At 43.0% G+C, this 72,089-nt stretch overlaps 3 protein-coding genes and 1 pseudogene across 8 annotated transcripts; 2 read left to right on the top strand and 2 right to left on the bottom strand.

Annotated features, from left to right (window-relative positions):
* Window positions 1-20,857: 20,857 nt before the first annotated feature.
* On the bottom strand, window positions 20,858-23,441 carry LOC144715670 (protein unc-13 homolog). The gene is made up of 4 exons (XM_078590629.1): window positions 22,701-23,441; window positions 22,191-22,643; window positions 21,906-22,092; window positions 20,858-21,833 (listed from the first exon to the last, which is right to left on the bottom strand). The coding sequence occupies exons 1-4, from the start codon at window positions 23,337-23,339 to the stop codon at window positions 20,884-20,886; spliced, it is 2,229 nt and encodes a 742-aa protein (XP_078446755.1). The 5' UTR covers window positions 23,340-23,441; the 3' UTR covers window positions 20,858-20,883.
* A 2,753-nt stretch (window positions 23,442-26,194) lies between these two features.
* Window positions 26,195-38,930, top strand: LOC144700210 (uncharacterized). Of its 4 annotated transcripts, none has more exons than XM_078571657.1 (24): window positions 26,195-26,427; window positions 27,046-27,263; window positions 27,938-28,043; window positions 28,119-28,220; window positions 28,424-28,483; window positions 28,603-28,681; window positions 28,891-29,038; window positions 30,308-30,431; window positions 30,512-30,689; window positions 31,067-31,095; window positions 34,081-34,229; window positions 34,323-34,422; window positions 34,504-34,599; window positions 34,799-34,854; window positions 34,946-35,075; window positions 35,174-35,236; window positions 35,344-35,403; window positions 35,475-35,636; window positions 35,724-35,797; window positions 36,157-36,402; window positions 36,473-36,553; window positions 37,346-37,451; window positions 37,528-37,594; window positions 38,781-38,930. In XM_078571657.1, exons 1-23 carry the CDS (start codon window positions 26,251-26,253, stop codon window positions 37,570-37,572), a joined length of 2,589 nt encoding a protein of 862 aa, XP_078427783.1. In that variant the 5' UTR covers window positions 26,195-26,250; the 3' UTR covers window positions 37,573-37,594; window positions 38,781-38,930. The 4 variants fall into 4 exon arrangements, with proteins under 4 accessions (XP_078427783.1, XP_078427784.1, XP_078427785.1 ...); XM_078571658.1 differs by having other exon boundaries at window positions 38,790-38,868; XM_078571659.1 differs by lacking the exon at window positions 38,781-38,930 and adding an exon at window positions 36,063-36,156 and having other exon boundaries at window positions 36,266-36,402; window positions 37,528-37,703.
* Window positions 38,931-39,695: 765 nt separating this feature from the next.
* LOC144700212 (heterogeneous nuclear ribonucleoprotein 1-like) lies at window positions 39,696-42,826 on the bottom strand. Of its 2 annotated transcripts, XR_013580689.1 has the most exons (3): window positions 42,488-42,826; window positions 40,722-41,909; window positions 39,696-40,101 (listed from the first exon to the last, which is right to left on the bottom strand). XR_013580689.1 is itself a non-coding variant. In XM_078571660.1 (2 exons), the coding sequence occupies exons 1-2, from the start codon at window positions 42,707-42,709 to the stop codon at window positions 40,842-40,844; spliced, it is 1,290 nt and encodes a 429-aa protein (XP_078427786.1). In that variant the 5' UTR covers window positions 42,710-42,826; the 3' UTR covers window positions 40,491-40,841. The 2 variants fall into 2 exon arrangements, 1 of the variants encoding a protein (XP_078427786.1); XM_078571660.1 differs by lacking the exon at window positions 39,696-40,101 and having other exon boundaries at window positions 40,491-41,909.
* Window positions 42,827-47,107: 4,281 nt separating this feature from the next.
* On the top strand, window positions 47,108-50,945 carry LOC144715661 (putative inositol transporter 2; annotated as a pseudogene). The gene is made up of 6 exons (XR_013584683.1): window positions 47,108-47,455; window positions 48,413-48,483; window positions 48,549-48,879; window positions 49,427-49,534; window positions 49,608-50,177; window positions 50,246-50,945. The product of XR_013584683.1 is annotated as a putative inositol transporter 2 (transcript).
* Window positions 50,946-72,089: the final 21,144 nt, after the last annotated feature.

Below are 72,089 nucleotides of genomic sequence, written 5' to 3'. Positions count from 1 at the left end.
ACGCATGCTTTGGACCATGGTCAACCGGAGTCAACCGAAGTCAACCCGCCACGGTAAACCAGCGTCAACCCTAAAGCCAACACGCCACAGCCGCCAACTTGCACGTCTCCACCCGTGCACGCCTCTATGCGCGTCATGACACGACGCCAAAGGCAGATTCACAACTGCCCTTTGGCGTGACACGGCGCACGTCTTTATTTTCTCGTCTTTACTTTCTCGTCAATTTCTCTTTCCTCCAAGGCCTATATAAAGGCCATTGTTTTCAAGAAACTTTTAGGCAGTCATAATTTCAAGAATTGAGTTTCAGTTTAACTCTTCTTGGAGGACTGCCCAGCCTCCCCTACCCCTCCTAACCCTAGCCGTCGTCGCTGCCGCCGTCGCCGCCACCGTCGCTCCCACCGCCGTCGCGGCTGCCGCCAGCGACGTCGGTCTTCCACCCTCTCTCCTTTCTCTCTCTCTTTCTCCCTCTCACCCTCTCTCTCGCCCAAGGCCGCCCAGCCCAGGTAGCCCTACTAGGGCCACCCAAGCCGCCCCAGCCAAGGCCGCCCAGCCCAGGTAGCCCCACTAGGGCCACCCAAGCCGCCCCAGCCAAGGCCGCCCAGACAGCCCCGCCAGGGCCGCCCAAGCCGCCCCAGCCAAGGCCGCCCAAGCAGCCCCGCCAGGGCCGCCCAGGCCGCCCCAACCAAGGCCGCCCAAGCAGCCCCGCCAGGGCCGCCCAGGCCAACCCCAGCCAAGACCGCCCAGGCCAACCCCAGCCAAGACCGCCCAGCCCCGCTTAGGCCGAGCCACCAGCCAAGGCGCCCAAGCAGCCCGCTTAGTCGCCCGCCGCCCAGCAAAAGGCCGCCCAGGCCGCCCCAGCCAAGGCCGCCCAAGCAGACCCGCCAGGGTCGCCCAGGCCACCCCAGCCAAGGCCGCCCAAGCAGCCCCGCTAGGGTCGCCCCGGCCGCCCCAGCAAAGGCCGCCCAGGCCGCCCCAACCAAGGCTGCCCAAGCAGACCCGCCAGGGTCGCCCAGGCCAACCCCAGCCAAGACCGCCCCAGGGCCGCCCAGGCAGCCCCGCCAGGGCCGCCTAGGCTGTCCATCCAGGGTCACCCAGGGCCGCCCCTGGTCGCCCGCGCATGCCCCGCGCCAATCGCTTGTCCGCCCGCGCCGCGCCAATCGCTTGTCCGCGCCAATCGCTTGTCCACCAACGTCGTCGAGGCTGTCCAACAGTTCATCATCGATGCCGTCGACGCTTCGAGCCGCGTGCGCTACGCGCACTCCGGGTGCGCTCCACCACACTCTGCGCACTCTGCGCGTGCACCGGCGCTCTGCGCACTCCGCGCGCTCAGCGCCTGCGCGTGCTGCTCCGCGCACCCTACGCGCACTTCGCGCGCGCGGGTATTCGCCCATGCCTGACTCTGCGACAACATCATCTAGTCTCAACCAGGGCCATTCAACGCCCAGAGCGCCCAAGATCGTCCCGTCCAGTGGGCGACTCAACGCCCGGATTCACCCACCTCATCACGATCGGAATTTCCCGCATCCTCTTCATGCACTACCGTGCCGAGGTACGCCTGAACTCTTTGGTGTCGAAGTGTTCTCCGTTTAGTGTTTTCTCGAGAAGTTTCTACCGCCGTCAGAATTAGATTTGGATTGGGATTTTCTACTTCTTCTCCCTCTTTCTTGAGTTTTTCCTCACGATGTGAATTTGGGTATTGATTTCGGTGCTTAGGCATCGTCGTGGTGGGGGAAGACAGTACTCCCGCCCTCGATAAGGGTCGGAGCTGCACCACCAGATTTTCATCGGTTTTAAAGTCCAAAATCGATCGTGTGAATTTTTGTGGATTGTTTTATCCCTCCCTACAAACCCGTCTATCACCCTTTACCCGTCGTCAACCCATTCGTCTCCTCAGTTGCCCTATTCCATAGTCGTCCTACGTTAGTTTAAAATCCCATGATTAGAAACTCATTGGCCATAGCCAAAGTACAACCGTCCATCCACAAGACGTCTTTGGTGTCTCAGGTCTAAGGACCACTTACACAACCGTGACGTGAATCAACCTAATTGACAGTTTGGTATAATACCATTCAGGGATTCGTACAGATCAATTTAGTGAACTCTTTCCACTAAAGAGCACCCACTATCTATCCTTAGTGTCGCCACACTAATGGCTACGGGACCGGCCATACTCATCATATGAGTGAGGCTAGATAGTGTTATTCTATCCGGATACTTTGATGTCCTTCTTGCGTATCCTTCAAATAGGAATGTTTGGAACACATGCTTAAAGACTAGCGATCTCCGCATTACGATCTCATCATAATTCACTAAGTCCAATCATGTATTCATAGACTTCATTATACACATCACACGTGCACTATAATGAATATGTTCTATTAATGAATATCGAACGAGATGTGGAATGTGTGATTGGCTTGACGACCACATATATTTCCATCAATCTCCCACTTGGACAAAGGCCAATCACTCTTAGTGAACAAACACTTTGTTTACAAGTGATACTCAAGATACATTGAGCTAATGGCTTCGTCTATGGATCTGCTATAATGTCGGTCAATGGAACACTTCCATTATGTAATCTCCTACTAAAGATGATCTTCCTAATCAAGTGATGTGTCTTAAGAAGTTCTCCAACTTCAGATGAGACCTAGACTATTTCACTGGTGCATTAGCACCATTGGTGTCACACAACAATGGAATAGGGTTTATGATCAAATATAAATGCATGTTTAGTGATAAACATTTCAATCACTATTTCTTCTTGTGGTAACATCAACTATAATGATGTACTCCACTCTCGTCGTCAAGTTTTAAGTTGACCTACTTGGAATCCTTCCAATAGGTTATACTTTCGTACAATAAAGTATAATTTCAAATGCAGACTTTCTACCATTTGAATCCATTGAAAACTCAATTTTATGTAGCCCTTGAGTTTCAACACATCTTCTCCATGAACGCAATATTTCCATTTGTCTTCTCAAGACGTCTAAAACACATTTCATGTTGTTTTAGTGCTCATAACTATTAGAGCTCATGCCACTTCAGGCATTGCACATAGAATGATGTGCATGATTAATCTCATTATCATGACACAATGAACCTCTCTTAGAGTTCCCCATCCCAAAACTCCTTTTGGAGATGACATCTATGTTTATGGATTTGGAGAGTAGTTACCTTATTGACCTATCTCTATAGATCAGTATTCTCAATACATAGGTTACTTCTCCAAAATCCTTTCATGGAGAAGATATTTGATACTCATTCTTTTATAGAGTATAACATTCCTACATCATTCTCAATGAGTAGAATGTACTTGTGCTCTACATAGGTTACTCTACACAGAATATGATAATTATGATCATATTTGTGCTCCCACTGGCCATCGTGTATAATTGCATGGCTGGTTCTTCATTCTTCATGAAGACATGAGATTTGATCACTCTATCAAAACTCATATTGTAACTTCAGAATGTCTGCTTCAATCCATAATTGGATTCTGGCAGCTTGCACACTTGGATGTATCATTTTAGGCTGTATCATTTACAGCTTCATCCATTTCTTGATTCGTAATCATAGTGTGCATCTATGGCGAGAACGATTCTGTTGGACTATATCATGGCAGCTAGTGTGAAGCCTTACTCCATGAACTTTTCCTTTGAACAATTTCAATCCTTCCATCACCACCTAATCTTTATCAAAAGATTACTTACTCATAATGGGTACCATACCATTTAGAGTGTCAACCAAGTTCACAACTTGGTTGAGATGTGTGGACCAAATTCCAGAATCCATATGTTCTCACTCATTCCAAACGTTAGAATAACCTCTTCATATGTTAGAGATCACCATCTCTTGATAGAGTACTTTGTCATTAACTCAAAATCACGATGTTCAACATTATGATCGAGTTATTTATCCACTTATACCAAACATATGAACCTCTTCGGTATACTTCTGAACAAGTTATGGACTAAATCCTCATCCAATGAGGTTGTGATATTTATGGATCAGGAATTCCTTCCGAGACTACTTTTGCTCCCATTATCTTTTCGTAGAAGATATTTGTCTTCCAATAAGACAATCCTTAGTCAACAAAACCTTTTGTTCCTTAGGATGGTAAAATTAGTACCCAAAATTTCCAATTTGGATATCCATAAAATCCATATTTTATTGTCCATCATATATGAGTCAAGCCTTATCTTATGGGCTAGACTTCCCATTTGTAAAGTTGGGCTTCGTTTTCTTTCCACAACTCTTGTGGAATAGAATTCACAGATTAAATGGTTAACAAGTTCAGTATTCATGCAATTGCAATGATTGCATGTACACATGGGTTCACTAGAAGTCTTAAGTTGCCAGTCATGGAATCCACTATGTCCAACACAATGTGAATCCATGTCTTTGACGAACCATTCATCTCATACGTAGATGACTAAGTTGAGATAAGTAACATCTTCATGTATGAACTATGTGAACACCATACTCAAGTACTATTCTCTTCGATCACATCGAAAAGTTGTATACTCTTTCAGGTGTGTAGAAACGTACATCCCCATGTATCAACTACAACAAATCATTGACATGTTCTCCACTTCATAAGTTACGAGACATGGGTACTTTAACCAAAAGGTACGATTAGCATCTAGCCTATGATTCAAAATCAAATGTGATAATTATGCATCTCATGCATCTTAAGTTCTCTACCTTTTGCCAATGCTATTTATGCTCATAAAGATGAGCTTTCTTCACATAGTTCTTGCTCTTGTTAGGAGCAACATCACTTTGAGATAATGGTAAGAATCATCCACTATGATTATTCCCTTTCTATCCTTGCTAAAACAATCAAATGAATGGAACAACTATTGAGAACAATAGTTAGGGAATATCTTAATCTGTTCATAACAGGTGTGATGTTCTTATTCATGATAGGAACATGATTATCTTCTAAAGACACCATATCTCCAAAGTGAAAATTGAGGTTCACTATCCAAATAGTGACCATTGTAACTTTTACAATACTTCGTAACCTCAACTTTATGTTTCATTTTTCTCAACTTTCTTCCACACGTTAAGAAATTAAAACATCCATATGCTTCAACTTGCTCAGAGCAATCTTAACGAGTTACTACGTATAGTTACTCTTCTAGTGACCTTTCAGACCGTGGTATAAATATTTGTTGATGCTTATATCCTTGTGTGATTGGGACACCTTAACATGCTTTGTTCCTTTGTCCTTCTCAAGAACATGGAACACCTTCCAATTGGTCATACCAAATAAGGTGTCTTAGGATGTTACCTTCTAAAGGTTCACCTTTGACATTCTTAAGCAAGTTAAGTTCGAGTCATGAAGGAATTGAATGACGAGATCAACAATATACTGAACGGAGAACCATTCTCCTAATTGATATCAGTCTCTTGTCATTTCAATCATCTTCAGCATATCTTCATATGCAGAAGATCCCTTGACCATGTGAGCCTTGAATTGACTCTTGGATTGCACACCCAAATAACTATCATATAGTCTTACATGGCCTTAGGTTCTTCGTTCATGCTACCTCAATAGCTAACAGCTCATTGACGGTGCGTTAACATTAAACCATGTAATAGTGAACTTTTCACTTCATCCTTTTACTCGTATCCCTTCACTGTCGTCGTCATTGTTTGTAATGACATAAACTAACATTTTAGACTTGAAGCCTCTCATCAAGTCCATGAGCACATCATAATTATAGACTTGTCAATGAGTTGCATCATACATGCAATCTAATGGGCTACTTGATGATGAGTATTTATCAAAGACTAGGTCAATGAAGGACCTAGAAGTTTTTAGCAGATGTTCTATTCATTAATAAAGGGCTCCTAGTAAAATTTATCAATCCATACAACCCTCAAGTGTACAAAAGCGGAGAAACCAACTATCTCCTAGTGGGGATCGGAATTTCAAGACATGTAATACGACCTGGAGTATGCTCCACCAATCATAATACACATTTTTGAACACCCATCTCATGGGACTTGCAACTCTTTGCAATATCTAATCATATTTCGGTCCCCAACGCTCATGCGGCCTGGAGTATGCTCCACCAACCACTGAGTTTGGTCTGAGCAATACCGTCGTTACATGTCGAAAATAGATTTGCACGTAATCCTGGAGTATGCTCCACCAAACTACACGGTTCCTCTATCTCAACCTTGTGTCATACACTAGCTCTTAGTTCCTCCTCCCAAAGAAGTAGGCCTGGAGTATGCTCCACCAACCTAGCTTAGAAGGGACTTGGATCCTAAGGCTATAACGACGGAGGACCGCGCTCAAGTTCATCACTTTTGCGTTAAGAGTCAGATTATATATGTATTTCCTAAGTTAAGGAACTTTATTCACCTCAAATAAATTAAATTTTAATTTATTTTGATGAATAAAATAAAATACATATTATTCCTCATTTTTCTGGAATTTATTTGACATTAAATAATTTAACTTTTAAATTATTCAACTCAAATAAAGAGAAATCAACATTTTGAATCTATATTTATGATTTATTTGACATTAAAATTCAACATTTAAATTTTTTCATGTCAAGGAATCAATAATATAAATTTCCTGATTTTTCCAGAATTTTTCAAATTTATTTCATCTCCAAAATAATTATTTCTAATTATTCCGCATAAAATATATATTCCGCTTTTTAAGGGAATAAATATAGTCAAAGAATATTCGATTTCAATAACCACTCTATAGCCTGGTGTCACACGGTCAAATCTCGAGCTAGGTTTCTTGCTCGGAATTGGCGTGTGCCGGCCTCAGTGCTTGGAGCTGAGCACTGAGCAGCCTTGATCTCTTGTAGTGGAAGCTTGTGCAATTGCTTAAGATCGCTTGAAAGGGGTTAAGGAGATGTTGGTGCTAGGCACCATCAGTGAATAGGGTCATTGCATTGATATCTTAAAGAGTACATCAAGATTACATGGTGGAAGACGAGGGGTGTTACAAGGAACGAGACGAGGCACCTTGCGCCGAGGTAATGTCGCCACACCGCCTCAGGGCCACCGCTCCGCGCGCGCGCGCCCGCTCTGCCGCTACTCAAGCGCGCCGGGCCGGGCGCCATGCGCCCGCGGGCCTGGCGATCACACACGCCACCCCTGCCCTGGCGATCACACACGCCGCCACATTCGACGCCCCTGAGCTGGGCGTTGCGCACCCAGCATTACCCGCAGGAGTGCTGCGCGCCCACCGTGCCGCCTCGGCGCTCTCTGTGCGCCACATGCCTTAGTCTCTTGGCGGGATGTCTCCCCACCGCGCACCCCGCACACGCAATGCGCGCGCTGCCCGCGCGGCCGCTGCACGGCACCTCGCACAACTCCGCGCGTTGCACCCGCGGCATGCCGCCCGGCCTACGCGTCCCGCACCCACGCGCAGCGCTTCCCGCTCCCGCGCGTAGCGCTGGCGCCCGCGCGTGGCGCTTGGCTTTGGCGCGCGCGCCACACGTCGATCAGCCTGCACGCCCAGCATGCACGGACCGTACCTGATCAATCCCGCCTTGGGCGTGGACGGGCACGTGCGCAGTCTGCCATGAATCACCACCGACAGTGGCAATGGCCGAATAGATCAGGTATTTGGATATCACTATCCATTATGACTCAGTCCTTAAAAATCTGTGAGCCAAAATACAACGGACACGCCCTCCCAATAAGCACGCAGGCCTCTGGGCAGGGAATGCCGCCTAGTTAGGGGCCTAACACGCCCCGTCACCTGAACTTGTCGACGCCCGCTGCTCCGCTTCATATGCTTATAGTAGGTTCTCGAACTGCCATAACAAAACTTTGTCCTTCATCTTCAACAAAACTTTGTCGCCAACTTGGAACTCTACGTCCCATCTGTGTTGGTCGGCGTACTTCTTCATTCTTTGAGCAGCCCGCTCCAATGCCTCACGGGCTTCCTCAATGCGAGCATGATAATCGCGCACAAGGAAATGCCCATTCCCTTTCCTTTTCACGACTTCCGGAGGAGTCGGTGGCTGTCTTCGGGTTGCAATCTCGAACGGCGAGTGACCCGTAGCCGAGCTCTGGTTGATGTTGTGTGCAAACTGTGCTGCATCCAGCAGCTCCACCCAATTCTCCGGATTGACCGAAATGTAGTGCCGGAGGTATTCCTCGAGCATGGAGTTTACACGTTCCGTCTGACCATCTGTCTGGGGGTGGAAGCTCGTAGAAAATTTGAGCTTGGAGCCCATGTACTTGAACAGCGACTCCCAGAAACGACCAGTGAACCTTGTGTCTTTGTCGCTAATAATGTCCACTTGAAGACCCCAGTACTTCGCCACATAGGACATGAACAGACGAGCCACTCCATCTGCGTGCACTTCCGACGTGGTGGGGATGAAGGTCGCGTATTTAGAGAAGTGATCCATGACAACCAGGATGGCGTCATGCCCACCCACGCGCGGGAGGCAAGTGATGAAGTCCATCGAGATAGATTCCCACGGTCTGCCCACCCTCGGGAGAGGTTCCAGCGTTCCCGCTGCCCTGGCCTTCTCCATCTTGTCTTACTAACACACCAGGCATGAACGAACATAGGCTTCTACATCTCGTTCCATTCCCAGCCAGTGGTAGCTGCTGGACAGTAGTGCAAGCCTCCGGGCCTACCCTAGGTGTCCGGCGTGGGGCGCGTCGTGTGCTTCATAAAGGAGCTTCCGGCGCAACCCACCCGCACGCGGCACATACGGTATGTTCCCATTCGCGTATATGATGCCGTCCTCGGTCCATAATCTCCTCGTCTTGCCCGTAGTAATGCGCTTCATCAGGCGAACAGCTTCAAAATCATCTTTTAGTGCCGACTTGATTTCGTCGAGGATGCCTCCTTGGATAGCTGAAAGAGCAGCCACGAACACTTCTGGTTCCTTGCGGCTTAAGGCGTCGGCCACTTGATTGGCGCACCCAGCTTGTACTTCAAGTCGAAGTCGAACTCCGCCAAGAAGTCTTGCCATCTTGCTTGCTTCAGGGTCAGCTTCTTCTGGGACTCGAAGCAGCTGGTGGCCACATTGTTGGTGTAGACCATGAATTTCCCTCCGAGGAGATACTGGTGCCAAACTCTCAGGCAATGTACCACCGCTGTCATCTCCTTCTCGTGCACCGAGTACCTTCTCTCCCCGTCGTTGAGCTTGCGACTTTCGTAAGCCACGGGGTGTCCGTCCTACATCAAGACACCTCCAAGTGTGAAGTCAGAAGCATCAGTGTGTACCTCATATGGCTTGTTAAACTTGGGCAATCGGAGCACCGGTTCGCTGGAGACTGCACTCTTCAGCTTATCAAACGCTCTTTGACACCGGTCTGTCCACTGTCACTTCACATCCTTCTTCAACAAGTTCGTCAGAGGGGCAGCTAGTCGGGAGAAGCCTTTGATGAACTTTCGGTAGTAATTTGCCGACCCAAGGAAAGATCTTAGCTGCGGTACTCCTTTCGGCTCCGTCCAATTTCTGATGGCCTTCACCTTAGAGGGGCCCATGCGCACGCTTCCATTCTTGACTAAATGTACAAGAAACTCAATCTCCTGCAAGGCAAACTCACACTTTTTTGGGTTGAGGTAGAGCTCGTGCTCCTTCAGCTTGGCCATCACCTTCCTCAGGTGCCTCACATGGTCATCTAAGCTATGGCTGTATACGAGAATATCATCCAAATACACAACCACGAAATCATCGATATAATCCCGAAAAATGTTGTTCATCAAGCAACAAAACGTAGGAAGAGCGTTCGTGAGCCCAAAAGGCATCACGCAAAATTCAAATGATCCGTAGCGAGTCACACACGCCGTCTTCGATTCGTCCCCCTCCTTGATCTGCACTTGGTAGTACCGGCTCTTCAAGTCCATCCGTGAGAAGTAGCGAGCCTCGCCGAGCCTGTCAAACAGCTCTTTAGCATTCGGTACAGGATATTTATTTTTCACTATTACCTTGTTTAACGCTCGATAGTCCACACAGAGTCTGAGCGATCCATCCTTCTTCTTCTGGAAGAGAACTGGAGTGTCGAAGGGGGCCTTGGACGGCCGGATGAGCTTGCTCTCCAGCAGTTCTTGGAGCTGCTTCCTCAGCTCCTCCAGGTAAGCTGGGGGCATCTTGTAAGGAGCCCGCGCAGGGGGACGTGTTCTAGGGAGCAATTTAATCTCATGGTCCACATCCCGCCTGGGCGGTAGCTTCGCGGGGAGCTATGCGGGCATCACCCCAACAAACTCCTGCAGTACGTCTGTAATTGGCCCCGGTAGTCCACCCGTGGCTACACCAGGGTTATTGTCATCGTCGTCACCCCAACTAAGTGCCGCCAACCGGGCTGGTGCACACCCCTGCCTTTCGCCCTTTTTTCGAGGTGTCGGCCCTCGTAAGGTGACGAGGAAGGTCTCTTCCCCCTTCCTCAATCCGTCCTTGATCTGCATGGCGGACAGGAGTGCGGTGTTCCCCGGCTTCTGGGCCCCTTGGTCCCTCACGAAACATGGGTGAGATCCCTCCAAGAACAGGATGCCGCGGTACTAGGGGAACACGACAGCACGTGAACCCATTAGTAGGTCGAGACCCAGGACGACCGTGAAGTCATCCATGGGGGACACCATGAAATTGGTCCGGCCCTCCCACGTTCCCACCTGCAGCAATACCCCCTTGGCCAGGCAGACGATGTCTCGCACCTCCGAGTTGACGACCTTGATCTTCCCCGCACTTGGGGACAGCTTCAAGCCGAGCTTCTTTGCTTCCTTTTCAGCAAGGACATTGTGCGTCGCCCCGTGTCGACTATGGCCATGGAAGGCTTGCCATTGATCAGTACTAGGACGAACAAGAGGTTCAGGCCTTCATACTGGGCAGGGGTTCCGCCCTGTAGTGCCGCTAGGCACTAGGGGGGTTCAGGGTCACCGTACTGCTTCCCCCGAGAACATCCCGTTGGGGCGGCGGCACGACCATTGCATTAACGTTGGTGGCCGCTGCCGTCCCTCTTGGGCAATCCCTCATAAAATGGGGTCCTCCGCAAGCGAAACAAGTCAGCTTGTTGCCCCCGTCGCCTGGACTTTGCTACCACAGTCTTGGGCTCTTGCCCTTATCTCGGCCCTTGTCATGGCCCTGCTTGAACTTTCTCTTCAGGCCTTGACTGCTTGGCGCTGCTGGTGCCTCGGCGCGCTCTTGGCGCGATTTGTACCCCTTCGTGGGTCTATCTCCGTCTTGGCGGGTCTAGCAGGGTGGAGCTTTGTGCTTTCCACGACCTTATAGGCCGAGTTCAAATCTCTGCACTGTCTCCGTTCCAGCTCGGTTTGGAGCCAGTGGGGAAGGCCCTTCGCGAAGCGGTAGAGCTTGTCCGCCTCAGACATGTCGGTGATCCTCCAGATTATGGACACAAATTGGCCCACGTATTCCCTTGGATTGCCCGTCATTTTGAGGTTTTTGAGCTCTCCTCTCGCGATCCACGCCGTGTTGTGCGGCATGAAACTCTCCTTTATCTCCCGCACAAACTCTTCGTAAGTCGGGGGTGGCCAATTCCCGCATTCTTCCCCCTATCGCCACCATGACTTCGCTTCATCAGTGAGGAAATAGCTAGCCTCTAGCACTTTGCTTTCATCTGATAGCTGTCTATTGCCAAAATACCGGTCGCAGTCGTAAAGAAAATCTGCCACTGCGTCTTCCCGGCGAGAACCGTTGAACCGCGATTCGGGGAGTGAGTGCTTCCTCCCGGTGTCGCCGTTGGGGCGACTGCTGGTGCCCTTTTCCAGCCTCTCCATCTGGAGTTTTAGTGTCGGGACCATCTCGGTCAGCTGTTGGATGGTGTCCTCGTGTTATCTCACAGTTTCTTCGAGGCCTTCTTGCCTCTGGCGGGTCTCCACCCGCACTTCTCTTATGTCCGACTTCAACTCGTCGTAGTTCTTATCAACTTGGGTCTTCAAACCCATCATGTTTTTGTGCAGCAGGCGATTCTTCAGCCTCTGCTCCTTCTCCTTCTGCCGTCGCTCCTCGCGCAGCTGTGCGCAAAACGACTCCATCTCCTCAACCAGAACTCAGAAGCACAGGGGGAGGCGACCCAACCTGGCTCTGCTACTAGTTGTCACACGATCAAATCTCGAGCTAGGTTTCTTGCTTGGAATTGGCGTGTGCCGGCCTCAGTGCTTGGTGCCGAGCACTGAGCAGCCTTGATCTCTTGCAGCGGAAGCTTGTGCAATTGCTTAAGATCGCTTGAAAAGGGTTAGAGGAGATGTTGGTGCTAGGCACCATCAGTGAATAGGTTCATTGCATTGATATCTTAAAGAGTACATCAAGATTACATGGGGGAAGACGAGGGGTGTTACAAGGAACGAGACGAGGCACCTTGCGCCGAGGTAATGTCGCCACACCGCCTCAGGGCCACCGCTCCGCGTGCGCGCGCCCGCTCTGCCGCTACTCAAGCGCGCCGGGCCGGGCGTCGTGCGCCCGCGGGCTTGGCGATCACACACGCCACCCCTGCCTTGACAATCACACACGCCACCAGCACCCATGTCGACACTAGCGCGTAGTCTGCACGACGCTGCCGCATTCGACGCCCCCGAGCTGGGCGTTGCGCACCCAGCATTACCCGCAGGAGTGCTGCGTGCCCACCGTGCCGCCTCGGTGCTCTCTGTGCGCCACATGCCTTAGTCTCTTGGCGGGATGTCTCCCCACCACGCGCCCCGCACACGCAATGCGCGCGCTGCCCGCGCGGCCGCTGCGCGGCACCTCGCACAACTCCGCGCGTTGCACCCGCGGCATGCCTCCCGGCCTGCGCGTCCCGCACCGCCAGTAGCGCTGGCGCCCGCGCGTGGCGCTTGGCTTTGACGCGCGGCGCTTGGCGCGCAGCTCTTGGCGCGCGGCGCTTGGCGCACGGCTCTCGGCGCGCGGCGCTTGGCGGGCGCGCACACACGCCGATCAGCCTGCGCGCCCAGCATGCACGGATCGTACCTGATCAATCCCGCCTTGGGCGTGGACGGGCACGTGCGCAGTCTGCCGTGAATCACCACCGACAGTGGCAATGGCCGAATAGATCAGGTATTTGGATATCACTATCGATTATGACTCAGTCCTTAAAAATCTGTGAGCCAAAATACAACGAACACACCCTCCCAATAAGCACGCAGGCCTCTGGGCAGGGAATGCCGCCTAGTTAGGGGCCTAACACCTGGTGGTAATGGGCCTCGCCTAGAACCACCAGGTCGGGGAATCGAATCCACTTGGGCGCAAATCGGATGGAAAAACATTTTGTTTTTCCAGCCGCGCAGGCCTTGTGGCGCCCGCCCAGGTGGCGCCCGCCACGCGGGATGCCTTCCTAGGTGGCGCCCGCCACGCAGGATGCCCTCCTAGGTGGCGCCCGCCACGCGAGACGCCCTCCTAGGTGGCGCCCGCCACGCGGGACGCCCTCCTAGGTGGCGCCCGCCACGCGGGACGCCCTCCTAGGTGGCTCCCGCTAGGCGGGAAGCCCACCTTAGTGGCGCCCGGCACGTAGGCAACCCTCCTAGGTGGACTCGCCACGTGGGTGCCCCGCCTAGCTGGCGCACGCCATGCAGGTGCCCGCCTACGTGGTGCGTGCCACGCGGCGCCTGCCTACGTGGCACCACGTGAGACGCCCGCCACCTTTGAACGTGGACGGACCCGCATATAGCGGATCAGGTCTGACCCCGTCCGCGCCAGGTGGCGGCCAGCGCGTGCCCCGCCATAAGTGGATCAGGTCAAACCCGATCCAGGTAATGCGGCCATGGCCTGAGCCGGCGTGGGCCGCCGCTGAGCCGCCGTTGAGCCGTCGGACGGCCGCCACTGGTGATTTCTGAATTGAATGGCATCAACAAAAACATTGAAACGAGTACCTTTGCACGAATCTCATTCGTGATTTCTTTGATCCTGGAGCGAGACAAGTCGAGTTGCTCAAGTGTGCAGCCTCTAGACGTATCCACGCGGTCCTCGGTGCGTCAGATCTCCTCCTTCTCATTGACGAGCCCCGTTCTTTCTCCGTCGGCGTCGTTACGTCGTCCCGATCACATCAGGGATGGAGAGTGGAGAGTGGAGAAGAAGGGGAAAGGCTCCTGAACAATTCTGGCCTGGGTGAATTTTGTTCAGGGCCTTCCCCTATTTATACTAAGTGGGTATTTTTCATAAAAACCCCCAAAACTCAAGTATATCTTCTAACGTCCAAAAGACCATTTGCGTGTGACCCTCTAGGCTCATGTATCAGTCTAGTTAACGACTCTAGTGGCCCAATAACCTTTATTGGCCTTCCAAATTAATTAACTATATCATCATATAGATTAATTAATGTCGGATCGATTTAACCCAATCGATAGGTTGAGACTCTGACATGTGGGGTGCCAAGCTACACCTCGTGTCCTAGAAGATACAAAGGAGTGTGTATCGACTCACTCATGGAACCTGTTCATCATCAGTTACCGTGTATGTATAATCCCTCATCCACTTGACGCTCCTTGGATGACTTAGCGTATGGTCAACTGTCAAACCCTAATCGGTCATCCAAGTTAGTACTAATGCATTCAGAAATCATCGGAGAACTCTTCTCCAATATTTCACTGCCTTGGCCAAGGACTTCATCGCATCATCTTCCTTGAGCTGTCACCTCTTATACCGAGGGTGGACGATCCCATCTTGACCACTCAATCGCCTTCGTGTACTTCTTGATGCACCCGAACTAAGACCGTTTAGAATCCTATGATTAGAGACTCGTTGGCTATAGCCAAAGTACAACTGTCCATCCACAAGACGTCTTTGGTGTCTCAGGTCTAAGGACCACTTACGCAACTGTGACGTGAATCAACCTAATTGACAGTTTGGTATAATACCATTCAGGGATTCGTACAGATCAATTCAATGAACTCTTTCCACTAAAGAGCACCCAATATCTATCCTTAGTGTCGCCACACTAATGGCTACGGGACCAGCCATACTCATCATATGAGTGAGGCTAGATAGTGCTATTCTATCTGGATACTTTGATGTCCTTCTTACGTATCCTTCAAATAGGAATGTTTGGAACACATGCTTAAAGACTAGTGATCTCCGCATTACGATCTCATCATAATTCACTAAGTCCAATCATGTATTCATGGACTTCATTATACACATCACACGTGCACTATAATGAATATGTTCTATTAATGAATATCGAACGAGATGTGGAATGTGTGATTGGTTTGACGGCCACATATATTTCCATCACACTGATCCCCGTTACGCATTAGTACTAATCAAATGACGGATTAGGATTTGAGGATCAACCATACCCTAAGTCATTCGAGAGTCGTGCAAATTAATGGATTATACATATAAAATAATCTATGATGGTAAAGGTTCCATGAGAGAGTTCAAACACTACTCTATATCTTCTAGAACACGAGGTGTAGCTTGTCACTTCACGGCTAGAAACTTAACTTGTTGATTGGGTTTATCAATCCTTAGTTAATTAATCTATATGTTGATATACGTAACTAATAAGGTTGGCCAATAACTGTTGTTGGGACACTAAAGTTATTAACTAGAAGGATACATAGGCCTAAAGGGTCACAGTTGAAAACTCTCGGATAGAGTATTAGAACAGATATTGGATAATGAACTATTGGTTTACGGCGATGAATCAACCATTCGAGACATAAGATCATAGGGACATTGGTGAATATATTTTACTTTATAGGGTTTTGAGAAAAACTTAAGTGAAATATAAATAGGAAAGGGGCACTTGTTTCAAGCATCCAGGCTAGCCCAAATTGAGAGCCCCCTTTTGCCATTATGCTCTCTTCTCCACTCAACCAAGGAGAGTGTCTTCATGGTGAGAGGATCTTCAAGATTTTCAAGGAGAATTGAAGAAGAAGAGGAGGTGATCCAAGAGCAATGTGTTTGTGTGGATACTTCCAGAGGACGTGGAAGTGAACGGCTTTAAAATGATCTCAAAAAGCAGGCCAAGGGCGGAACAAGTTCCATATAAAGTACATGTGATGGATTGTTTTAAAGATCAATTTTGAATCGATAACATGCTTCCACATCATAGAAGCCATGTTTTCCATGGGTGAACCAAGGCACATAACCCAAGAAAATGTTACATAAAAATTTAGGATAAGAATGCTTGCTCTAGATTTTAAAATTAATAAAGTTAAAGCTCTACAGATTCATCATAATATAAATGAATCACTTTTTGTTCAAGTGATATTGAGTTTAATTACACACTGATTTTTACAAGCTATGCAAAACATTATGTATTGTAGTAAAGTAATTTGATCATACTATTGATCCATGAAGTTGGTTATCTAATTAAAATAATCATTGTATTTTAACTTTTTAAATCTCTTGTCTAATTATTTTCATGCTTATGTAACTATTTTGAGTTAGTGAATATGTTATTGTTGAATTATGTATAATATTGATATCATTAATATATTATTGTTATGGCATAATGACAGAGTCAATGTAATACATTTCAACTTATTGTCTCACCTCCAAAAACATTCAATTATTCATACACAACATCAAGCACTTATATGACATGCCAATATTTATGCTCCCAATTATCATGAGTCAATATACTCTTGAGTACTAGTGAAAATGCATACTCAATATTCTGATCAAATCAGTGCATTTATGATTATAGTTTTTCCTAGAGTTCACAAAAGTGATATATATGAATCCTTGAATTTTCTTATACCAAACCATTAATCAGACTCAATAATGCATATTTGTGTAAGTGGTCATTAGACTTGAGAAACCAAAGAGATTTTATGGATGGATGGTTTTGCTTTGACTATGACCATGAGTTCTTATTCATAGAATTGCAAACTATCTTAGCTTGGTGCAGCAAGAAATTTACAAAGATGATTAAGTTTTTAAGATGGGGCTCACTGCCCTTAGTATCAGAGGAACTCAAAGAAAAAGATGAAACAAAGTCCTTAGCCAAGGCAATAAAATATTGAAGAATAGTTCTATGATGATTTACCACTAGTCAGTACTAATTTAGATGGCCACCTTTAGTTTGATAGTTGACCTCAGTCATTAGGAGCATCAAGTAGATGGGAGACTACATGTACACATGAACCAATGACAACAAGGCTATATGGGAGAGTCATTCTACTCTCATGTATCTTTTAGAACACGAGGTGTATCTTGGGACCCCATAGGCTAGAAATTGTACCACTTGATTGGGTTAAATAAATTATTTATTAATTCATCATACATTGATTTAGATAATTTATTAGGTCGGCCAATAAGGGTTACCGGGGCATTGGGATGTTGGGGTTCCATAAGATAAAGAGGAGGAGATTTACCATCTTAGGGATGTTGGGATAGAGACCTTGATCTGGATGAAGAACTCTAGATGATTCACAGCGGAAGACTTGAATGAAATCAACAAAATCATGAAATGAATTAACTCAACACAGATCGCATACGTGATTCCTTCAACCCTTCAATGATTTGTGTGAAGCTGCTCATGTGTGTATCCTCAAGAAGCATCCATGTGATCCATGACATGTCCAAACTCCTCCTTTGCCTTGACGAGCTTTGTTCACACTCCATCATCGTCATTACATCGTAAAAAAATCTGGTCTGCGTGAACTTTTTTCATGGCCCTCCCCTAATTTTTACTTATTGGGTATATTTCATTAAAAACCCCCAAACTTCAGCTATATCTTCTAATGTCCAAAAACATCATTTTTTATGTGACCCTATAGGCCCATTTTATTTAAAAAATCCAGCGATCCAATCACCTTTACTAACCTTCCTAATTTATTAATTGTGTCATCATATAGACTAATTAATATCGCACTGATTTAACCCGAGAGATAGGTTGAGTCTCCAACACATGGGTGACAATGTACAACTTGTTCTCTAGAAGATACAAAGGAGTCTGTATTGACTCAGTCATGGAACCTGTTCATCATCGATTATCGTGTATGTATAGTCCCCCATCTACTTGACACTCCTAGGATGAGTTAAGGTATGGTCAACTATCAAACCCTAATTGGTTATCCGAGTCAGTACTAATGCGTTCGGAAATCATCAAAAAAGTCCTCCGATATTTCACTACCTTGGCCATGGACTTCATTGCATCATAATCCTTGAGCTGTCTCCTCTAATACGAAGGATGAATGATTCCATCTTGACCACTCAATCATTTTCATGAACTTATTAACGTAACCAAACTAATACTGTTTAGAATTTCATGATTAGAGAGACATAGGTCAGAATCAAAATACAAAAATCTGTCCACAATACGTCTTTGGTGTCTTAGGTCTAAGGAACACTTACACAACGTGACATGAATCATTCTAATTGACAGAATGATAACATACCATTCAGTAATTCTTATAGATCAATTAAGTGAATTTTTTCCACAAAAGAGCGCCCACTATTTATTCGTAGTGTCTTCGTGCTAATGGTTATGGGACCAGCCATACTCATCATATGATGAAGCAAGATAGTATTATTATATCGGGATACCTCAATGTACTTCTCGAGTATTCTTAGAATAGAGATATTTAAAACACAAGCTTAAATACTAGTGATCTTCATATTACGATCTCATCATAATTGATTAACTCTGATCATGTATTCATGGACTTCATTATAAGCGTCACACATGCGCTATAATGAATATGTTCTATTGATGTACATGGAATGAGATATGGAATGTGTGATTGGATTTCTGGTTACATATATTTCCATCAAGGGATCGTGCGGATACATCTTGATACCAAACACTTGAACAATCCAGCACAATTGGCCTATAGGAAATGAGAAATCACAGATTTTATGCGTACAAAGATGATTCAATCATCAGGTTTTCAATTATTGGAAAAGTCCATTATGATTCTGGTTTGTCTTTTACTGCACAAATAATCTCTAGACTACATAAGTCACAGCCGCAAATCTAACAACTTTTATCATGGCGACACAAGTCCCCGATGTTGGGTTTTATATGCTAGAATGATGATCCAAATCAGTTCAACACATCATACTAGCTTGAACAAAAAAAATGATTTTATTACTGTTGTTAAAACCAAAATATCACAAGTTTATATGATTTTATTACTGTTGGGGATTTCGGTTGGTTAGGAGTTCATCCTTAGATAATTGGATCGTTAGAAGCATTGGACATTCTTATCGCTCCCTTGAAAAATGTTGCTGAAATTTGAGAGGATCTCCTCATCATCCAATATTACTAGAAGGCAGCTTTGAGAGAACAACAGACGAGAGGAAGGGAACTCAGTGAACAATTATTTCCAGCAAAAGGCCCCCAAAAATTGGGTGCCCTCCCATTAGTTAAATGATGTTCAAAATAAACACTGAAGTGAGAAAAGTAACCCAAAATTTTGTACCAATATTCACCACCTCTTAGAGCATGTCAGAAACTATTTCCAACTGCCAGAACAAGTACTTATGTTTTCATCAAACTATTAAAATGGATATTTATTCTATAAAAACCCAGGATTTATGTTTAATACTTAAAATTCAAAAAATATGCTAAAAATTTTTTTAGAGAGGAAACATTTTGATTTGTAGGAAATTAGAAACCACACTATAAAATTGATTTGGTGTTTTGAGGATTTTCCTTTTCACAAAATATAGTAATTGTAAGAGTACTTAATAGATTTAGCAAATAACTCAATTTATTCCATTCTTGGAAGCTAATACTCGTTTTGTTTGACAATGCCAACAATTATGGTTTTACCTTGTGGTTCATAACTTGGATGTGAGTTTATAATTTGACAATTCCACTTGCTCATAGGCCTAGCTAATACGATCCACTGTATCATTTATACACAAGTATGAAATATGGATATCACAATGATTTAGTCACCTTTCTGCCCATGAAAGAGTTGGTACTTTCATGTACCAAATTTAATTTTTATTGATTTTAATGTTATTAGATGTTTAATACTGCATATGTATGAAATTTTGGCATGTGAAGATTTATTGACCTAATCACTACACGATATGTAAAAAAGAAGTTTCTAAGAGCAAGGAGACTAAGTCTAATTGAAACGGGGAGAAACTAATCTTATCTATGATCAATTTTATATCAGATTAAAACTGTCTCCATTTACTATTAAAAAATCTAACTTGAACGTTTTTACTTCAGCTGAAAAAATCACATCCAATGTATTCTGTCGAGGGAAGCAACAGAGAATAATGCACGGTATGGTTGGTATGTGTCTCAATACTGTCTCCTCCGAGCATTATTTCTGTTATGACTGACGGATTACTTATCATATGTTAGGATAAATAGTTTGTTAGTCATGCCATCCATGAACGATTAATATTTATGACAAGGTTGCATTTCTTTGATTAGGATAGATAAATCACGCAATAACTGTAGTTTGAATGTGAAATAGCTCTTTGATGTAATGAACTTATCCTTTGGGGTATGTACCATCAGTACAATCGTATTTTGATCATTGAGGAAAATTGATCTGCCCAGAACTGCCAGGCATCATGAGATGACGCGACAAATTGATGTCTGATTGATATCTGATTATGTCTAATATTGAGTCTTTCAACGAAGGCTAAAAAGCATTTCCATGGATAGGGAGAGGATAAAAACATTTCCATGCAGACTGTTCCAATCCCTATCCATGCAGATAACTTCAAGCGATAATAATGTCACAAAAAAACTTGACGATGGCTCCTTCGACAACCAAACTCAAGCAACGAATCCCATGGATACAAGCATAATGCAAATTCATTAGATGATTTTAAATCTGTAGAAACTTTTGGACTTGCCGCAAGTGAACCCAAAGGAGGTTGTGTAAAATGCTATATATACTGGGGATTTGTACTCTGGCTGAACGTTATCCCCGGCGTGGGATTCGCGTTCTTCCTGTCGCAAATTACACCTCTGAGCGAAGGAAAACAAGGGCGGAATTCACCTCCTCTTGGCCATCTGGAAGGTCTTCTTCAAGAACCGGTTGGAGGCCTCGTCGTCCCGGTGGCAGAGCACCCGCAGAATCGTGTTCGCGTCGGAGCGACCCCACTTCCCCGTCGTGGGCGGCATCGGCAGCTTCCGCCCGGCCAGCGCCGCCAGGCCCATCCCCGCGCACGCCGACTCGCGCGCCGCCGCGCCCAAATCCTCCACCAACTGCTCCGTCGTCTGCGCCATCAACGCCACCACGCCCTCCGCCACCCTCGCCTCCCTCTCCACCACCTCCTCCTCCACCACCCCTTCTCCGCACGCCGCGAACACCTTCTTCAACCCGGCCAAGTCCTCCGCTATCATCCCCTGCTCTTCTCTCTGGAAAGCCCGGCAAGCTCCCCCGGCCAATAAAACCATCAAGAAAGCCTCGAACGTGGCCTTCATCAGCTCTCTGATAGCGATGCTCTGAGCTCGCTCCGCCACCGCCTCTCCAATCCACGCCAAATTCTGCTTCAAACGGCGCAGCGCAGGGCGTATCCTGGCGTTCGCCACGTCCCCGGCGTAGAGCCCTTCGTAGAGAACGCTGCTCGAGTCGAGGAAGGTTAGCCGGCAGGCCGCCACCTCCGCCACCTTCTGCACCGCGCCTTGCACGGAAGAGCGGACCGGTTCGAAGAGGGGCCCCTCGCGGTAGCCGCGCGCCGGGGCTCGGCGGGTCAGGGTCTTATCGAGGTGGTGCAGGTGGGCGAGCAGGTAGTGGAGGGTGTTGAGCCGGACGTAGAGCCGGTGGGTGCCGCGGCTCGCCGCCGGGCGCGGGTGGTCCGCGTAGCCCGGCCACCGCCTGACGTCGCCGTCGTCCAGCGGGGCCTTGCACGGCGCCGCCTTCTTCCACAGCTTCACGAAGGCTGAGTCTTGGTTGCATCTCGTCAGGGGGGGCAGCACCGGAATGTAGCTCTTCCTCGACCCTGCGAGAAACCCAGCTCTTCGTAACGGTCGAGCTTACGATTAGGGTTAGGGTTAGGGTTAGGGGTTTCTACCGCAGGAAGCGGCGAAGGCGGTGTAGTCGAGAAGAACGCTTCCCAGGCCTTCGGCGAGATATTCCACCATGTCTTCTCTGAATCCGAGAGGGCTGACGACAAAATCGTCCACTATTTCTCTCGCCAACTTCATCATCTCCTCCGCCGAGCTCGCGTGCTGCTCGCCCTTCACCTTCGCGTTCCATGTCTTCGCCACGAAGACGAACAAAAACAACAAGATTCTCAGAAAAAAAACCGCTAAATTCAAGAGATATATTGCGTAAGTTTTCTGGGTAAGTTTTCAACCTCTGTGTCCTTGGCTCTTTGAAGGCAATCTCTGATGCAGCTGAGCTTGTCCTCGATCCAGTTCCTAGTGAGAGAGGTCGTGATAGCGTCGAGCTCGAAAGGGACAATCTCTTCGACGATGCTCTTCCCGCCGTCGTCGCAGTCTTCAAAGTCCTCAACAGCGATTTGGGCGAGCTTCTTCTCCAGCCTATCCGCCGCTTGAATGACGCGCATCGACTCAGGAGTTAGCGTGGAATCCCCTTCCAAGTGCTGCCTCAGCACAACGCCGTAGCAGTTATGAAGCGTCACCGCGGCCACCGCCGCCGCCGTCGGATGCCATCGCTTGAAGACGTGGCTGAATCGTAGCCTCTCCTGCAAGCCCATCTCCTCCGTCTCCGCCGCAAGCTCCACCAGAAGCTCGCTCTTCTCTCCCCCCGTCGATTCGCTCCTCCAGTCCGCGCCATCGTCGAGAACCTGCGCAGAGAAAATACGCTAAGACCGAAGAAGAAGACAGTGAAAGGAAGACTCTACCCTGGTGAAGGCGTTCCGAAGAGAAGATCTGATGTAGTAATCGACGCGATTCTCGGCGAAATCGACGGGTTCTGCCCCAGCGACGTCTTCGTCGATGATTTGGGCGGCGGAGAGGGCCAAGAGAAGGACGCTCTCCATAAGCGCAGAAGCCCCTTCTCCGGCGAAGAAGAAGCGATAGTCAAGTAGTTTCTTATCGGCCCAGCCAAGGATAGAAGCCAAGGCGGGGGAGAGAGTTCTAACGTAGACTGTATCCCTTTGAAATCGCCTCCAGTCGTGGTTCACTTCCGAGAGCACGGCGAGAGAAGCGCGGAGGAGCTCCTGCTCTGTCTGGCCTGTTTTGACGAAGTGGTGGAGAAGAGCCCAGGCGAAGCAGGCGTTGTGGGTGGCTCTGTTGAGGCCGAGCGTTGGCCAGGTCTTCTTTATAAGTTCCAGGAGCTCGTCTACCTCGTCTAAGACAAGAGTCTCGTTCTTAGCGTCAAAGACGGAGTTTAGAAGGGCGAGGTAGATGTGGAGATTGAAGGGGAAGCCGTCGGCCCAGCGGCAGGCGGGCTCGGCGGGGGCGGCCGGGCTGCGCCAGGCCAGGGCTAAGACGGACTCGCAGAGGGCGCGCATGGGTTCGGAGGTTTTGGTTGTGTCCATGGGCTTGGTCTCTACGAGCGCGGCGGCTTCGCGAAGGCCGGAGATGACCGGGTTTGATTTGTCTAGAGGCGTGGAAGGATGGAGGAGGAGGGCCGCTTTGAGGATTTTGAGCTGTCGGCGTTGCCAGAGATGATAGTCTTCCGTGTTGGCGAAGTCTGAGGACTTTATTTGACGGAGTAGCTCCAGCGGGAGGATTATCGTCTCCACTCTTCTCCCCGTCTGTCCGCGGATGAAGAAAGAGGAGAAGATAACAGGATGATCAGAAGAAGTATGAGATGATCGCGATGATGAACGATAAGAGATTGATGGTGGTGATAATAAATCGGTGAAAGAAGAAGCGGAAGGAGGTAATGATGATGATGGTGATGATGATAAATGAGATAAAGAGGAAGCAGGAGATAATGATGATCGTGATGATAAATAAGAGAAAGAGGAAGTAGGATATAATGATGATGATGATAATGGAAAACAAGAACAAGAAGAAGAACAACAAGAATAATATTAAGAAGAAGATGATGATGATTATGACGACGATAATGACGATACATAGGAGAAAGAGGAAGCTGAATTAGATAATGATATGACGATGATGATAAAAAAAACAAGGAGAGGAAGAAGAAGAAAATGAAGATGATGATGGTGACGATGAGGACGATGATGATAAAGATGAGAAAGAAGAAGAAGATGAAGATGGTGATGATGACGACGGTGACGAAGATGATGATAAAGGGGAGGAAGAAGAAGATGATGAGGATAAAAGGAGAAAGAATAAGAAGAAGATAATGATGGTCATGATAATAAATAAGATAAAGAGTAACTAAGAAAAAGAAGTTGACGATGACGATGGCAGTGATAATGATGATAACAAGGAGAAAGATGACGATTATGAAGAAGAAGATGATGAGGAAGAAGTAGTTGATGATGATGATGATAACTAGGCGAAAGAAGACGATGAAGTTGAAGGTGATAATGATTATGATGACGCGGAGAAAGATGACGACGAAGAAGAAGGTGATGATGATGACGATGATGATTATTATGAGAACGCGGAGAAAGAAGACGATGAAAAATAAGGTGATCATGATGACGATAATGATGATTATGATAAACGCGGAGAAAGATGACGACGAAGAAGAAGGTGATCATGATGACGATAATGATGATTATGATAAGGCGGAGAAAGATGACGGCGAAGAAGAAGGTGATCATGATGACGACGACGACGATGATGATGATGATGAGGAGGAGGAGAAAGAAGACGATGAAGAAGCAGAAGAAGGCGACAATGATGAAGAAGATGATGATGATGATGAAGATGATGATGATGATGATGATGATGATGATGAGGAGAAAGAAGACGATGAAGAAGCAGAAGAAGGCGACGATGATGAAGAAGAAGATGATGATGATGATGACGATGAAGATGATGATGATGATGATGATGATGATGATGATGATGAAGATGATAATGATGATGAGGAGAAAGAAGACGATGAAGAAGCAGAAGAAGGCGACGATGATGAAGAAGATGAGGATGATGATGATGATGATAATGAAGATGATGATGATGATGATTATGAAGAAGAAGATGATGATGATGATGATGATGATGATGATACCTGGCCGACGAGGCTCCGCGCTAGCGTCTTCCGGAGACGGCTATCCGTAAGCTCCGTCACCCTCATCTGCTGGCGCATGATCTCGGCGGACGTCATCGGCCGCTTCACAGCCCTCGACGGCGACGAGCAATGCTGCATTGTCGTCATCGGCGACGCCCCCCTCACATTAAGCCCCAACGCCCGCTTCACCCTGCTCGCCGCCGCCACCCCCGGCGGCGCCGCCCGCCCCCTCGCCGGCGACCCCTCCCCCCCTTCGTTCATCCCCTCCGGAAAGTAAGCCAGCGCCGCCCCCCGGCCCAACCCCCCCGCCGCCGCCCTGCAACACACGAAGAAGAGCTCGTACGCCGTCTCCCGCACCTCCCCCTCGGACAGCGACTCGATCCGTCCGAACGGCCATTCCAGCTCGCCGTCCGCGTCCGACTCCGCGTCCGACCGCGTTATGTACGACGAGCTCGCCAGCGACGACCGCCTCCCCATCTCCGGCCCTCGCTCTATCTCCGCCGCGCCGCGGCGCCGCCCTCCACCATTCTCCTCCTCCGCCGCCGCCTAGAGCGAGAAACCAGCGACACCCCCTCCCTCTCTCTCTAAATCTCTCTCTCTCTCTCTTTCTATCTTCGCTTACCGATTACCGATTATCGCGGCCAGGAGAGGGAACGAAGACCGCTGCTATTTTCTTCCTGGTCAAAAGTGGGACCCACCTGCCACGTGCACGGTCAACCTGAAATTTGATTGGGACACGTGGCAGTGGAGAGTGCGTCAACATAGAAAAACTAAGGTCCTTTGTGAGAACCAGTTCGACGTGGACGATATGAATGTAGCTATCATGCCTGAAGTTCTTTTGGATGACTTTGGTAGGGAGGATGAAACACTAAACCTCCAGGTATCCCTTCATTTCACAATCATGTTCATTTATAAGATTCTAACCAGTCTCAACAAAGAAAAATTAAGGTCCTTCATGGGACCTACTTGCCACGTACATGGTCAACGTCAAATTTGATTGGGACACGTGGCGACTTGTGATTGGAGACTTGCGTGGGCGTCAACATAGAGAAATTAAGTCCTATGTGGGACCTACCTGTGACGAGTCAACGTAGAACTCAATTGGGACACGTGGCGAGTTGCGATTGGAGGATTGAGTGGGCGTCAAAATAGAAAAATTAAGATCCTACGTGGCCGATTTGGCGCCATCTCTCTCTCCAGTATAAATAATGTGTTGAAGATAGGACTCGCGTAGGCTCGCTGCTCGCGGAGATTCAGTGGGAGCTCGGCTTCGTCTTCGTTTTTGAGCGACAATGCGGGTGGCGGTGGTGGGGGCTGGCGTCAGCGGTCTGGCGGCGGCCTACGCGCTCGTTGTCTCAGGCGAGGCGGAGGTGGTGCTCTACGAGAGCGAGGAGTATCTCGGCGGCCATGCCAGAACCGTCGCCGCGGACGGCGTAGATCTCGACCTCGGATTCATGGTCTTCAATCGAGTATACACCATTTCCTCCATCATTTTCCCTATTCCTCTCCAATCACCAGCAATTTCTAGCAATCGCAAGCAATCACTAGCAATTCCTAGAAATTTTTATCAATAACTAGCGATCTCTAGCAATCACTATCTAGGTTCTGCCTAGTGATCTAGATCACTAGCAATTTCTAGCAGTCATTATCCATTTCTAGCAGTCACTAGCGATTTCTAACAGTCACTGGCAATCACTGGGCAATTTCTAGCAATCACTAGCAATTTTTTACAGTCACTAGCAATCACTGGCAATTTCTAGCAGTTTCTAGCAGTTTCTAGCAATCACTGGCAATTTGTAGCAATCACTAGCAGTTTCTAACAATCACTAGCAATCACTGGCAATTTCTAGCAATGACTAGCAGTTTCTATCAATTTCTAGAAATTACTAGCAATCACTAGCAAGTTCTAGCAATACTAGCAATTTGTAGCAATTTCTAGCAATTTCCAGCAATCACTAGCAATGACAAGCAATTACTAGCAATTCTCTAGCAATTTCTAGCAATCACTGGCAATTACTAGCAATCACGTGCAATTTCTAGCAATTACTGGGAACAAGGATTTGATGTCTTTGAGATTTGCCTCGCAGGTGACGTATCCGAACATGATGGAGATGTACGAGACGCTGGGTGTGGAGATGGAGAAGTCGGATATGTCCTTCTCGGTGAGCCTTGACGCCGGGAAGGGATACGAGTGGGGCAGCAGCAACGGCCTCGCCGGGCTCTTCGCGCAGAAGAGCAACGCCGCAAACCCTATCTTCTGGCGAATGATCCGCGAAATCCTCAAGTTCAAGGACGACGTTCTCCGGTACTCTTCTTCTTCCTCTGCAATTTACAGCCAAAGTCTGTTACGGTAGCCTAGTTTTTCAAAAATCGAGGACGAATCTCGTCCTCGTCATCCGTACTTTCGTCTCGGACGGAAACGACGATGAGTCGTCATCGATTAGTAGTTGGCGGGCCGGGCTGATTTATTTGAACGCAAGAGTCGGTTAGTTTTGGCGGGAAGGAGGTGGCACGGTGCTCTCGGGGCGGAGGGAGAGATCTGTAGCCGATTTGACGTTGATTCTTCAGAAGATTTGAGTACCGGAGATTTCGATCGTTGAGGAGCTGATGTTTCAGATCGCACTTCCCCTTGGATTGAGATTTTGCTCCTCGGATTCTTCACCTGGCTAAGATCGTGGTTAGACAAGGTTGGTGAACGCTGATCTAGGTCAAAATCAGTGATCAAAGTCGTGGACATATCTAGACATACGGCTAGACATTTTATCGGGAAGAATGTAAGTAGGCTTTGTGGTAGACACCTAGCCGTACGGCTAGTCTTCTAACGCATTCAGTTATGTTGCTATCTTCTTCGGTATTTTCAATCTGATAATTTGCCGCAACCTGCATGAATATGCTATGTTTCTTAACTCGTAGACGCAATCTTTTGTCCATGAAAGCCTTCAACTTATTTTTTGTGGGTACCTACTTTTTCTATTGTAGGTATCTCGAGGATCTTGAGAACAATCCAGACCTGGATCGCAATGAAACGTTGGGGGACTTCGTCAAATCGCGCGGTTATTCTAGCTTATTCCAGAAGGCATATCTTGTAAGAGCGATCGAATTATTTTGTCTTCTTTTCCTTGTTTCATTTTTAGTCTCTCAGTGGTTAGATGTTTCCCAGGTTCCAATATGTTCTTCGATTTGGTCTTGTCCCTCAGACGGAGTAATGACTTTTTCTGCATTCTCTGTCCTCTCATTCTGCCGCAACCACCATTTACTTCAGGTAATCTCATCATTTTCCTTGACATGTGATCGGCACTTCCAAAAGCTGACTTGTGCAGCAGATCCATTAGGAATGATGGAGGCGAAATGGTCCAGTAATTTAACCGCCGTGGACATTCTTATAAAATCTGTCTCAACGTAAATAATAATAATTTTTTTCTTTATTGTGTTTTTTTATGATATTCAACTTGGTCTACTTTGCAGGTTTTCGGTCGTCCTCCATGGCTAACAGTGAAGGGTCGTTCGCAGGAATATGTTAGAAAGGTAATTGATTATGGTCCAGTAATAGTTTTATGTTTCCTAATACACTTTTTATCCTCTCAGTCGTAATGTCCGTTAGTTGTAAGAGATTCTGGTTGACTTAAATTTCCTAAGTACCACAGGTAAGGAGAGAACTGGAGACCAGAAATTGTCAAATTAGAGTGGGTTCCGTTGTGGAATCTGTCTCCTCAGTCGATGATGGTGAGCATGAGAGTTGTCTTTTCCTGTGACAGTCTATTCATTATTTGGATATCAAATAATTTAGATGGCGTTCCCAAACGCTCTAAGATCAGCATTTGTATTTTGAACTACAGTGATTATGACTTCACATTTTAAGCCTGTGATTCTTTTCGTGGTACAGTAACCTATGAGATGAGGGTGTTTAATGAGTGTAATATTTATCTTTTCAGGTTGCACTGTTTTATGTGCCGATGGATCAGAAGATCTTTATGATAAGTGCATTTTGTGCGTTCATGCTCCAGATGCCTTGAAAATTTTAGGAAAACAGGCTACCTATGAGGAAACGAGAGTCCTCGGTGCCTTTCAGTACGTCTACAGGTATTCAGCTTTATCTCTGAATTGTTGTCTTTAATGTGTCCCATTCTCCTGCTTTTCCTTCTTTGGTTTTGAGCGAGTATGCGCAGAATCCAAGCAACACTTCAGCTGAAAATTTTACTGCTCAAGACCTGTAAGTGATGGGAGAGAGGATGGGAGAGGAGAGAGATAGAGAGAAAGATGCACAGAAGATTGGGCAGAAAAAATGGATCATCTATTTACTTCACCAGTGCCCCCTTTTATATACTTTAAACAAGAGAGAGAACAGCCTTTCCAACGGTCATATTTTTGAAAAAATATGTCCGTTGGAAAGGTTACATCCAGCTGCTTTTCGCAGCTGGATGTCCAACGGTCAGTTTCCTGACCGTTGGAGACTGGGCCTGATGTTCATCAGGCCCAGTAAATATTAGGTCCTTATTGGACCTAATATTTAGCCCTAATGGGCTCCCCACTATTGGACCCTTAATGGGCCCTTAGTGGGCTCTTATTGGGCCTCTATTGGGCCCTCTCAGTCAGCTGCTCTCAGTTAGGTTTTCCATTATCCCCTAGGGTTATTCTATTACATATACATGGCCTCTGGCCCATAATTTAGTACTGCGTGATCTAACAAGACCATAGTATTTTACAACAATTTACTATTTTATTAACATATCTCACAGTTTTCACTGTCAACTTTTTTATTCTGGACTTTTTTTAATAATTCATTTTCTAAACTTAGACCATCCATTTCAACACGACAAAAAAATTTATAATTATGTCAAATTATTTTTATTAATCTTCTTTATTCATCCAAGTATATGTCATAGTCCTGGGTACAATAAAGAAGTGAACTGATAGATCAGTATAATTGAGAGATGGAAGAGAAGTCGATTATGAAGATTTATTACATATGCTTATCGATTTTCAGATATTTGATTAGAAATTAAGCATATTCCTGGGAGATTTTTTATTACACTGATTATGTAATGATGAGTTAAACTTGATTTTATGAGGGGTTAAAATAATATTTATAATATTGTCGTTTTCCCGTAGTATATAAAGGGAAAAATAAAATTTATAATATTGCCCTCTTTTTTCCTTCTCTTGTTGTTCAGCATTAGATTGTCCTATATTAATTCAATAAAATAGATGTATGAATAGAATTTGAATATTCTACGTTTCATCGCCCAGAAATATGCTTTCAATAACATTTCATCGCCACAGTCCATGGATAGCAGTTTTGTTTTGTCGTTCCCGTTATATTAACTGATTGCCCAATGATTTGACTCGCAGTGATATATTTCTTCACAAAGACAAAAGTCTCATGCCCAAAAATCAGGCAGCTTGGAGCTCTTGGAATTTTCTTGGCGAGACAGACGGTCGAGTTTGTCTTACGTATTGGCTAAATCTGCTTCAGGTTTGTCGCTATTCCCACAGTTGTAGTTGTATGTTTTTTGCAAGCACTGCTATCTGACAGTTTATTTATCATAATCTCAGAATCTTGATACAAATCAGCACTTCTTTGTGACACTAAATCCTCCGTATAACCCGAAGAAAATGCTTCTCAAGTGGACTACAAGCCATCCAGTTCCATCAGTGGCTGCTTGGAAGGCTTCTCTTGAGCTTAAAGGAATTCAAGGCTGCAGGAAGATATGGTTCGCTGGAGCATATCAGGGTAGGCAAATTTTCACTTTTCTGAACGTATTGATGATGATGATGTTTCATTATAATTAACCTTTACGAAGGACAGACTACTTTCTGAACACTAAAAGACCTATTTTTACAAGTTAATTTTATAAAGCGAAGTCAGTGTCTTTCTCTTTTACCAGGGTCTTGAGTCAAAAGCTACATAAGTTTTTGGTTTTTCTTTTTTTTACTTCGCCTGCTTATCTGACTCGGAGTTTTACATGATCTTTGAGGCATAGATATCCCTTTTTCACTTTATTTCAATTTTTGTTGTCGCTATCATATATGCTGCCGTAGCACTTAAAAGATCAAACATCACTTTTTCATCAATTTTATTCGTAATTCTCAAGCATTTTCCTCTCCCAGGTTACGGGTTTCACGAAGATGGACTGAAGGTAAAAAGTACTGCCGTGAAACATCTCTACGCTTTCATTGCATTCAGAGGAGGTGCCTAAATTTTCCAGTTTTTTTTCCTTTGGAAGTTAGGACCGTAATTTCCATTGTGTCCATTGGCCTCTTATTACCCAAATTATTATTTTTTTTGAATGAAAAGAGGGAAGACCACCCGAAATCTATGGTCAACCCGAAATTATTATTGATTTATAAGATCGTGACATAGTACATGCCCGGCCCGCCTGGCCCTTCTTCCCTCCTTTATGTCTTACTGAACCAGTAAGTTATACATTTCTCCACATCATGTTGCACCGTTTCCAGCGACGCGGCCTTTCCCTTAAATATCACCTCGTCGCGGTGTAGCCACAGCATCCAGAGCACTGCGAGTACCCTTCCCCAGCTCGACCGTCCTCTACCCACCCTTCGCTTGAGGGACTTCCAGCACGCCTCGTCTGATGTCATGTCCACCCCTCTCAGCTGCTGAGCTCTCCAAATGGCCTGCGCAAAAGGACAGTCAAAAAAGAGGTGAGAACAGTCTTCCTCTCCAAGACCGCACATGGGACACTCGATTGATGTGTCGGGGATCAAAGCGCCTTCGGAGAGTACATGTCATAACTCGACGTCTAATAAGCAGCCAACCAAAAATTTGCACTTTCAATGGTATCTTCTGCTTCCGTAGGCATCTACACGTAAGGATAGTTTCTGCATATTTTGTCGAACTCCCCCAGATCTGCTTATACAATTCGCAAACTGACCCTTGGACTCCCCTCCATACCCATCCGTCCCTTATCCCATTGACGGGCCGTAGATCCACTATGTTCTGTCGCATATTCAGGAGATCTTCCAATCTCTGTTCAGACAGTGCATCCCGCAAGATTGGATTCCATGTGTTGTCCCAACAGTTTTTCACTGAAGCTTGTGGGCTCCTAGTCAATGCAAATAGTCGGGGGAAAGTGTTACACTCGTTGTAACAATGAACGAATTTTCAATAGACTTGGATCCCGAATAGTCTGATAGCGAACAAGAACGAAATACAATCACGATATCTCTTAGATTGGACGGCTCCTCCCTCTCAGCAGGTGCTCCTTATCAATCTCCTCGGGCGGCCACCCTTGCGGTTGACTCCTCCCTCCCGCGGCAGATGAGTTCCTCCGCAGTTCCCAGACCTTGGCGTAACTGCCAAGAACTTGCCAAGAAAAGAAAGTCTACCTTCTCCTGGGTGTAACGTCTTATTTATAGGCCCAAGGTACCTGTCTCTTCCTTCCTCTGGTTAGTTAGCCTGGTCAACAGCCCGTTGACCAGATCTGGCTCCTTTTCTCTGGTACTTCTTATAATAGCGTCTATCAGAAAGCTTCCCACATCGGACCTCTTGTTGACCAGTCATCTAGCCAATAACGAAAGCACTCTCCATCCCCTAATTTGGGTACAAAGAACCCTTGGCTTTGGAAGCCTCCTTGATTGGGGTCGATCGCTGATCCCAATTCAATGGTGCGTTGTACATACCTCTTAATACTTTCGTGACCATGTCCTCCTCTAGTCCCATAATCTTGGCCACCCATTTAGTTAGCAGTGCCATGTTCATGGATTGCAGGGGTGATACTCCCAGCCTGCCATATTCAATTGGTCGGCGCACCACCTCCCATGATGATACGGCGCCATACCCTTGCTGATACCGCCATACCCTTGATGATATGGCGCCAATTGTTGATCCAGGACCGTTCCAGAAGAATCGTCTCATCAGAGCTTCCAATCGATGTCCAATCGCCTTAGGCAACTTGAAGACTGAGAGGCAAAATATTGGTATTGCCGATAGTACCGATCTCATCAATATCAAAAGCCCCGCTCGTGATAATACCCGTCTCTGCCATCCCTCGAGTCGGTTCTCCACCTTCTCGACCACCGGGGTCCAGTCCATGGCTGTTAATCGCCCATTCTTTAGGGGTAACCCTAGATAATGCATTGGAAGTGTTCCAATGGGAGTCCCCAGAGCTTCTGAGCATTGGATATCCTCCTCCGGTGTAAGGCCAAAAAGCAGATTTGGAACTGTTGATCTGTAGGCCCGAGAAATCTGCGAAGAGGTCTAATAGCGTTGACAGATTTCAGGCTTCCTCCACTGAGCCTTCCATGAAGAATGTAGTGTTATCAGCATACTGAAGTATCGGTATCCCCGTTGGGAAGCTTGCGGATTGGAAGCCCTTCAGCTTGCCCCATGCGCAAATATTTATCGTTCAGGTGGCCAGGGCATCCAATGCCAGGACAAATAAAAGGGGGGCCAGTGGGCAGCCTTGTCTAACTCCTCTTTGAGGTTGGATCCAACCTCCCTCTGGTTTTCCATTCACGAGGACCGAGACAGAATGTGACGTCACACATCTTCTCACCCATTGTATCCATTCCCTCGAAAGTTCCTCTTCCTCATAGAAGCCTATAAAAATTCCCAATCAAGTATACCATATGCCTTAGCAAAATCAGCTTTCCACATAAAGCCTTTCCTGCCCTCTCTCTGCCAAGCTGCTATGATTTTCCCTGCAACTACCGCGCTGTCGATCAACTGTCACCCCAGAATGAATGCGGATTGGAAAGGTCCGACCAAATCACCGATCACTTGCCGGAGTCGATTTGCCAGTACCTTTGCCAATATGAGGTAGATGGAGTTTGAGAGCACAATAGGGCAAAAGTCGCCTATTCGAGAAGCCCCTTGGCATTTGGCTAGCAGGAAAAGATGTGATCTGTTTAGTCGCTCCATGCCATAATTGTCATGGCGAAATTCCGTCAGCATGCCCATAACGTCTGCTTCGAGTATTTCCCAAAACTCGCTAAAAAAGAAAACTGGGAATCCATCCAGGCCTGGTGCGCCTTCTCCATTTACCCAAATTATGTTGCCTTGTGATAATTATATCGCAAGATTTCCATTATGTCTCCCGTTTTCTGCGCCTGTTTCCAAATAACCACGGTGGCTTGTGTTCTTGAAACATTTGTCCCTCCGGCAGGCTGGGATAAACGCAGCAAATAGCGTTCTCAAAAAAGATCTTTGCATCTTGGAAAACAAGATTCATATGGTGCCTTCGCTTATGGAAACTGGAGCACGCTTCTTTGTAACAAAATTCCTCCGCCAATACGTCAAAGAAGGTTCTGTAGAGTAAGTATAATTCTTAATTTAGAGGATACATTATCCCTCAATTTAGAAATGAATAATATATTATAATTTTTTCAAAAAATTAAAATTATGCAGATTGTTGGAAGATGGGGGAACCATTTATTCTTTTGAAGGACCTGACAAAAACAGTAAGAAATCGGTTCTGAGAATACACAGCCCACTGTTCTACTGGAAGGTGATCTTCCTGCTCTTGTCGTCTATCTTCTCATAAAAGGAAAGTTTTTTTATTATTCTTCCTCTCTTTTATGAATGGCAGGTAGCCACCGAAGCAGACTTGGGCCTTGCCGATGCTTATATTAATGGTTATTTCTCTTTCGTGGACAAGAAAGAGGGCCTCTTGAATCTTTTCATGGTAATCAGAGGATAACATATCATCTTACATCTTCACTATTGGCCCAATTTTCCATCCATTTATAGCAGATAATTTAATTACTTAGAAGGGAGGATCATTTTGAGGGAATATTATTTCTCCATATCATATTTTGAGGAAGTCAGCTCAAGTTTACATTTCGTTTCTAGTAGCCATGATCACACATATTTATTTTTTTCAGATACTTATTGACAACAGGGATATGAACAGCTCATCCAACCGTTCGATATACAACAGGTTTTTGACCTTTAAATCAAAAGAATAAATGATAAACTTCTTTCTAAAAAATGATAATTTGTTTTATCCATTGTATTGAATTTTTTTTTAGGATACGGGGTTGGTGGACGCCCATGTTCTTCACAGCTGCCCTTGGGTCGGCGCGGTATTTTCTTCGTCATATTTCTAGACAGAACACACTAACACAAGCTCGCCGCAATATCTCTCAACACTATGACTTGGTAAATTCCTTCAAGCACCTCATGCAACCGAAATTACTTATCTTTTCTTAAAAAATAATATTTTTTCATCATTCTGACTTTTTTCTCGTCTACTGTAGAGTAATGATTTCTTCTCTTTGTTCCTCGACGACACAATGACATACTCCTGCGCCATCTTTGAGGCATGTGATTTTATACGGATAATCTTCCTTAATGTTGATAACATAATCCAAATTCTTGGTTTCTTGAAAAAAATGGATCCTAATTCTTGAAATTATAATTCTTCCAGAGAGAGGACGAAGACCTCAAGGATGCGCAGCTGAGAAAAATCTCTCTCCTCGTCGAGAAGGTCTAACCTTCCCCCAGTTCTTGCCTATCTCTTCATCGCTCTTCTGTGCTAATTCAGTAAGAATTAAGCAGGCGAGAGTGAACAGCAGCCATGAGGTTCTTGAGATCGGCTGCGGCTGGGGAAGCTTTGCGATCCAACTCGTGAAGCAGACCGGCTGCAGGTACACAGGCATTACCTTGTCCGAAGAACAGCTGAAGCTGGCCACGAAGAGAGCTAAGGAAGCTGGTCTCGAGGTACGCTCTACCAAAACCCAAAACTCAAAACCCTATAAAATTACCCGAATTTCTCTCCTTGTTTTTCAAATCCTTAATATCATCCAGGATCGGACCACCTTCCTTCTCTGCGACTACCGCCAGCTCCCCAGCACCAGAAAGTATGATCGTATCGTCTCCTGGTGAGCTCCCACTCCCGTCCCCATTAAAAATAAAAAAAAGTGGGATTCGTATAAACAGAGATATTAAAGACATGCTTTTCTAGCAAATAAACATATGAACTATGAGGATGGAGGAGACTTTTGTATTTATGCGTCGCCATCACGAAATTACCAGTGAGAAACCCAATTATTGAATAACTAATATCCAGAACTAATATTAGTAACTATCCAGAAGAAATTAAATTCGATAGAAAATATTTTGATCACCCCCTTGACCCATCTGTAGCGAGATGCTAGAAGCAGTCGGCCATGAATACATGGAGGAGTTCTTCGGTTGCTGCGAGTCCGTTCTCGCTAAAGACGGCCTCTTTGTTCTCCAGGTTAGTAGCTACAAACGCCAGCAACAAACGACAGACACAACCAAAAGAACACACATTCAAACAAAAAAGGTTTATTATACGAATCATACCTTCTCACCATTCACATCAGTTCATATCGATTCCGGATGAGCGATACGACGAGTACAGAAGGAGTTCGGACTTCATCAAGGAGTACATCTTCCCGGGGGGCTGCCTTCCTTCTCTCAGTAGAGTGACATCCGCCATGGCTACTTCCTCAAGGCTATGGTGAGGCCAGATCCCTCTCATCATCTTCCTTGTTCTTGCCACTGATGAATCATCAACCTTTCTTTTCCAGCGTTGAGCATCTGGAGAACATCGGCATTCACTATTATCGCACCCTTCTCGACTGGCGCGATAATTTCATGGAGAAGAAGAGGTTTGAGATTCGACCAGTTCGATCGATCTTCTGAGCTGGATCTCAATCGTGCTCGCCAGCCGATGCGATCCATCAGATCTAAAAATTCAGTCTCGTCTTGGCTCGATTAGATCAGAACCGATCACATCGAAGGCCCTACAAGTATAGTTCAGGGACGCGGACGGGACGATTTTTTGTCCCCGGACAAAAAAAATCGTCCCGTCCCAGGATATGGACGAATTTTGGGATGAAAATTCGTGCTGGGGACCACCGGACGGGACGAAAGAACCATCCGTCTGGAGGTCTCAGATGATGGACGGACGGATGTGGACGAAAAACCGCCGGATCCACATCCGATGGTTGAGATCTCGCCACGTGGCCTCGCAATGACAAATTGCATCAAGGTCCCTGTATTTTTTTGCGCGTGCAAACTGACGCCGCTCAGAATTAATTCTACATGTCCATTTGCATTATCTCTTCTCCATATTTCCCTTAAAAAACTTAGAAAAATCTAGATTAATATTTTAAAAATATAAAATGGGTTTTTTTCGTCCGGGACTAATATTCATCCCGTGAGGACTGGACAGGACGAAAAACCATCCTGGTATGATTGGACGGCACGGTTTTTTATCGTTGGACGAAAAACATTCCCGTCCTTCATCTCTGAACTTACTCTGGACGTCAGACGGGACGAAAGTCGTACGTCCCGTCCATCGTCCACATCCGGAACTATCCAGAACTATGCCTACAAGAGTGAAAGGCTCTGGATTTCGAGTTTCATGAAGAAATGTCCTTGTTTTATTTGGTTTTCAGCGAAATTCTTCAACTGGGTTTCGATGAGAGGTTCGTTCGGACGTGGGAGTATTACTTCATTTACTGCGCCGCCGGGTTCAAGACTCGCACCCTCGGCAACTACCAGGTATAATCCACCTCCCTCTCCTCGTCGAAGAAGAGAGAAAGATGAATTGGTTGTCTGTGGTCTGTTGTTGGTGCAGATCGTGTTCTCGCGGCCGGGCAATATCAGTGCATTCGACGATTAGATTTTCATCCTATTCTAAACTGGTAAGATTTGTCAACGAACCGCATTATTTTTTCTCCCAGTGAATTTAAAAATCAGTATGTCAACATTTCATTGGTCGTTCGCCATAATAAATTTACTTATTCCTAAGCCCACGATTATTCTTCCTGTATTTATTCTTGATTCGCATTTATAGACGGGGTCATTGGCCGTTGAGTCCTAGTAGTCGACCATTTTATTGCTAAGGATGATTTTTCGTCATCCATCCGTTCAAAAACGTCATTCATCATCGTCCAGACGGATGACTTTAGGTGGTGACTGAATTATTTCTCTCTCTCTCCCTCCCCCTCCCCCTCCCCCTCCCCCTCCCCCTCTCTCTCTCCCTCTCTCTCCCTCTCTCTCCCTCTCTCTCCCTCTCTCTCCCTCTCTCTCCCTCTCTCCCTCTCCTCTCCTCTCTCTCTCTCTCCCTCTCTCCCCCTCCCTCCTCTCTCTCTTTTTCTCTCTCTCTCCCCCACTCTCCCTCTCTCTCTCTCTCTCTCTCTCTCTCTCCCGCCCTCTCGCTCTCTCTCTCTCTCTCTCTCTCTCTCCCGCCATCTCTCTCTCCGTCTCTCTCTCTCTCTCTCTCTCTCTCTCTCTCTCTCTCTCTCCCTTTGTTTTTATCTCTCTCTCTCTCCCTCTCTCTCTCTCTCCGTGTGTGTCTCTCTCTCTCTCTCTCTCTCTCTCTCTCTCTCTCTCTCTCTCTCTCTCTCTCTCTCTCTCTCTATATATATATATATATATATATATATATATATATATATATATATATATCTCCCCCTTCTCCCTCCCTCTGTCTCTCTCTCTCTCTGTCTCTCTCTTGATCGCTCCGTCTTCCTCTCTCTCAATCGTTCCCTCTCCTCTCGCTCTCTCTATCTCTCTCTATCTATATATCTCTCTCCCTCTCTCTCTCGATCTTGATTTACTTTGTCATCCATTCATCCGTTATCCGTTCCATTTTCTGTAACGGATGAATAACGGAACGGGACTGATGACGGACTTGTGACAATGATGAAACTGGGACGAATGATGAATCGGACTAACGAAAATGCCCCAGCTTCATAACTGAACGGAAGTCCCTTCAGTCCCTTTCCATCCGTCCAAGATTTTCATCCATTTACGTCCAACAGCTCGGGACCATTCAATATCTGTCCATTATGGAATAACCAATATCTGATATCTAGATAAATTCAGCGGTTGCAGATACCAGATATCGAATATTCAGGCAGTACCGGATATTGGGATGGATATCGCTGGCCTCCAGACGTGGTAGATGCTGGTACTAGATTTCAAATCTAATATAGGATATTGAAGTCTGATGTCTATATAGTGGATATTGAAACCTGTATTGAAAATCGTCATTTGAATAACGATATCCAATTATCTGGATACTAGTTTAAAAAATGAGCACCCACTGTCCCATATGGGAAACAAATTACATAGTTTAATTACTTTTGAACAAAAACAATTTGAAAAAAAAACTTTTTCAAAAAATAAATTTGAATAACAATTTTGAACAAAATGTTGACGAAAAAAATATTGGTAAGCATATACTGGACCCTGCTGTTCATCCATTTCGGTTCATTTTGGACCTGGCCAGACTAAGTGCAAAGTATTAATTGGACATTGATGAAAACCTTTGAGTAATATAGTCAATGCTCTAGCATAGTCTACATATAGCAGCTCTATATAGGTTACATTTACATTTATAATTCTATTTATATAATGGACTCTGAAGAATTAGATACCCCCAACACCAATATTTAATATCTTCATCCAAACGCTTGAGACAGATGGATTCCAATATCGGGACAAATAATGGTATTGGATATCAGTACTGTAGCAACTGATATCTGATATCATCATCTAGAACCCAGATATTGGTAATTACAACTATCAAATCAATAAGCCCATTTATGCTATTCAGATTGGCATCCATCCGAATATAGTCATCTATCACTTTCTAGATAGAGAAGGATCGGTTACATCTCCTTCCAGTACATTTTTCTCTTATCATATAATCTCTCCCACTCACCATCTCAGTTTCTATAAAGCCATCATTGGAAATATCAAATGCCCGAATTTTATTTAGGATAATTAATACAACCATTTTGATTGCAAATCATTGAACTATAGGAGTTAAATTTGTAGCTGCAAAAGTCGAAGATCATTTCATTCATTCTACATGTACCTGTTGTTCCCCAAATTTAGCAATGATCTTTAAACTATCTGTGAACTTAATATCAATAACATATAGACATTTTGCATACAAGCCTAATAAAGATTACTGAAACCCACTTACATGGGCCCGTCGTTGAACAGCCGATTCAACAGGACACATACTTCCCTGGACAATTGCATCAGTCCATGCATCAGACAAGGAATGAGCATAAAATTGAGAAAAGTTTCTTCTTCCTGCTTGCGAGACACCCCCCATCTTCCAAAAAAAGGGATCCCTCCCGTTGTGCTCTTCTCCAACCCACAACTACACCCAGTGGGCCGCTCCAACACCACCCTGTGCCACAGGGAAACAAATACAGGAAGGAACAAGAAAAGAAGAAACCAATTATTACATGGACAAACATTGTTCTCTATGCTATTGCTAAACCCTACTGATCATCGTCGTCATCATCATTTCTAACCTTCAACGAAAGAGTTTTATCACCACCGGCATTATCAAATTTATCCCTAGTTCACTGACAAAATTAAGTTTGTATGACTATGGTTGTTATTCAGGACAAACATTATCTTAAACGACCTGCATTAGTCAATCTTATCTTGTCCCATGAGGATAGAGATGAATAGCTGCTAGAATTAATTTTTCAAAGTATTTTCCTCACACATGTAGCTGATTAAGCCGAGAGTAGGGCACTCATTCTGCCCTAAAAAGTGGCCGAGAAATCATTCAGCAAGGCAACAACATAAAGGATGATATTGGAAAATTCTACACTAGATTACACTAGATACTATAGGCAAAAGAAGAAACACAATAGCAAAAGATAACCACGTTAAGCAAACTACACGCGCAGAAAGTAAATAAAATAACAGACTTATCTACTATCCTTGGGAAACTAATCACTACACTAGCTAGACGGAGCTATCACTATAGAAGCTCAGGGATTCAAGCATTCCAACCGGTGGCAAAAATCAAGTCTCGATCCAATGCAGGGATCGCATCCTTCCCAGCTGCTGCATAGAAGGCGGTGGCCCGTTACAGGAACCAGCAAGTACAGGACCCTGAAGAGGAGATTTCAATCACTGATGCTGAGACTGCCTCGTCTGGGAACCACCGTAGCCACCATAACCTGCGTGTCCGGCCCCGTAGCCTCCTCCCTGAGATGTATCTGACTTCCACGAGGCAGGATAACCTCCACCCGCCTCTCCGTAGCCACCTCCCATGTACCCAGACCCCGATCCCTGGTGGTCCCCACTACCTCCACGCGAGGCATAATCACCACCGCCACCACCGCCACCACCGCCACTGTAACCACCATAACCATATCCTTGATTTCCATAACCGCCAGATCCCGGAGACTGACCTGCGGGCATGTTGCCACCGCCTGAACCACCACCTGGGCCATAACCAGACCCATAGCCAGACCCATAACCTGAAGGTGGTTGACTACCCCATGGACTTCTGGGTCCTCCTGGTGGCCCACTTACATAGCCACCAGGGCCATTCGGGTTGCCATAGCCGCCACCTGGACCACCATAGCCGGCGCCTGCGCCGCCATACCCGCCAAATCCACCATAATTGACGCCGTTGCTAGCCGCTCCGTACCCATAACCTGGAGCACCATAGCCAGATGACCCGTAAGGAGGAAAGCCTCCACCTGATTGGGGAGGCATGAATCTGTTTCCATCCATTCTTCCTTCATATGGACCAGAGCCCGGACTGGGGCCACCGTAGCCTTGGTAACCACTGCCCCCGCCCCCAAACGAACGTCCACCGCCGCCTCCATGTCCAAGAGCATCCTTAGGCATGGCCCTTTTAACTTCAACTAGCTTGCCTCCCAGATCATGGAAGGTCTTATGAAGCACTCTATCAACAGCATCTTCGGAATCGAATGAGATGAAACCAAAGCCGCGGGGGCGTTGCGTGGTCTGATCATACATCACTACGACGTCTGTCACTGTGCCATAAGATTCAAAATATTTTCGGAATTCTTCTTCCGAGAGTGTGGGTGGTAAGCCTCCAACAAATATCTTCTTGGTCTTCTGAGGAGCACCTCCACCTCCTCCCATGGGTCTACTGGACGCAGGGTTACCAGACCTGAAGGAGGTGTTCTGTTCTTCTCTCGACATCGCTCTCTTGGCTTCCACCTGGAGAACGTTCAAAAAAGCACATTAAGAAATAATCAGAAGAGGTGATAGAGAAGATGACTATAAATGTATAATTTGGAGTAGATTTGGCTCATATAAACAGGAATATCCCAGAAAATGTCGCTTCTTAAAGAGTTGGAAAACCTTTTAAAACAAATCATTCGACAATAATAGTGGCAAAAAATAGAAGTTTCACGGGCCTTCCCAGTACCAAAAGGAAGAAGAAAAAGAACTATGGACAAGTTTTTTTCTGCAAATGTGAATTCAATTAAACGTCAAGAAATATGAAGACCCGAAGATCAGAATGCTCAGAAAATTCGTTATTTCATAGCCATGTTGGAAGGTACAGAATTAGCCTCACAAAACACCCGACTTGGAAAAAGTAAATCGACTGAATGCCATGCGATGCGAGAAAATTTTCGAAGATCAGCTGTAACGAGTCTAGCAACGCCGAGCATCATTAACCGGACAAAGATCATTCTTCCGCAGAACAACGCAAAAAAAGCGAAAAAAACTAAATAAATAAGAGACAGTCCGAGCTAAACAAGGGCAGTTCAAAAAATCCAAAAACAACATACAACGCGGCCGTCGATCGTGTGCTTGTCCTGGAGAACGCGATCAACAAGCGAGGGATCTGCGAACACGATGAATCCGAACCCTCGTGGCCGCCCCGATATCTTATCCCGCATGATCACGGCTTGCATCACCTCTCCATACTTGCCGAAATATTCCCGAAGCTTATCCTCCGTCGTCTCCCACGATATACCCCCAATAAACAGCTTACTCTGATCAGAATCCATCAAATATCAGACCCAAATGCCTCCCCCGAGATCTTCTTCTTCTTCCTCCCTCAACCCTTCTAGGGTTTCTCCGCTGAGAGGTTACGAATGCTTCGAGTGCGCCTCAAATTATCACTGGCTTCAGCGGGTAGATAGAAGAAAAGCCCGAGGAAATCAACGGCTCGATATCCACCCACGTAGTCAATCTGATTACGCATCGGACGGACGGGCACGATGATATGATGATGTGATTGCCTGGAATTCTGCTCCAAGTCTCGACATCGAACGGACGGATTGCGGCCGGGACGAAACGATATTTAGGTCGTAAGGATGACGAACGGGACGGAATGATGTTTGATCGTAAGGATAACGGACGGGACGGAACGATGTGTAGGTCGTAACGGATGACGGATGGGATGGAACGACGTTTATGTCATAGAGGATGACGGAACGGATGACGTTAACAGAGGTGTCTGAATCTGGATGTCTCGTCATCAGATAGCATTATCAAAGTCTGGACAATGGTGGAGCATTGTACCAAAATGAATATCCACTATTGTTTTGCAATCTGGCTACTGATAGCAGACAATCTTATCAGGTTATAGTAACCCTTTTTGAATATCTGAAGAGTATAGCACAAGTAAAATGTAATTTGGTGTGAAAAATTAAGATTCTTTTTTTTGTTGGAGGCCTCATTCGAGTCTTTTTAAGTAGGGACTTCATTTTGCTTCGCGACTTGGAGGGTAAATTGGTGTAGAGTGGGGGAGCATGCCGATGACAGTAGTCCAGCACCAGCAGCTAAGGGAAGAACGTGGCAACGTAGCACTTTGGTGTAATTTAGTGTTTAAAATTTGATGTAGAACTTCCCAAAATGTTGTGTTTTCATAATGTTTCTAAACATTAAAAAGGTATCTCGTTACCTAGTGAGTTTGAAGGATAGTAATATGATATGTTTTTATGTAAGGTATTTCCTCTTTCAATTTTGAAAGATGTCATTATGTCCTGAGTCTCCACTAAATACTCGTATTTGCAAGTTCCATAGAAAGTGTACTTCTTTATGATCTTAGCTGATGGTATGTCTTGCATTCTCTGAATTAGGACATTTAATTGTCCAAAATTATATTTTTTATTATGGGTCTTCTGATATCATCTATTTACATTTTATGTTTTGTATCTTGAACGTCCCTGAGAAAAATTATGATGTGTGAGGAATATGAGGAGTTATCGATGGATATTATGTGGACTTCAAGCCAATCACACTTTCAAGGGTTCTTAATTCTGATTCATGGTGTGAGTCATTTTAGTTGGATTTGTCTCGTGAAGAATAAATTAGAAGTTCCAATTGTCGCCTATGAGTTTATTGCCATGATTCATTGCTAGTTTCATACCCAGCTTAAACAGTTTCACACAGATAATGGAAAGGAATTCATTGACTCCAAAACATATTAACTATTTAAGAACATTGGAATCTTTTATGAATCAACATGTCCTTATACCCCACAATAGAGTGGTGTAGTTTAGGGAAAATTAGGGACAATTTCAAAATATGGGAGCCCTTATTATTCACAATAAGTTCCCTAAAAATTTCAAGGGAGAGAAAGCTTATTTTTTGTTAATCTAATTTACAAATAATCAACTTTCTCACTTTGTGGAAAATTCGTTCAAAAGAAGTTCTAGAAACATCTCATCCAGATGCTATGTTCCAAAACCATTTGGAGCTTAAATTATTTAGCTACAAGTGAATGTTCATTTGCATCCACACGGGACTATTATGGTAGTCCCTATGGTTATCACTTATGCCTTTCTTGGTTATTATAATTTGATAATTTTATTATCCCTCACAAAAGAACACTCACATCAAAATATGTAACATTCAACCTGGGACATTCGATTATGAATGTCAACCCCCAACAGAGGAGCCTTTTGATCATCCAACAAATCCAAGTTAATCGCTTCCCCACTCCTCTTCCTCCATGTTTGGTTACTAAAACCAAGGTGGTACACCCTTCCGAGTATGATGGATTTCAAGAGGAAAGTAGAAACGAAAGGGCTCACTTTAAAAAAGGATTATTATCTACGCAACTTAAACAATTAATCAAACCACACAGCTCTAGTTCCCCAGGAATTACTCTAACGAGTAATTCCTGGAGAACTAGAGCTGTAGGTATGAATGACTTTCCTCTTGGTCCTGTAGGTATAAATTTTATGTCATCATATCTGTAGGTATGAATGACTTTTTTGTTCTTGAGGCATCCAAAGGAGTATTTTGAAACAGAACTATGACATATGTGATGAATGATATTCTGGGGGTGTCATTGCTTTGATTGAATATATCCAAGAAAGGCCCCTATTGTTAAGGGCGACAAACTACGAAAACTAGAAGGTCCTCATTCTGACGAGTAAAGACTAGCTATGAAGGATAAACCATATGCTGCGGTTGTTGGTTGTCTCAACTATGCCCAAATGTGTACACAACCCAACCTTGCTTTCGTTACTGGATATCTTGGAAGATACCAAAGTGACCCTGGACTCATGCATTGTCTTAGCTGCCAAGAAGGTTCTATGTTATTCACAAGGAACAAAAGATTTGATGCTCACGTACAGACGATCAGATCAATTTGAAATCGTGGGATTCTCGGACTCAGACTTTGCCGGATGTTTAGATACAAGAAGGTCTACATCTGGTTATATTTTTGTACTTGCTCGGGGAGCTGTCTCATGGTCTAGTACCAAGCAGAAGACGACCGCAGCATCTACGATGGAAGCTGAGTATGTGACTTGTTTCCATGCATCTTCACAAGCCATATGGTTACAGAATTTCATGTCAAATCTTGGAGCTGTTTTCTCAATCAAGAGGCCCATTCAAATATATTGTGACAATGAAGCTTTTGTAAGGTTCTCCAATAACAACAAGAGCTCAAGTGCATGTAGACACATGGAGGTGAAGTTCTTGGTTGTAAAGGAGAGGATTAGAGATGGATCAGTTTCTATTGAGCACATTGGGACTGGCTTAATGCTAGCTGACCCACTTACGAAGGCGCTGTCACATGGTACCTATTGTGATCATGTCTTAAGTATGGGTCTGTTTAGTTTCCCTTGACTTGTGCGACGAGAGTTCTCACTTAAGATACTGATGTATTCACATGATATTACTTTGTATCTCTGATCGATTATTCAAGAATCATAATTTGTTTTCTACAAATTGGTGGAATGAAACTCTAATCACTATCATGACGATGAGTTTATCCAATACCCTGCATATTGATATTTACTGTCTTGAGTAAGTATTTGGTGCATAGCTAGGACTTATGCCTTATGACTGGTATTTGTAAGAGATGTTATGATCAGATGTGATGTGTACTGATGATCCTTGATTGTGATATTCATCCCAAAGGCCCGCCAATCAGGTCAAGGGGGAGATTTTTGGATTGTTGACCTTGTTGACCATATGGGATAAGGATATCACCGTCTTTTCTATGGGAGACGAATACACTTAGGGTTTAGTATGCTTAAGGGAGGTTATGGTTCGTCCCTGTAAAGGGCATACAAATTAGGGCAACCAGTATCTTGAAATCGAGCTGCTTACCTGGTCTTCCAGGTCCTTGAACCATAGAGGGAGCCTCAGGATTGTTGGATCATGTTCATAGTTTCCAAAGGTGATTCTAGGAGCTCAAGGTGTCGACCGCTGTCGTGGCACCTACAGGTATTCTCCTAAATCCATCAGTATTGTGAAACAGAACTATGACGTATGTGATGAATGATATTCTAGGGGTAACTGCTTTGATTGAATCTATCCAAATTTGACTAGACATAGAATTCGATTTGGGGTTCAAACCACACCAAGGACTGAAAATATTTCTGTAATATTTATTAATTTTTTAAGGTCAGCAGCTTGATGTGCAATTCAATTTTAAGAGACTAGGCCAAGTTAAATTTTGTTCGAGCATAGTGGTACAACTCTATCTCAACAGAAATACAGAACACAGGAGAAAAACTTTCGCCTACAATGCCTAACATTATTTACCTCTCTTAAAGTAAATCTTGAACTTAACCTTGATGACAATAAACCTTTTACTTGTTCCTTGCCTCACCAATGATGACAATGAACCTTTTACTTGTTCCTTGCCTCACCAATGATGACAATGAACCTGATACTATATATCTATCTATCTATCTATCTATCTATCTATCTATCTATCTATTTATCTATCTATCTATCTATCTATCTATCTATCTATCTATCTATCTATCTATCTATCTATCTAATCTATCTATCTATCTAATCTATCTATCTATCTATCTATCTATCTATCTATCTATCTATCTATTTATCTATCCATGCCTCGCGAAGACGGTTCTTTCTCAGTGGCCGCAGGATTCCGGCGGTTGATCAGCGGAGTTTTCGCGTAGACTCTTTCAATCTTTGGAGTAGGAGGAAACATCCGCAAAACCTAGTCGTAATGATGAACGGGGATAACCGGCTATTAGTCTCTGTTCTTTACCAGATTTGAGAGAGCTATCCAACTCTGCAGTTTAAATTCTCTGCAGAAAATCCACGCCAATCCTCACCTTTGGATACTAGATGAATTAGTGGAGGTATCGCCTGAGAACTCCGCTGCTCTGTTTCAAATCCAATGGAAGGTGTTTATCGAAAGAGAGAGAAACACGAGTTTAGGGAATGCTTGAGCTTGATCAGGAGGCGTCCTTATGCTCTTCGTCTCACTCTCGCTGCCGGGATCGGAGGGCTGCTCTTTGGATATGACACAGGTAAACCTCGAATCGATCTCATCATCCTCGTAGGAAACAAAACAGTTTCATTCGCGTTCTGTGAGAACAAATTTGAGATCATGATCAGAGTCATACTTTCGAGACGTAATTTTCCTACATAAAAACAAAGCCACGATTTGAAGAACAGGGCACGAGTTGATCTAATTTCAGTGAACTACTTCGTTGTCAGGGACAGATTATTAACTCGCATTCTGGTTGAACACTTTGGTATCGAAGCATAAACTCTTTAGACGACTGTTTTCTTGTCCTCTGATGGCGATTAGACGTATACTGTCTAGATATTATTTTTCGGCTCGAAAGCGAAGCAACGTTTTCTTGAACAGATGAAATTGTTGATCGAATTTCAACGACTGTTTTATCCATTTCTGAATTAAATGGTTAGTTGCATTCTGCTAGAATACATTGGAATCGAAGCCTAAAATCGCTAAACTCTGTAGAACCTTGTTTTTCTAGTCCCGTGCCAATCTTTAGACGCGTAGACCTAATTTTCCTACACAAAAGCAAAGTTACAGCTTAATGGACGGATGAAACAGTCGATCGAATTCCAGACACTTTCTCCGCTTGAACCCAGTTGGATCTCAAGGGAAACTCTTTAAATCTATATTTCTTTGTCGAACTCCGGAAAACCTAATTTTCCTGCTAAAAGCAAACCCACGGTTTCTTGAACAGATGAAACTGTTGATCAAATTTCAGAGACTTTCTTCTCCATTTGGGAGAGATTGTTCACCTTCAGCCTGAAGATAGTGGGATAGCAGTCTATACTTCTACAAACCCTATTTCCATATCAAACCCTATTTTCATGCATTCTCGCGATCAAATCCATCGTTTAAAGAACATGCAAAAAATATTGAGCGAGTATCAATGACTTTCTTCTCGATTATACTTTCCAGATCGAAAATAAAACTATCTGACCTACATTTTCATTGCGGTGAGCAGGGGTGATATCCGGCGCACTTCTCTACATCCGAGACGAGTTCCGCGAAGTCAATCAGAAGACAATTCTACAGGTACGCTTTAAATTGCGCATGAATCGAGCTCGAGATGAACAAACGAACGATCTATTTGAAAACAGGAAACAATTGTAAGCATGGCGGTGTGGGGATCATTGGCGCAGCCATTGGAGGTTGTATCAACGACAGATTTGGGCGACGGCGGTCGATCTTGTTCGCCGACGTGCTGTTCTTCGTCGGCGCCGCCACCATGGCTGCCGCACCGCACTACGGAGTGATAATTCTGGAAGAATCTTGGTCGGCCTTGGCGTCGGTATAACTTCCATCGCTTCCCCTCTCTACATCTCCGAAGCGTCCCCCAAGCAAATCAGAGGAGCGCTCGTCGCCACCAACGGGCTTATGATCACGGGAGGCCAGTTCATCTCTTACCTCATCAACCTAGCCTTCACCCAGGTGCCTGGAATCTACTTCTAGATGTTGAGTTTGAATTTCCTAACGAACGAAATATTATCCATCATTTAATCCCTAATAAAGCTCTTCACTTGTGGTAATTTTGGAATTAAGACGTGTCACAAAGTGTGAGGTTTAGGTTAAGTGTCCCGAATCTTTGTCTAGTTGTTGAGTTTTAATTTCAGTGATGGATAATGATGTGTATTATTCTGGATGATTAACTATTATTTATACCCGAATAAAGTGATTCGATTATTATAATTGTAGGATTAAGATGTTGTACTAAGTGTGGGTTTAACTTGATGGGATAACTTGGGATATTGATTAAGTTTCTAGTGTTGCCTGGAAATGATATCATGGGGGGTCAGTTCTTCAGTCCCAGGTTAGGTTAAACTTTTCGGAGAGCCCTTTGAAAGATTAACCAAGAGCTTACGTGTTGACTCAAAAGACAACCCTTTAATATCTTCTGTTAATTAGTTGGTTCATCGTTAAGAAATCCATCACTAGAACTTTCGAACAAAAAAAATAAAAATCACGTTCTTTCTCGCAGCTCCCTGGAACCTGGAGATGGATGCTCGGAGTTGCAGCTCTGCCGTCGATTGTCCAGTTCGTTCTAATGCTGATGATGCCTGAATCCCCTAGATGGCTCTACAGAAAGGTCATTCAAAAAAACCCTTAAATAATCGTTTGCCCAAGAGAAGAAGAAGAAGCTGAAGATAACTCCTCTGCAGAACCGTCAAGAAGAAGCCGAAGAGATTCTCCGGAAGATCTACTCAGCCCAGGAAGCGGAGGAGGAGATGCAGTCTCTGAAGGTCTCGGTAGAGGAAGAGAGCAGAGAAGAAGGATGGGATAACGCGGTACTCCGCAGAGGTCTAACGGCGGGGATAATCTGCCAAGTAGCACAGCAAGTTGTGGGCATCAACGCGGTGATCTACTACAGCCCAACGATCGTTCAGCTCGCAGGCTACGCCTCGAAGAAGACGGCCATGGCGCTATCTCTATTCATCGCCGGCCTCAACGCGCTCGGCACAGTCATCAGCATGTGCTACGTCGACAGGGTGGGAAGGAAGAAGCTTATGATAACGAGCCTGGCGGGCACCACCCTCTTCCTGGGCTTGCTGGGGGCCGTCTTCCACGCCGCCGCGGCGGCCTCGCCCGCCGTCGGCGCGGCGGAGACGGCGCGGTTCGGGAACCTGACCTGCCCCGGTTTCGAACCTCGAGCGGAGGGCTCGAGCTGGGACTGTGTCCGGTGCTTGAAGGCCGCGCCGGCGTGCGCCTTCTGCGGTAGCTCCAAGGGCGAGGTAAGTGCAAGCAACACCAGCTGATTGAGCTCGTCTATATTGAAGAATTGAGGGGAGTTTCTGGGCAGCTTCTTGCGGGGGCGTGCTTGGCAGCGCCGGCGGGGGAGGGGAGCTGCGTGGGGGAGCGGCGGGCGTGGTACGAGAGGGGCTGCCCGAGCCGGTTCGGCTTGGCGGCGCTCGTTGGGCTGGCGGCTTATGTGGTTTGCTATGCGCCCGGCATGGGCACCGTGCCGTGGATAGTGAACTCGGAGATATACCCGCTCAAGTATCGCGGCGTTGGGGGGGGGGGCGGCGGCGGTGGCGAACTGGGCGGCGAATCTGGCCGTGAGTCTGACATTTCTGAGTCTGACCGAGGCGGTGGGCACCTCGGGGACCTTCTTCCTCTTCTGCGGGTCCTCCGCCGCGTCGCTGGTGCTCATCTCCTTGTTTGTGCCGGAGACGATGGGCCTCACGCTCGAGGAGGTGCAGCGTGTCCTCGCCCGAGGGTGGTTTCATTTGCGTCGAGCGTAGAGTCGGGTCCTTATTGCGTGGAGCTGCGTAGATGAGGCTAATGATTCTTCTTTGCAAGGAATTCATTTGATTTCGTTGAGGGATACGGGTACCTCGGAGGGGGAGGGATGACGCGGATCTCGGATGCTGGATATCGGTTTTCGACATCCCGATAACGGATATCGAAAACCTATATCGGGCCATTTTTGTTCAGTTGTCTGCAATCCCATTTTGGAAAATTCCAATTTCCATGAGACTATATATTCTCCCCAGCCATTTTTCAGTCTCTCATCATCGCCAGACCGTGGCCCATAATTATGTAAATTAAAAAATTTAATCTATCATGATAACGAGGGTAGAGTTGCCTAATCTAGCTCATAAAAATAACAATAAATTTAATGTTATTTGAAGAAACTATATTGCATTTATAGTTAGTAAATGAAATAATAATGTTAATATGACCTAACAACTAATGCTACTAGGTAATTAATATATAAACATTTTGACTAAACAAAGTTGCTAATATAGTGAATAAAGATAACAATAGATTTCATCTGACATAACAACTAGTGGTATTAAGAAATAAATATATTGTTATTTTAGGAAAACAAAATTGTGTTTTATAGTTAGTGAATTAAATAGTAATGTTAATATATCCTAACAACTAATGCTACTAGCTAATTAATATCCAGTCATTTTGAGCAAATAAAGTTGCTAATATAGTAAATAAAGATAACAATAGATTTAATCTGACATAACAACTCATGGTATTAAGAAATAAATATATTGTTATTTTAGGAAAACAAAATTGTGATTCATAGTTAGTGAATTAAATAGTAATGTTAATATATCCTAACAACTAATGCTACTAGCTAATTAATATACAGTCATTTTAAGCAAATAAAGTTGCTAATATAGTAAATAAAGATAACAATAGATTTAATCTGACATAACAACTCATGGTATTAAGAAATAAATATATTGTTATTTTAGGAAAACAAAATTGTGATTTATAGTTAGTGAATTAAATAGTAATGTTAATATGTCCTAACCACTAATGCTAATAGGTAATTAATATACAGTCATTTTGAGGAAATAAAGTTGCTAATATAGTGAATAAAGATAACAATAGATTTAATCTGACATAACAACTAGTGGTATTAAGAAATAAATATATTGTTATTTTAGGAAAACAAAATTGTGATTTATAGTTAGTGAATTAAATAGTAATGTTAATATGTCCTAACTACTAATGCTAATAGGTAATTAATATACAGTCATTTTGAGCAAATAAAGTTGCTAATATAGTGAATAAAGATAACTATAGATGTAATCTGACATAATACTAGGGGTATTAAGAAATAAATAAATTGTTATTTTTAGGAAAACAAAATTGTGTTTTATAGCTAATGAATGAAATAGTAATGTTAATATGTCCTAACAACTAATGCTACTAGGTAATTAATATACAGTCATTTTGAGTAAATAAAGTTCTAATATAGTGAACAAAGATAACAATAGATTTAATCTGAGATAACAACTAGTGGTATTAAGAAATAACTATAATGTTATTTTAGGAAAACAAAATTGCGTTTTATAGTTAGTGAATTAAATAATAATATTAATATGACCTAACAACTAATGCTACTAGGTAATTAATATACAGTCATTTTGAACAAATAAAGTTGCTAATATAGTAAATAAAGATAACAATAGATTTAATCTGACATAACAACTAGTGGTATTAAGAAATCAATATATTCTCATGTTAGGAAAATAAAATTGCGTTTTATAGTTAGTGAATTAAATAGTAATGTTAATATGTCCTAAAAAAACTAATGCTACTAGGTAATTAATATATAGTCATTTTGAGGAAATAAAGTTGTTAATATAGTGAATAAAGATAACAATAGAATTAATCTGACATAACAACTAGTGGTATTAAGAAATAAATATAATGTTATTTTAGGAAAACAAAATTGTGTTTTATAGGTAGTGAAATAAATAGTAATGTTAATATATCCTACTAACTAATGCTACTAGGTGATGAATATATAGTCATTTTGAGGAAATAAAGTTGCTAATATAGTGAATAAAGATAACAATAGATTTAATCTGACATAACAACTAGTGGTATTAAGAAATAAATATATTGTTATTTTAGGAAAACAAAATTGTGATTTATAGTTAGTGAATTAAATAGTAATGTTAATATGTCCTAACCACTAATGCTAATAGGTAATTAATATACAGTCATTTTGAGCAAATAAAGTTGCTAATATAGTGAATAAAGATAACTATAGATGTAATCTGACATAATACTAGGGGTATTAAGAAATAAATAAATTGTTATTTTTAGGAAAACAAAATTGTGTTTTATAGCTAATGAATGAAATAGTAATGTTAATATGTCCTAACAACTAATGCTACTAGGTAATTAATATACAGTCATTTTGAGTAAATAAAGTTCTAATATAGTGAACAAACATAACAATAGATTTAATCTGAGATAACAACTAGTGGTATTAAGAAATAACTATAATGTTATTTTAGGAAAACAAAATTGCGTTTTATAGTTAGTGAATTAAATAATAATATTAATATGACCTAACAACTAATGCTACTAGGTAATTAATATATAGTCATTTTGAGCAAATAAAGTTGCTAATATAGTAAATAAAGATAACAATAGATTTAATCTGACATAACAACTAGTGGTATTAAGAAATAAATATATTGTTATTTTAGGAAAACAAATTTGCGTTTTATAGTTAGTGAATTAAATAGTAATGTTAATATGTCCTAACCACTAATGCTAATAGGTAATTGATATACAGTCATTTTGAGCAAATAACGTTGCTAATATAGTGAATAAAGATAACTATAGATGTAATCTGACATAATACTAGGGGTATTAAGAAATAAATAAATTGTTATTTTAGGAAAACAAAATTGCGTTTTATAGTTAGTGAATTAAATAGTAATGTTAATATGTCCTAACAACTAATGCTACTAGGTAATTAATATATAGTCATTTTGAGGAAATAAAGTTGTTAATATAGTGAATAAAGATAACAATAGATTTAATCTGACATAACAACTAGTGGTATTAAGAAGTTAATATATTGTTATTTTATGAAAACAAAATTGCGTTTTATAGTTAGTGAATTAAATAGTAATGTTAATATGTCCTAACAACTAATGCTACTAGGTAATTAATATATAGTCATTTTGAGTAAATAAAGTTGTTAATATAGTGAATAAAGATAACAATAGATTTAATCTGACATAACAACTAGTGGTATTAAGAGATAAATATATTGTTATTTTAGGAAAATAAAATTGTGTTTTATAGTTAGTGAATTAAATAGTAATGTTAATATATCCTACTAACTAATGCTACTAGGTGATGAATATATAGTCATTTTGAGGAAATAAAGTTGCTAATATAGTAAATAAAGATAACAATAGATTTAATCTGACATAACAACTAGTGGTATTAAGAAATAAATATATTGTTATTTTAGGAAAACAAAATTGTGTTTTATATTTATTGAACTAAATAGTAATGTTAATATGTCCTAACAACTAATGCTACTAGCTAATTAATATATAGTCATTTTGAGTAAATAAAGTTGCTAATATAGTGAATAAAGATAACAATAGATTTAATCTGACATAACAACTAGTGGTATTAAGAAGTTAATATATTGTTATTTTATGAAAACAAAATTGCGTTTTATAGTTAGTGAATTAAATAGTAATGTTAATATGTCCTAACAACTAATGCTACTAGGTAATTAATATATAGTCATTTTGAGTAAATAAAGTTGTTAATATAGTGAATAAAGATAACAATAGATTTAATCTGACATAACAACTAGTGGTATTAAGAGATAAATATATTGTTATTTTAGGAAAATAAAATTGTGTTTTATAGTTAGTGAATTAAATAGTAATGTTAATATGTCCTAACAACTAATGCTACAAGGTAATTAATATGTAGTCATTTTGAGTAAATAAAGTTGCTAATATAGTAAATAAAGATAACAATAGATTTAATCTGACATAACAACTAGTGGTATTAAGAAATAAATATATTCTCATGTTAGGAAAATAAAATTGCGTTTTATAGTTAGTGAATTAAATAGTAATGTTAATATGTCCTAACAATTAATGCTACTAGGTAATTAATATACAATCATTTTGAACAAATAAAGGTGTTAATATAGGGAATAAAGATAACAATAGATTTAATCTGACATAACAACTAGTGGTATTAAGAAATAAATATATTGTTATTTTAGGAAAACAAAATTGTGTTTAATAGGTAGTGAATTCAATAGTAATGTTAATATGTCCTAACAACTAATGCTACTAGGTAATTAATATGTAGTCATTTTGAGTAAATAAAGTTGCTAATATTGTAAATAAAATTAAAAATAGATTTAATCTGACATAACATCTAGTGGTATTAAGAAAATATGTAGAACCATAACTAGATTGTTGTAGAATTGTTATTTTTAACTAAAAACTATTTTTATTAAGAAATTAATATACTGTTATTTTAAGAGAATAGAAATGTGTAATGTAGTGAATAAATATACTAGACGAGTAAGTATATTTTTTTGCAGTACATTCAATCACAGGGATTAATTTTTTTGATTGATACTACGATTATTAATTGGGCAGTTGGAGGAATATAGTGATGCCAGATATAACCTTGTAACAAGAACTGAAAGTGTCTATTCAAGTTGATAAAAAAATTAATATTATGTATTCATCGGAATCGTTGTAGTAATCTAGGTATATTCAATTACATATTTGGAAAATGTATCAAAATTTGAATAAATTCAAAATAATCCATACACGTCGTTAATTTGAGATTTCTAGCAAAATTCACACGTATGCTATGACTGTGACCCTTTCAAAAAAGCGTAGTCCTAAAGGCTCTGTCAGAGATTTGTGTTCAATTGATCATCACCTGCGTTGCATAAGATAAGTGATAAGTAACGATAATTACGTAGAAATGAGAAGATCTAGTTCAGTTATGTGATGTGTACCTCGAGCACATGCGACCACACCATCTTCTTCATCGTCAGCGTCCTCATCTAGCTCGACGTCATTGTACCAACGTTTGTTGTCCGCACGGAGCCAACACTTCACAGTGATTAGTGTGGGAGAAATGGAGAGAGAGGGAGAAATGGAGAGGGAGGGAGAAATTGAGTGAGAGAGAGAGAGAGAAAAATGGAAAGAGAGGGGGAGAAATGAAAAGAGAGAGGGAGAGAGGGAGGGAGAAAAATAAGCGAGAGAGAGAGAGAAATGGAAAGAGAGGGGGAGAAATGGAAAGAGAGAGGGAGAGAGGGAGGGAGAAATTGAGTGAGAGAGAGAGGGAGAAATGGAAAGAGATGGATGGAGGGAGAAATGGAGAGGGAGAGAGAAATGGAGAGAGAAATAGAGAGGGAGAAATTGAAAGAGAGAGAGGGAGGGAGAAATTGAGAGAGAGTGAGAAATGGAGAGAGAGAGAAAGGGAAAAATGTAAACAGATAGAGGGAGGGAGAAATGGAGAGAGAGGGAGAAATTGAGTAGAGAGAGAGAGGGAGAAATGGAAAGAGAGAGAGAGGGAGGGAGAAATGGAGAGAGGGAGACGTTGAAATTCGCATTTGCAAACAAGATGAACAATAATGAAAAATAAACATGTTTTCAGACCTTGAAACTCAACAAAATTCATGAGGATTTCTTAGAAATTCAACACTAAATGAAGAAATTTTACCTCCATGCTGTTAATTCTGGGAATAGGGCTGATTGGTCGATCGTTCTTGTCTGTTTCAACTTCACCGGTTTGCAGAAGGTTGAAAATGAACTCTCCAGTGACCTTCGAATGGGGAAATCATAGGAATCAGATTGAAATGCTAGACATTCACAGAGCGATCAAGAAACCCATACCTCTCTAGGGTCGACTCCACCGTTGCCTTCGTCCGCCGACACCGCCGTCCACTCCCCACCGCTCGCCGTTGCCTGCTCGCCGTTGCCCGCTCGCCGTTGCTCGCCGTTGTCCGCCTTTGAAAAAAGAGGAGGGAGACGGAGGAAATTTCATAACTTATGAAATTCGATGCAGATATCAAAAACTGATATCCGCATCTGAGATTCGATACCGTCATATGTCCCCCTGAGACGGAGACGGATGCCGGTACCGGACGGATATCGGTATCAGATATCGGCACTATAGCAACCGATATCCGATACCGATATCCAGCATCCGGATATCGGAAAAAACGGATACCGGAAAATCAAGTTCCGGTATCCGGTTCAGCATCCGTCCCGATACCGGCATCCGGTAGCGGCATTGGGACAGGCGAACACTACCTCGGAGAGGGAAATAGGATTAAAGAGATGAACTTTATCTCTTCCAAGTTCCAATATCGACCTCCACATTGGCTCTCAGAGAACTTTATCTCTCTCTCTCTATCTATCTATCTATCTTGCTATATATTCATATATATGTCTATCTCTATCTATCTATCAATCTATCTGTCTGTCTCTATCTATCTATCAATCTATGTCTGTCTGTCTCTCTCTCTCACTCTCACTTCCTCACTTTCTCACTCTCTCACTCTCACTCTATCCTCTCTCGCTCTATCGATATCAATTTCTCTCTCTATCTATCTATCAATCTATTCAACATTTATATATTTCTCTCTATTTATAAATGTATAAATATTTATTTACTTCTCAACCTGTTCAAAATTTTTATCATTTCACTATTTAATATCCTTAATTATAGAAGTTTAATTTCTTTACCGGTATAATTCTTCTATCACTTTCCTTGACTCTTATTCTACCATCTACCTTTATCATTACTCTCTCCCTTACTAGTTGATAGTGGTATATGATATACTGATAGAATGTGATCCTATTTATAAGCGTTTTGTTGATTTTTTTCTCAGAATTTGACTTTGAAAGTGTCATTTTCTGTGGATGCCCAAAACAATGTCCGGACAGATTTAGACTAGACGTAGAACTAGAACAAAACTAAGTCCTACCTAGATTTGACTAGATTTTAGGCCTGATAAGACTCACAAAAATTATAAAACATATTGAGAAATAGAGCATTGGTCAGCACTTGCATGGTTTAGAACATGAGTCCTCATTACTTTAACTACGATGATATCAATAGTAGTTTTCATGCAAAAATTGGTGATCACACTCCTAAATAAGGTTAATATCTATGATTTTTAGATGATAATATAGTGAAATGTCGCATATTTAAGGTGCACAAGTTTTGATAATTTGATAATGAAGTTGGGTATGTGTAGAACTCACAGAACCAATATAGAACCAATGAAAAAATTCAATCATGATGAATATCAAAACCTATATGTATTCGGAAGTGACTTCTTCCCCCTACATGTAAGTTAAAATCCAAGTTGAAAATGTCTTCTCAATTAAATAGTATCCCTCTCAGGAGGGTATCAAGGATAGGTGGGATGAACTGAGTATGGGTAGAAGATGATAGTTGATTAGTGTTCCCTTATAGCCATAAACAATGTACTCTATAATTTCATTATATGGTAGTAATAATATCTGACCTGTCCTGAAAAGACATGTTATCAATAATTGTAAATAGTTGGGAATAGTCATCATTATTCAGCCATAGATATCTTATCCAAAAAATACTAAAACATTTTTTTTAATTTGATCAATTCCCTGTATAATTTCATCATAAAAGGTGATATTTGACCATACTTCCCTTATAACCACAAGCAATTTGCTCTCTAATTTCACTATGAATGGTATTAATAAGTATCCGACCTAACCTGAAAACTAATCTTATCTATACTCGCCCCTCAGAACGTTATTAAATAAATAAAGTCAAGTAAAAAGCAGATATAGAACAAAAAATGAAGTAAATCAGTTAAATAGCGGCAGCTTTCGCGCCATTAAAAAGGCCTCTATACCGGCTCGGAAAATCACTTCTGGCGACTAATATTAAATTGTTTTGAATATTCATCTTTTTTCAGCCCTATGATTTATGATCCATATGCTACAACAATCTGTGTTGTAATTTTGTCTCTTCCCAAAGACCTTTTGATTTTTCATCATCAAATCCTTTTGATTTTTTCATCATCAAAGTAGTTTCTAAGGAAATTACTTTTCCCTTTAAGATTCAGAAGTCATTGGTCGAGGATTTTCCTTTTAAGAATCCATGACCTAAACTGATATAATGTCTAATATATTTTTATTTTATGAAAATATATTGCTTACATGCATGAATATGGTCTTTCTCAACAAACAAGGGAGATGATCAAATATATCAGTCACGATTGGATTGACCATGACGGATTATAATTTTGCAGAGTAGATATAGATCATAAATCACAGTTATATTGGGACAGGAGATTGCAAACAGAAAACCTTGCTTCTGGCCCGGGCTCTTCTAGGCTCATATGTGCATGGAGACACCACAGTGTTGGTTTCAACATCCCCAACTGTTGGTGGATATCTCCTTATACCAAGCTGCATCCAACATGTCTTAGATATCCTTCACATTTTCTAGGAACCCTAGGTCCATTACCTTTGTACCTATGAAATCGACCACTGCTAAAATTTGATGAAATTATATATGCCCTACAAGCCAATAACACATTACACATCTCATTCAACATTCCATAAAACACATAATGTTTAGAATTATGCATGTGCAAAGCTTATAATGAAGGCCAACAATATGTCCAGTGATAGGTGAATAATGATGACATCATTAAACGATGATTACTTATTTTAAGCACATCTGATTATAGCTTTTATGTAACTAAGAACCAATTACGCTCTTATCTCTCATTTGAATTATTAAAATAAATTCATATTATCATTGTGTAATTTTAATAATGAAGTTCTTGAATATGCCCAATAACTAAGTAATTTAGTGATCATGAGTCTTTAAGTAAGTATAAATATTAAAAATGCTATCAAAAGCATATGAATAGAATATTACTATCTAGTCCCACTCATATGATGAGTATAGCAGATCTTGTTGCCTTTATTGTGGACATGCTAAGCAGGGATAGTTGATAATTATAAATGGCATTTTATTATTTAATATTAAATTCATGTAATTTACATATATTTTTCTCAAATTAGCATTAATTCATATTATTAAATCTTAAAAGGATTTTTGAAAAAAATAGAATGAATTTCTGCTTTCTCATAACTTTCTAGTATTTACCAAATTTTGTGACATCAATTTCATAAATAAACTAATTTTAATTTTGAAAATTATTTTTGATTGATTCAAATATCTTTATGGATTTGATTTGATATACTTTTGGATTATATAATGCTTATCCTATTCTATGGTCTTTTCACAGAATTTTTTGATGTTAAATTATTTTTTAAAAATAATTCTTTGATTTATTTAAATAGACTTGTGGGATTTAAATGCATTTATTTTATCTCCCACGTTGCAATCCAATTTGCTCAATTGCACCCAATGATTAGAACTGACCAATTTTTGGAGACATTATTGATGGATATAATGTGGTCCTCAAGACAATCACACCACCATGTTTATTTAAGTTCATTGAATAAAATAGTATGTTCATTATTATCCCACTGTGATGTTTATAGTGAAGTCCATGAATATGTGCAATGACCTAGTGAATTATGATGAGACCATAGTACAATGATCACTAATCTTTAAACATGTATTCTAAATATTCCTATTCGATGTATAGTCAAGGTGGACATCAAATTATCCGGATAGAATAACACTAACTGATCCTACTTATACAATAAATATAGCTGATCTTGTGGCTATCAGTGTGGCGATACTAAGGACAGATAGTGGGTGGTCTTTGGAGAAAGAGTTCAGAGAATTGATCCGTATGAATCCCTGAATGGTATTATACCTAAATGTTAATCAGCTTGATTCATGTCGTAGTTGTATAAGAGATTCACTGACCTAAGCCACCAAGGACATCTTGCTGTCGGACGTCATCTGATGGGTACCGAGATGATGCTCTGATACCAAGATGATGTTGGACATCGTTGGGGACATCATCCAATGGATGAATGCCCTAAGGGAAATGCAACAAAGTGATGCAGTGTCCTAAGCAGGGAGTATCTGCAGGCTCCAACTCGTGGGGTTTCGCTGAGCTCCAAGCTCCGGGGTGGGCGACCGGTGATGGTGATGGTGACCTTCTGACCCTCGTCAGAATGACGACGACTATGTAGTTAAACAAAATGGTTCTATTGGTGCTCGCACATAACAGACAGGCTCAACCCGTACCTAGGAATTCACTCGACTCATAGTTTTTGATATTTAAACTCTCACCTAATTATAACCCGAACGCGGTGGAGTGCAGAAAAAAATATACTGAAAAAGTTAATATAACTGACGAGCAAGGGGAACGATGATGCAGGACGAAAAGACGTCGTCTACGTCCTGCGGCGGCGATCATGGTGTCCGTTCGTCCTTCTCGGGGACGTTCATCTTGGTCGGCATGTCCGCTCTAGGTGGGGGTGTCCCGAAAAGGTCCTGCGCGGGTCCTCAATTCGTTGGGGCCGAAGGATGTCTCTATCTTCAAGTGATCGACGCTCCACGGATAGCTGTTGAGGCGCTGATGGGCCTGACTACCGGTGGGTGGGCGGTTCAGCCGGCCGGATGATGAGAACGGCGGCGAACAGTGCAGCGGCGACAGACGTCGAACGATGGCGGCGGACGGCGACCTTGAAAGGCAGCGGCGGGCGGCAGTCGGAGGCAACAACGGGCGGCGGTCGGTGGCAGCAGGGCGAGCGGCGGCAGCGGAGGCATCGAGCGGCAGCGCCAATAAGTGGCGGTGGCAAGCGGCAGTGACGAGCGGTGGCGGCAAGCGGCGGTGACGAGCGGCGGCGGCAAGCGGCGGCGGCGTCGAGTGGCAGCGGCGAGCGGCGGCGGCGCGCGGCGGCGGCGAGCAGCATCGGCGGCGGCGGCGAGCGGCAGCGGCGGCGAGCGACGGCGGCGAGCGGCATCAGCGTCACCATCCAGCAGCGGCGGCGTCAAGCGGCAGCGGTGTCGAGCGGCGGCGGCGAGCGGCATCGGCGGCGGCGAGCGCCATCAGCGGCCGCAGCGTCGAGCGGCAGCGGCGAGTGGCATCAGCGGCCGTAGCGTCGAGCGGCGGCAGTGTCAAGCGGCGGCGACGTCGAGCGGCGGCGGCGGCGGCAAGCGGCGGCGGCGTCAAGCGGCGGCAGCGAGCAGCAGCGATGGCAGCGTCGAGCGACGGCACTGTCAGCGGCGGCGGTGTCAGCGATGGCGGTGTCAGCGGCGGCGTGGCGGCGACGGCAGCGTCGCGGTGGCAGCAGCCGGAGATGGCGGCGGCAGAGATGGCGGCGGCGGAGGTGGCGGTGGCGGCGGCGGTAGCAGCGGCTGGGCGTAGTGGCGGCGGCGGGCGATGGCAGCGATGGCGGCGTTAGCGGCAGGCGGCGCGGCGGAGGGAGGCGGCAGCGGGCGAGGAGGAGGCGCGCGGCGGAGGTGGTGGCGGCGGCCGGAGGGGGCGGCAATGGCCGGAGGCGGCGGCGGCGGTCGGAGGTGGCGGCAGCGGCCGTAATGGGCCACGGTCGGGCCATGACCGGGCTGTGGTCTGGGCCGCGGTCTGGGCCGTAGGCTGGGCCGTGGCTAGGGCCACTAGTGATCCTGTTTGGGCCGTAGGCTGGCCGCGAGCTGGGCCGCGTCGTTGGGCCATGGTCTGTGGGCCATGGCCCTGTATGATGGGTCGTAATTGGCCATATGGGCTGGCGGCGGCCCAATAGTAGTGGCCAGAAAGGGCTAGGGCTGACTTGGCAGCCTCGAGAAGCGTGCACGGTGGTAAAGGGAGCGGTGCCTCGGGACGCGGACTGGAGCGGCTAAGGCAGATGGCGCCTTGGGGCGCGGGGGATGACACCTCGGGGCGCGGTCACTGGGGCTGGGCCTTGTGGGCCTGGCCGGCTGGAGCCGGCCCATTAGGCCGAATGGCCCATTGGGCCGGTCAGTTGAGCCTGGGCGCGCGGTGGCGCGGCCTGGCTCAGCGGCTGGGCGCGGCACGGCGAGACGCGGTGCGGTTGGGCTCGGCGTAGGGCGGCGCGGCGAGCGGCGCGGCTGGGCTTGGCGCGGGAGGCGGCGAGGCATGGCGGCGCGCCACGGCTGGCGCGCGGGCGCGGCGATCGGGCACCGCGGCGGCGCTGGGCTCGGCGGCCTGAGGCGCGGCGGTTCGGGCGCGACAGCGAGGCGCGCGCGGGTGGCATGGCGACCAGCGGGCGGTGTGGGCTCGAGCGCATGGCAGCCGGACGGTGCCGCCGGCGGCGCCGGAGCCGACTTCTTCTAGGTCACTCGTACCTCTCTCTTTCTTTTCCAAAAACTGGTTTCTCTCAAAGGGAAAATCTGTCTTTCTAGTACATAGGGGTTCCTTTTATAGGACCCATGAGGAAAATTAGGGGAAAGTACTAAGTTTAAAAGATAAAAATTTAAACTACCTAGGAAAAAAAAATGCAGATACGTTGAGGGCTTCGCCATCAAAGGATGTATCTAGTCAACGGTGTCTTCCGTTGTCAATATGTGCATCAGCGCGATGGTCGGGTCGGGCATGTAGGGGATGGCGTGTCAAAGGAGAGTGTGGCGTCTCTCGACAGGCGGCGGAGTTGTGCTACTAGAGCGTAACACTAGAGGTAACTAAGGACGAGGAGGAAGAAGGTCATGCAGTGACGAGTCAACTCGAGCGATCATCCGAGCTTGGCATGCGCAACCTTGCACAGTTTTAGCACACGCGGATTTAGGCGGCGGATGTGAGTGGTGGCTGGTGGCACGTTGCAAGGTGTAGGCACGAGCCCACACAGCGGCACTTACGGCTTCGACCTAGAACAGGAGTAGCAGTGAACATCGCGTGGTGAGAGCAATGACACGAGCATGCACTATAGCGGCGGTTGCAGGCAACAACGCGTAAGTTGGCATGTTGAGAAGTAGGTTGCATGCGTCGAGCCCAAGCTATACATGGCGCAATGCATGAACGGTGACTTCGGCGCAATCGAGGGCCAAATGGCCATGTAGTGATGCAACAGGTCGGCGGCGCCAACTGCGTGGCTGTGGTGCGAGACAAATGGCGCAATCGAGGCAACTCTTTGACTGGGTGTCCCGGAGACACAGTCGCACCATTGCGCTACAGTGCACTTAGAACCATGCATCTGGATCTAGAGGCTCGACACACAGGCACCGTCAACAGTGGCGTCGTTTAGAGGCGCAAGCATGCAATAATGTTTTGGTCAACTCCGTAAGCTTGGCGGGCAGACTACAACGACCACGGTATCGTTGAGGGTGTAGGCGAGCAGGAGCTCAGTTGTGCAACCAAGGAACTGGTGCGTGTGAACGAGGTTACCAACCATGCTGCGGTTGAGCCAAACTGAGTCAAGATTGTGCGATGTAGACACGGGCAGATGGTGCGGGGTGACACGCACGCTACTCCAGCACCGGAGGTAGGAGCTTCAGGCGCATAGCATCAGGTCAAGGGGCGAGAATGAAGCGAGTCATTGCATGCGGGTCGGGCGTGCAAACGGGCCACGTTGACCGGTCGCAGGGCGGCGCAAGTCTCAACTGTGCAACAATCGATACGGCAATATAGGCCGCGCGATGCATAGTCTGATGCCGAGGGGTCAGGAGCAAGCTAGCGCACAGGGAAGGAGATCCAACCTGGCACGACAGCGCTGAGACGGCATCCCGACCTTCCTCCACTCCTCATTTCTTTCTTCCTTCTCTCCTCTCCTTCTTCCTCTTGTCCTTCTCCCTTCTTTTTGGTGAGACCAACGAGAAACAATTTTTTTACTCAAAATAAACTGGTCTAAGGAACTAGGGCACCATCGTGCCTCCTTATATAGGGGCACGATAGCCCTTACTAAGGACACTTGATCCCTTCATAAGGGCCCAAGTGCCCTTATACATAAGGACCCCCTTTAACACAAAATAAAACATATGTGTGACACATATTCGACTACACAAAATGATATGACACAAGATGATACGAACACGAACATGACATGACGGATAAGAACACAATGAACATGAGCACACAAACAGAATATAACAAAGAACATAAGAAGCACGTGCCGATGAAAATCAAAACAGTCGGATACGCGGACATGCTTTACCAGAGATATTTGAGCCCAGGTGTTTCACCTTCACCTAGGCGTGCCTGTTAGGCTGAACGCGAACCAGCAGGGCCTTCGATGACGATGATGGCGGCTCCGGAGACGTCTCTAATGGAGTGGGCTTGTGCGCTCCATCATATCTCGTGAATGGACGACTAAATTTTGACTACGACTTATGAGCATCTAATCATGGGATTCAAATCAATCATAGTCTGGATGTAACAAGAAGCTCAAGGAGACAATTGAGTGGTCAAGAAGGGATCATTCCCCCTTGGTATAAGTGGAAATTGACTCAAGGAAGACAATGCAACAACTCCACGACCAGGGTTCAAACACTACTAATCGAATGACATATTAGGGTTTAATGATAAACCATACCCTAAGTTGTTCGAGAGTATTGTACGAATGATGAATTATACATATAGGGTAACCAATGACAGTAAATGTTCCATGAGAGTAAATGACAGGGTTCAAATATTGGAGAAGCCAACTCCAATGGTCCCCATTACGCATCACTGCTAATCGAATGACAGATTAGGGTTTAATGATAAACCATACCCTAAGTTGTTCGAGAGTATTGTACGAATGATGAATTATACATATAGGGTAACCAATGACAGTAAATGTTCCATGAGAGAGTTTAAACACTACTCGGTATCTTGTAGAACACGAGGTGTAACGTGGCACCTCACGGGCTCGAAACTTCACCTGTGGATTCAGTTAAATCAATCCTTAGTTAATTAATCTATATGTTGATATAGTTAATTAATAAGGTTGGCCAATAATTATTATTGGGTCACTAAAGTTATTAACTAGAATGATACATGGGCTTAAGGGGCCACACGCATAAGGTCGTAAGGGCATTGGTGGTTATATCTTACTTTGTAGGGTTTTTTTGAGAAAAACTTGAGTAAAATCTAAATAGGGAAGGGGCACTCATTTCGAGCACCTAGGGCCAGCCAGTTTTGAGAGCTCCCCCTTTCTCTACTCTCTTCTCAAACAAGGAGAGTGTTTTCATGGTGAGAAGATTTTCAAGATTTTCAAAAAAAGCTGAAGAAGACGAGGTGGAGATCCAAGCACCAAGTGATCGCGTAAATACTTCTAGAGGCCGGACATGTGAACGACTTCAGAATGATCTCAGAGCGGCAAAGTCAACGGTGGAACAAGTTCCCCCACAATGTACATTTGATGTATATTATAAAGATCGAATACGAATTGATTAATACGCTTCCGCATCCATGGAATCATGTTTTCCACGGATGAACCAAGGCACATAACCCAACAAATGCATGATTTGCATTTGTCAATCATTGTTTGCCAGCCAATGCTTGTATCATTTTTTCATATGATTGATTATTATGACTTTTACATGTGAAATGTACAGCCAATTGAAAAAAGAGCCTATTTTTTCAATGAAATCCAGCTCTTTTGACATAACACGTGGAATCCTGAGATTCAACAATGGAAAATGAATTAAATACACAATTTTTTTTATCTTTTACCTCCTTTTAATGAACATGGTAGAGTATCATTAGATGTGTGACTTAATTATCAATTTCCTTGCCAATCATTGCTTCTTCTTTGGAAAAATCAAGGACATGCGCCAGAGTATGATTTAAATTCACTTAAAATGCATATTTTAAAATATCCATATTGGTGAGCCATGATGAGGATAGAGAAAATACAAATGATCATGATTGGTCCAACTTCAAATGGAAATGTCTGACAATTCGAAGGAAGTTTTAGGTATGTGACAATGAGGTTAGTGTGGTCTTTGTCATTTTTATACTCATGTCTTTGTCCTTTTTCTTAGGTTATCATCACTAAATATAGCCTAGTTCTTCACCATCACACATGCATCAATGACTCTTCTACTTCCAAGCATAGCTGCTTCCACCTCCATTGTCACTATAAATAGTAAGCATGTACCACTTGCTTTCTCTACTGCTCCTAAATGTGTATCCACCGCCATCTCTATAGCAATCAGCGGTGGTATTCCATGAATCCACATCACTCCATTTATGCCACCACCATCAACTGTCACTCGGGGCTTTTCACTATAAAATTCCCAACAACTGTCCAATTTATATGTAGTTAGTATTTTTACTATAAAATCCCTTTAAAATTTCCAAATTTATTAATATTTTTTTAATAAAGTAGGATGAATTGGAAAATTATTTTGTAATCATCTTATAATTTTTTAATTATTTTTATTATTAAATTAAATTAAATTCTTAAAAAATTTTAAAATCATGAATATAGATATTAAAGTTAAATTTTATTTATTCGATGCTTTCTGTATGTTGGTTTAACCCTTAGTCAATCAATACTTGTAAGAAAAGTTATCAATATTGTTGTATAAATCACAATCCTTGAATGACATCAGTTAACCCTAACTTCTGGTTTATCATTGTTGATTACCCTGTAGGAACATCATTCACTGAATTGATCTTTCTGAATCTGTGAGCGGTAATATACCTAACTGTCCATCATGTTGATTAGTGTCACAATTGTGTTGGTGTTCTTTAGGTGTTCTATACCAAAAAATCTTTTCAATAGACAATTTGTTTTGACTATGACTCACATATATCGAATCTCCAAGTATCAATCAACCTATAAATCAGATGTAGTAAAGATGGGATCGCCCACCCTTAATATTAGAGGACATTGGTTCAAGGATGAGACTGAAATCAAATATTTGCTTATGAGAGTGGATTTACAAGGGAAGTTTTTATCCAGTGGCTTATGAAACACATTAGTAATCACTAGAATGACATATTAGGGGTTATAAAATGACAATTCCTTAAGCTATTTTAAGATTATCATGCACATGAAAGAACATACCAACACAATATCTGATGACATGAAGATTTCATGAAATAATGAATTTATTCCTTCATATCTTCTAGAGGGTTGCTTGTAGCTTGTTACTGGGTGGGATAAAAAAAAATTCTATTGATTAAGAATTCCTTATCCATGATTAATTAATATATATTTTAGATATATTAATTAATTTCAGACATTAAAAGTTTATTGTGATTCTAGAATTATTTACTAGACTGGTAATTATACCTAGAAGGTTACATATAATGTTTATGGATATTGGTGAATATACTCTCACGTTAAGGACCTTCAAAAATTCTTTCCAAACTCGGGCCTCTTCCTGCCCCCCTTCTCATGCTCTCTCAAAATCATATCTTCTAACAAAATTAGGAGGTAAGGAGATATTCCAGGATTTTAAGCATTGTTTTTCAATGGAATATATAGGGGATCCAACATTGTAAATATTTTTTGGATATATCTAGAGGCCATAAAAATAAACAAGTTAATAGACTCATTCAAGGATCATAATGTGGGGGAATCTATTACCTGTAATGTGACACTACCGTCAAGTGATTTGATTTTAATCAATTTTGGTTATTTCAATTTTCTGATTGAATTGATTTGTGTTGTCAATGTGGCCTAAAAATGTAGCAGTCATTCCATAGCCATGTTGATGCATAGATTGCATGTTTTATTTTTATTGTCATCCAAAAGACATAAAAAATTAATTTTATATGCCGTTTGTGGCTGAATTTGGTGTCATGACCATTTTCAGCCCTTGTCATAATATGTAGTGGCCAGCAGGATTTGTGGCAGCTTGCATTCCTAGCACCATCGCTGGGAGAAATGATGACATGATAATGATTTTATTAATCTCATATGCTTTATGTGTTTTTTGTATTAAAATGCTTTTATACTAATCATTATATTAATATCATGTGTTTGTTTGTATTAAAATTATGTCATATGAATTTATCAAGCTTAAATGAATAAAGTTTATTTTTATGATATATTAAGTTTTATATAATTTTTCATATTTTGTGGAATATTCTGTCATCATATTCATAAAGAAAATAATTTTTTGAGCCGAAATATGTTTTTAGAGATTTATTTTGATCACTATAAATATAAAGTTCTATTTATTTGATTTAGTGCCACAGTTACATGATTAATTTTATTGAGACTCTGGAAAATCATTGGCATCATCCAATCTATTGTTGTGCATTATGATAGGCTGTACAATCATTGAAAATAGTGTCATTATGGCGTCATTATCCATGATGTAATATTGTACGGATTGTGTTTTTTAGTGCATAGGAACACTTCATGATGTAACAGAATCGTGGTCTTATCCGTAACAAGGGTGAATTTATATTTTTTACGTGTGGCAGGGTAGGAAAAATTCATATATTAAAATAACAATAAATTTCCTTTTAAAGGGCAAGAAGTGTCAGCATGAAAAAATGCAGTGACTAAAATCACAATAAATGATGACAGTGGATCCACACATGCATGCACACATGTGAAGTGATATTCAATTAAAGGAAGGAAATTATTTAATAAATAATGATAAAAAATATTTTGATTCTCTTGAATGGAGATAAGCATGAAGCCATGGAAAGTGGATTGAGGAAGACAATAAATCAATGTCAATCATGATTAAATTAGGAAATCATTAGTAAGCTTCTACATTCTGAGGATTTTGTGACATATTGGCAATCTAACACATGGACTAATGGAAGACAGAAAATAACAGCTCATAATGTTCCAACTTCAAAACACTTTATATAATAATACTGAATTATTTTTGGACCGAAATCTTGAAGGAAGCTTTCATCCTTATATATCCATATATATAATCTAGGGAATAAAAACACAAGATTTTAGAAGTAAATATGTATTGCGCATTTTTGGAGTTTTATAGAATTCGCTAGGATTTTATTAAGTAGAAATGAGAGGAAAATTACACAACTATTTTCCTTTTTTTTTCATTAATCATTTTTTGCATATTTATGATTTTTAAAAAGTATAAAAGGAAAAATTCTATTTTAAAATTTTATATTTTTTGTGAAATAATTATAGATATATTTTTTATATTTTTTCCTAGTTTATTGCAATTTTTAACTATAGAAAACACTCTATGTAGGGTCAGAAGCGATCAGCATCAGTGATAGTGAGCTGTTTTGGATACCTTGTCCTGCTTGCTAGCCTTTTGCTAGAGCATGTCCAAAATGATGGAAAAGAGAGGGAAATATATGATTACTAAAATACCCTTTTATTTTATATTCCCTTTATTTTGTCTCTTTTTCTCATTGGTTGAAAGCTTCTCACGTTAAATTTCAGCTTCCCTCTTATTTATTAATTATATGATGTCCAACTTGGCATGCCAATTCATAGTCCATCCTCCTCTTATTGTTCATTTAAAAGACCGACATCACCGTCAACCATTTTTACCCCATTCAAATACCAAATTAGCTCCAAAAAATTATTCGCTTCCTTAATAGTTATGTTTTTTTCATTCTTGTATTTCTTCACACATAGGACTATAAACTAATCATCAGTAATAAACAGATCACCCATTGGCCCAAAGGGAGCGCACTTCCAATATCAAAATTTGATACAATGGTCGGTTCCGATGTATTTTTTGTCATTTAGGCCTTTTGAAATTAATTAGACTAAGAAAAATAAAGATAAATTATATTAAAGCATTTTTCATTTTGAATAATAAAATACATTCATTAAAAAAATTAAATTCATATAAATATGTTTAAAGATATTATTTCATTCATACATGAAATAAAGTCTATAAATATATATAAATTAACATAACTATTAAAATCTAGATGATTATATAAAAAATACATAAACATTGAAATTGAATAAAAATACATAAATAATCCAAAATTTAACTTAAAAGTTATAAACAAGTTTATCTTATTCCTAAACCTTAAAAATCCTAAAATTCTATCGATCCTTTCTTGTTAATCAACCCCTTACCTTTAATGCCTTATAGATTAATTAAGAAGAAAATAAATGACTGAAAACATAGACTATTTGAATTAACATGATGACCAAAAACATCCCAATTTGGATTTATCAAAGATTTATTTGGTTTCTCAGCTCATCTAAGAACCAGTTGTGCAATTATGACATGAATCAATTGTGAAATGTAGGTATAAATCATTTATAGAGTCATACAGATCAATTGAGTGAACTCTTTCCCAAAACAGTACGCGCCATTGTCATCACACTAATGGCTAGGTTAGACAGTCCTAGTCAAGTCAATTTTTTTAAAAAGAGCTGAACCTTATCAAAATTCCAGATTAATTACAGCCAAGACTTGTACGGTACAAGTTAAATTATTATCAAGTCAGGTTTAGTAGAGAATGTCAAACTCAAAGCAGAAAAGTAATATTTTCAAAAAATGGCATGCACTTACCATACTAGTAATAGTGTATTATATATGACGTCCCTCTTGGAAAGTAAAATATTCTCATTAGATGTTGCTTCTTAGTTTTCTTTGTCTGTGTTCATTCGTCCAACCATATCTAACAGACCATAGCTTAGGTGACACCTTGATGATTAAAGGTGATAGCCTAAAAGAAACATAAACAGACATCATGATTAATGGTTAATAAATGGGAAAATATATTCTAAAATATTAAATAATAGTACTTAAAAAGTTTATCATATAATTTTAGTGTTTGCTGTATTCCTCTTCAGTTTCCTCTACTTTGCCATTATGTTCTTCGTATTCCTCGTCAACCTTATAAGCCCAACATTTCAAAATCACCATTATGGATATAGATTCTTTGATGACTGTCTTATTTTAAAAGTGATAATCCTCTTCATGTTGAAAAAAGTGCTAAGATGGATACTCAAGGCATAGAGAGATAAGAGTGTTGATTATACGAACATTTAATAGAGAGATTGTGAGATATAGAAAGTGCAAGAGAGATGGAGATAGAGAGAAAATCAGATGTGGAGAGAGCACAAAATATAGATGGAGATATAGTGATAGAGAGAGACAATGAGAAAGAAAGATAGGGAGAGAATGTGTGAGACAACAGAGAGAGAAAGAGAGAGAGAGAGAGAGAGAGAGAGAGAGAGAAATGCCATCACATTCTTTTTGCCCCATGAAACACTATATGGGGAACTGTGAATGGCAAGGCTCTTGGAGACAGTGGTTTTAGGGATGAGCAATCATGGATGATGCCAGTCGCATTGATGATGCATCATTTTATCCCCAATTTGGGCCTAAAATGCCAGTCTGATACTCTAACACCTCTTTGAACATGCTGGATTTTATAGGCAGAAGACAAGTTTTTAAATTTGATTCATCCATTGAATTCTAATGATGAGCAGTGTCTCATGATTCTTCCAGGTAGTTTCATATTTTGATAAATGTTCAGTTATGGAGATCATGGAGTCCAGGATCTGTTTGTAGAAGAA

Source organism: Wolffia australiana, chromosome 2, assembly GCF_029677425.1.
Source record: "Wolffia australiana isolate 7733 chromosome 2, ASM2967742v1".
NCBI lineage: Eukaryota > Viridiplantae > Streptophyta > Magnoliopsida > Alismatales > Araceae > Wolffia > Wolffia australiana.
This window is presented reverse-complemented; position numbering and strand designations above follow the sequence as displayed.

Excerpts from the sequence above, each read along its gene's own strand:
- LOC144715670 (XM_078590629.1), bottom strand. The coding sequence starts at position 23,339 with ATGGACACAACCAAAACCTCCGAACCCATGCGCGCCCTCTGCGAGTCC. Across the intron at positions 22,093-22,190 it reads AAAGAGCCAAGGACACAGAG|ACATGGAACGCGAAGGTGAA; the intron begins GTTGAAAACTTA and ends TTCGTGGCGAAG. Across the intron at positions 21,834-21,905 it reads CGCCTTCGCCGCTTCCTGCG|GGTCGAGGAAGAGCTACATT; the intron begins GTAGAAACCCCT and ends GGTTTCTCGCAG.
- LOC144700210 (XM_078571657.1), top strand. The coding sequence starts at position 26,251 with ATGCGGGTGGCGGTGGTGGGGGCTGGCGTCAGCGGTCTGGCGGCGGCC. Across the intron at positions 34,423-34,503 it reads GCCCACTGTTCTACTGGAAG|GTAGCCACCGAAGCAGACTT; the intron begins GTGATCTTCCTG and ends TATGAATGGCAG. Across the intron at positions 35,798-36,156 it reads TATGATCGTATCGTCTCCTG|GTTAGTAGCTACAAACGCCA; the intron begins GTGAGCTCCCAC and ends TTTGTTCTCCAG.
- LOC144700212 (XM_078571660.1), bottom strand. The coding sequence starts at position 42,709 with ATGGATTCTGATCAGAGTAAGCTGTTTATTGGGGGTATATCGTGGGAG. Across the intron at positions 41,910-42,487 it reads ACACGATCGACGGCCGCGTT|GTGGAAGCCAAGAGAGCGAT; the intron begins GTATGTTGTTTT and ends AACGTTCTCCAG.